This window comes from Equus przewalskii, chromosome 11, assembly GCF_037783145.1.
Source record: "Equus przewalskii isolate Varuska chromosome 11, EquPr2, whole genome shotgun sequence".
Classification (NCBI taxonomy): Eukaryota; Metazoa; Chordata; class Mammalia; order Perissodactyla; family Equidae; genus Equus; species Equus przewalskii.
The window spans coordinates 24766691-24831417 of record NC_091841.1 but is presented as its reverse complement, the minus strand read 5'-3'; the positions used below and the strand labels follow the sequence as shown (position 1 = coordinate 24831417).

The 64727-nt window shown below is 37.8% G+C and overlaps 1 protein-coding gene across 3 annotated transcripts; it reads right to left on the bottom strand.

Moving 5' to 3' along the window:
* Window positions 1-10060: 10060 nt before the first annotated feature.
* On the bottom strand, window positions 10061-51466 carry LOC139074497 (organic anion transporter 7-like). 3 transcript variants are annotated; one of them, XM_070565360.1, is made up of 10 exons: window positions 50750-51449; window positions 49965-50068; window positions 28896-29050; window positions 28625-28793; window positions 27225-27348; window positions 14755-14870; window positions 13294-13508; window positions 12400-12508; window positions 11554-11757; window positions 10061-10238 (listed from the first exon to the last, which is right to left on the bottom strand). In XM_070565360.1, the coding sequence occupies exons 1-10, from the start codon at window positions 51149-51151 to the stop codon at window positions 10178-10180; spliced, it is 1659 nt and encodes a 552-aa protein (XP_070421461.1). In that variant the 5' UTR covers window positions 51152-51449; the 3' UTR covers window positions 10061-10177. The 3 variants fall into 3 exon arrangements, with proteins under 3 accessions (XP_070421461.1, XP_070421462.1, XP_070421463.1); XM_070565361.1 differs by having other exon boundaries at window positions 28625-28787; window positions 50750-51412; XM_070565362.1 differs by lacking the exons at window positions 28625-28793; window positions 28896-29050 and having other exon boundaries at window positions 50750-51466.
* Between the last annotated feature and the right edge of the window lie 13261 nt (window positions 51467-64727).

The following is a 64727-nucleotide window of genomic DNA, read 5'->3' as shown; positions in this document are numbered from 1 at the left end:
CAAAACCTCAGAGAAAATTAACAGGCCTAGAATCTAATATCTTCAAAGTTGCAAACATAATTTTTCTCTCTGCAATTACTTCCATCCTTTACAAAAGATAAGCACGGTAAAATTTTTTTTATCTTAACACTTGGCCTGATTATTTATATAATTGAAACAATACTGACTGTCTCTGAATTCTGAGAGATCAGATAGACAGAAAAGGTAAATGTTTTATGTGTTTTCACAAGCGTGTATCTTACCAAATTGCTAATATGTTAAATAAAAAGATTTGTTTGAATGTGGAAAAACATTAAAGCCATTAGTTCTCTTGACCTTGCCTGATAATTGAAAGGGACAACAGTGATAATTCTAAAAGTTTGCAAGGTTTTCATTAAGGCTTGTATGATTTTCCCAGCGATGTGGGTGCCTCGATCACTGGAGATTGTCAAAGGTATACCCTAAGTGGAATAGATACTTTCTAACAGTTTCTTTGCCACTGTGAAGGCATCAGCCTTGTGGCATGAGAAGGCTTCAAACCATACAGTAAACATTATATGACAACAAAAACATATTGGTAACCCATGCTAAGTGGCACTTGAATGAAGTCCAGATGCAGGTATTCAAAGAGTACAGAAAGAGGAGGTCTGAAGCCTCCGGGGACAAAAGTAATTTTTCTTAAATCCAGTATGGGGGGTGAAAGAATGTAAAAGCTGAAAAATGAGGTTGCCAGGGAGCTGGGAAGAATGGAGGGGTCATCTTGTGTTTCCCACAGCCCTGACTGTTTAATTTACAGCCATTGTTTACCCATCTTAATTTCTCTGATTCAGACGCAGACTGCTGCCGTGTTAGAAGGACATCAGGCTGGCAAAAGCCTGGCAATGAGGGTTCATTTTTTGCAGAAGCAGAATGGACTTCATCCACATGTGCCACTATTTTTTTAGATTTTGTTGCTGCTGCCTTTGTCTGAAAGTCAGCTAGGGTGTTTTCCTGATACTCAGATTCAGTCCTTTTAGTGTGGACCTCGATTTTGATGACAGTAATTTCAGAAGGTAAGAGAATGGCACTAAGAAGATCATTTACTTGTCGCCCCTTTTTGATTGAGCTCCCAGAGGATGCCCTACAACATTTAAGATAATGGCTAGAATTACAAGTAATAACATCACACCAGGGCATATCAGATTTCCAGAAATTTCACACAATTTCTGGAACCCTTATATACCTATGCAAATACAACAGAAAAAAGGCAGAGTACGACTTCTTATTTGACAGTGCTTCCTATGCAATTTAACAAATCAAATAAGCATAATTGGTTTAATAGATCTTTAAAAATGTTCCAAGTGTTCTCTGGAAAAGTCTCGGTTTCTTCCAGGTCAAAAAGATTTCAGTTTTAGATTTTGATTTTGGAAGTTTGTCAGGGTATAAAAAGGTCTGGCCGCTTGACTAAATAGGATCAGAAATCAACATGAAACAATATTTAATTACCTAGTAGCAAAACAATTCTTTTAATATTAAGAAGACTGTTTTACCTATGTAATTAAAGACCTGATAAAGCACATAAAATTATTTTGATAAAACACTAAATCTTTGCTTTTCTTTTATAATCTCTTATCAGGAGAGGACATAACAGTCCAAGAAAACTGTGTCCTTTAGCAGGTAAAAGAAAATTAAGGTCTAGTTTTACACAAGTATGCTATTGGTATTAAAGGTTAATTTTTAAACCGTTGTAAGTTTCTAATTTTTGTCAGTCTGATCACACAATAAAAAATCCTCTTTCTCTCTTTCTTGCTATGTACATTTAGTTTGTCCTTCATTTTTCTCCTTCTCATTCTGAAATAAAATTATTCTCATTTCCCTTAACAAATGCATCTTCATATTAGAAATTTTAACCTTTAGAAACCTTAATTTCTCAGAGAAAAACGAGACAATAAACAATTATGAGCTGTCTCTTATTTTTCGCATTCTGAGGATTGGCAGATTTATAAATATTTTTATAATTTTCAGAAACACATGCTTTTTCATAGAAAATTTCTCAGTGTGACATAAAACATGTTTACTAATATACTCAAATTTATCTTTTGTTTCTGCATAATAGGAAGCCAACAGTTGATAAACCTATTTTCAATAATTAATGTTTCATTATTTTCATCTTATTTGAAAATGATCTATATATTTAATAAATTTCTCATCACTTAATTTAACTTAGCAAACTCTAAAGTTTCAAGTTTCCAGAAAAATGTTGGATGGTATTTTTAAGTACATATGCTGTAAAATGTGATTGTTGCTAAAAAGCTTATCTATAAACTTTTATCCTAATTACATCTATCTAAATTATTTATCCCCATCAATTACATTTAGATTACTCACAAAAACTTTAGGAGACATTGGACAAAATCAGCCATTATTTTATGTTATTTTTTGCTGATAAGTTTTGCAATAGAGATATAAATTTCACTAGGAAACATGCGTGGGATAAAAGTTGTTTATGTGCGTTGTTTTCAACGTTGGTAACTTTAAAGTATTTTTTTAATCAAACCACCCAACTTAAGCTAGTTTTTATACCTAACATTTCCCCAGACCACTTGAAGTTGAAAAGAATTTGGGTTAGCTTGAATTATATTTCTGAAAACTTTAAAATGCCCAATCCTTACAAGTGCGTGGCCTTTAACCCAATTAAATAGAGCTCTTTTGCTAATTTATTTTAGCAATGCCATCCGGAGGTAGAAAATATCACAAATCTACAATATACACATATATAGATGTACAGACAGACATACAGAGAGACTCAAAGAGACCTTATAGTTACTCATTTTTGTGGAGAAGATTTGTAAGATTGCTCATTAGTCCAATTTCAAAATACTTTCTCTTTCCTTTTATTTTGTTCTGATGAGAGACATTGCATCTTAAGAAATGACTCTCAGGTCATAGTGAAGTTAGGGGTAGAAAATCTACATCACAAAGGCAGAGAGAATATATCCAAGTGTTATTCATGAAGTTTTTGAAGCATATTTAGAGGACAAATCTATTTCTAATATCCCAATATCTATAAGTATTTTTTCTTTGGTGGAGAAGATTAACCCTGAGCTAACATCTGTTGTCAATCTTCCTCATTTTGCTTGAGGAAGGTTGTCACTGAACTAACATCTGTGCTAATCTTCCTCTATTTTGTATGAAGGGCACTGCCACAGCACGGTTTAATGAGTGGTGTGTAGGTTCATGCCCAGGATCCAAACCTGTGAACTCTGGGTTGCCAAAGCAGAGCATGTGAACTTAACCACTGTGCAACAGGGCTGGTCCCTACAAGTATTTTGAGATGAATAGGGAAAGTGTTGGGATTGGCAAAATGGACTGACACATCCATCCACCTATTGTTGGAATGTTTCTTTCCCTCTGGGTACATAGTTTCATTTTTACTTAGGGGAAGAGGCCTACAAAAAATTCCTATCAGGCTCTAAATATCTGTTTTCAATTTGGCAAATTTCTGGTCATAAATTTATTAAATCCTTGTAAATATCTTGTCAGGTTTCAGCTAAACAGTAAATATAACTGGCAATATTGGACAACTATACTAATTATAATTTTAGTTTCTGCTTGGCTGTTTCTGGGAACAAGATAGCAGTTTACCAGGAATCTCTCAGAGTACTGCCAACATTGGTAGGAGCCTATATGGGGGTTCTTTTTCAAAGGTAGATATAGGGTGTCTGTAAGGTCATTAACTTAGCCAGCTTTTTTTTATGGTCATATTGTCTTTTCAGAGCAAGGCAGACAGAAGATTACTAATATACGTATTCAAGTAGAGGAGGCAGTAAGTGATATGTCAGTGTTACATCCGTCTTAAAGTCTTTTGTTTTAGGTACCTCTTACCTCTTTAATTTTTTATGAGTTTTTTGCAGTGAATCTTTCAATGCTTAATTTTGATACTTTTATAAGATTCTGCATTGATTTTATCTAATTGGACTATTCCCTAGAATGACTATTATAATTCTCAGTTGTTTCTAGTCAAATTGTGCCATTTTTTTGCAGATATCTACCACTCCGGGACCACAGGTCTTAGGTATAAAATAAACAGATGTGCTAGAAGGTGGTGCACTCAATTCTTTGAAACTTGAGGATCTCATTTTTTTCACCATGTCTTCGGATTTCTCTGAACCAAACTAATACCTATGAGGGACTTGCCATAGGGTTGGGAGGTGGCAAGTGGTTTAACAGCATTTAAATGTTTGACCCAGGCACACCAATTATGCGGCATTTTTTCCTTCATAGATTCCCATTACCAATTAGCCCTTATTTAATATTCACCTGAAGCCTCCAAGTGGACTCAGTCCAGCTTAAATTGGACCCAGTCCAAACCCAGGCTCCACGTGGTTCCTAAATCAGACCCAGCCCAACTCTGGCTGGTAACCACCAACAATTCCCAGTGAACTTTGTGCTGGGAAAAAGTATTGAGCAGCAAACCAGAAACAATGGACACTGTGGACTGATTACAAACAAAATGGACAACTGTGACTGTCACCAACAGTTCCCAGTATGGGATCTGGAGACTGATTGGAAACAAATGGGGAATTGCAGACTAAACCATCAGTCATTCCCAACATGGGAATCTGGAGTTGGTGTATTTGCCTCCCCCAGGTCAGATAAGGCTTTGGTTATGTAGTTTGTCTTGAGATCTGGCTTTGCTTACAGAGAATAGAGCCAAGAGCAGATGCTCTTGCTCTGGGATTGTTTCTAAATAGTTACATTGCCCCTCTTCCTAATGGAATAAAGAGAGGATTTTCCTCAGATCTTCACAGCAAGAACCTACCGAGGCTCCAAAAAAGCATGCTGTCCCCCTAAGACTGCCTCCTCATTGAGTTTTTAACTCTCAAGTTAGTCCACCCTGAGTCTCCAGTAATTTTTCAATTACATTCTAAGTGGACCCTCCTTAGTTCCACGGTCTCCTGGAAGAGCAGTCCACCCATCTTCAGTAGTATAGATGTATGGATCTCTCAGCCATTCTGACGTGCTGTGCAGGAAGTCTTCGGTTGGTCAATGGATGTCATACTGGTTGTAACTTAGAGAGGAGAGACAAAGGTAAGAACTCACTCCACCATGTTGCTGGCAACACCCTCATGAACTTATTTTTAAAACAAATGTGTAGCTGGGTCCACAGATGCCTGGGACCAACTGTATAACTAGAGTTCTCCAAATCAATGTCCATGTAGAATTTATATTCAATAAATAAGTAACCAAAATGTGTTAATTTGAAGCCTACAGATATATTATTAAAACTTAACAGTAACCACATCAATTGTTTAGAACTTAGACCAACAAAATATTTTTATGAGTTGGCAGGAAGATTTTATCACTTACATTATTTAATATCACTGAGGCCTGGTGATAACAAAACAGAGACTGTTAGTAAGTTTTATTATTCTTTTCATATTTTCTACATAAATGCACCTCATTATACCCTCGGTTTTCTACTGAGTGAGAGAGTCCGTTCTCTCCATTTTGAATAGTGGGGCACATATCCTTATCAGATTTCTTCACCAGTTTCTACCCTCTTTTTATTTTCTCTCAGATACTCCTTCCCCAGCTCAGAAGATCTTTAGCTAGTGTTGGGGTTGATAGAATGGCATGGAGGACAGGACTAGGGAAATAAGCTGTCTTCCTAAATCATTTTTACACTTGGACAAAGATTTTTTAACTCAAAGTAAAGATTTGCTTGCTTCATTTGACAATTTCCCTCCTATGACATGATGACTTGACTTGTGATTAGGTTTAGTGATTCATTTCTGCTATTTGCCATGAAAAGAAAAGCCTTAGGTAGGATCATAAAAATGAAACAGAAGCACTTTTGGTAATGAAAGTGGACACTCAATAATTCTGCCAACATAAAAAGTGTAAACTGAGGCCGTCCTTGGAAACCAGGATGTATGATCACACTAGTGCATAAGTGAAGAAATTAAATAAAAGGTCCTATGTGTGTGTTTGGGGGTGGAGAAAACATAAATCACATTTGGTATTACTGAAAAATATTGTCTTGTTCTGCATACAAAAATATGATATAACACTGCTAAATACCCCTGGCCTTTTGGATACATTTTGATGATATAATTCTAGCATTTCACATATCATTTTAAGTTGTGTTCTTTCTCTTTGCATTAAATATAGACTCTTCTGGCTTAAGCCAAAGTATCACCTAACCTAAACAAAAAAGACTTCTAGTTTTTGAGAATTCCAGATGATTTTCTTCTTTTCTTCAGCAATAACTTTCTGAGACTCTATGTTTCTTTTTTACTACATACCAGCATTTTATTGTTATGTTTTCCACTCACTCAAGAAAATCGTTTGCTGGCTTTCCCAGCATTGCTCAAGAAAGTCATTAACCATTTTTAGTAAATAAGTCCCTGATTTTACTTAAGCTGAAGCTCCCAACCAGGATTTGCCCTGTGAAAAGCAGCCGGATTTCAAATTCCAACACTTGTCATTCAGAGCATTTGTTTTCCTGCCTTTCAAACTGAGATTACAGTCATGCATTGAATAATGATGTTTTGGTCAAAAATGGACAACATATACAATGGTGGTCCCTTAGATTAGTACTACATAGACTCAGTGTGTAGTAGGCTCTGCCGTCTTGGTTTGTGTAAGTACACTCTGTGATGTTTGCATAATCATTAAATAGCCTAACATTTCTCAGAATGTATCCCCATCATTCAGCAATTGTATTCATGACTGTATACTTTCAGTTATACTTGAAATCACATTGTTTTCTCTGTCTTTGGGTTCCTTTGGGCTTCAGATCCTACTGCTTTAGAGAGTGAGACGGCCCGTGGCTTTGAGATGCTTCAAAGGTCTACCAAAGAAAATTTTGGACCTCTAAATTGTCTATATTTTAAGTCAGACCATTCCCCAAATAAATTCCAAATTTAATAGAATCAATCCATCAGTTTTGTGTGATGTTTTTATACACAGACAGAAGGTAGCTTTTATTTATATAGATAAAAGTATTTCAAAAATGTCAAATATGGGCTGGCCCCGTGGCCGAGTGGTTAAGTTCGCGCGCTCCGCTGCAGGTGGCCCAGTGTTTCGTTAGTTCGAATCCTGGGCGCGGACATGGCACTGCTCATCAGACCACGCTGAGGCAGCGTCCCACATGCCACAACTAGAAGAACCCACAACGAAGAATACACAACTATGTACCGGGGGGGCTTTGGGGAGAAAAAGGAAAAAATAAAATCTTTAAAAAAAAAAAAAAAAAAATGTCAAATATAAGTGCAGAAGCTGCCTATATAGATAAAGATGATGATGCTGTCAAAATGGAACTGTTAGTCTGGTGGGCAATATAACAATTGTTAGACATCTCAGAATGTTCATCCATTGGTATTTGAACTGCAGCATGTAAAAGTGACTTGGGTCATTAAAGTAATAATACATAAGATGCAGATTGTATAAAACTCAAGTATATGAAAGACGAAGCTGTTCCCTTCATCATAATAGCTACCTAGAAATACGTTATTCTTCTTATAGACAGGAGTGACAGAATGGCATTTATGCAGAGAAGGGTCAGTTCCATTTATCCTTGGCCATCTATGAGTAAACTTGAGTGAAATGGACATATCTCTGCCCTTGGATGAATCATTCATGGCTGGGGAGGCAGGGATGGGACACACACAAGGTTGCTGGAGAATCATTCTGAGTGAACAACTCTCTCCTGAGAATTTGAAACTTGCCTGAAAAGATGCAGAGAAAGGAAATTGTTGTGGCTGAGTCATTTTAACATCTTCAGACAGAAGGTTCCAGGTTCCTGCTGCCCAGGCTCCAGCAATTCCCCTGTCACTGTTTTCCTGAGACCTCCAGGTCTTCTTTTGATTTTCTAAGCTGCCCCAATATCCTTTCACAATACTCTCCTTTTTTGTATAAGCTAGCTGGCTCTGTTGCTTGCAGTTTAAAGAACCCAAACAAGCATAACCACATTTGATTTTCAGAAATTCTTTTTCAGGCCAAGATGAATCAAAAGTCAGTGAGACTCAAATTCCTTACTTCTGGTCAGAAAAATTGTAGCCTGTGACACACGGTGATGAATCAGTTTGCGGTTGTCTGTTCTATGTTTTCTTTGAGAAGGAAGGAGTTGTGTAGACCCACTGTAAAGAGGATGAAGGAGATCCTCTGGGTTGGAGTAGTGGATTCTAGCTTCTTTGCATACCTAATAATGAGAGATTAAGAGAGTCAAGCCTTGATGTGATAAGTCCATGGAACAACATGAAACTCAGGGCCATTATGCAATCCCATTGAAGTGTCTCTTAATTACCATCAGATAATTGAAAAGAGGAGAACTTCGTGTTGTGTATCAGGATTCTCCTCTCACTTATTAAGAGCCAGAATTTTAATTACCACAAGCTCCCTCACTAAACTTCAAGGTCTCCAAAAATACCCAGGGCTCAGGGAGATGGGGCAGGATCAATGATACTGTTGCCCACCACAGAGAGGCAACCCTTTCTTTGTCCATTGCTGGCCCTCCAATTGGTTGTCCCTTCTGGTCTAACAGCACTTAATATGTGGAAGAGACATTGGAAAAGTGTGCAAACAACTCATCTTCATTTGGTCATCTCTATTGTGTTATAATTTACATAAATACAAGTTACCAATTTTAAGTCTATCATTTGATGAGTTTTGACAAATGTATTCTGTCATGTAACCATAATCACAATCAAGATAGATCACATTTCCAGCACCCAAAAAAATTCCCTGTTTTTTCAGTTCGTATTAATGTGCAGAGTACTTACCACACTCCTTGGTAGTTACTACCTGCTCAATAAATGGCTGCTGAATTCATGAGTGTTTATTTCATAGCTCTCGGTAAGATGCCAAACTGTGTTTTCAGCAGCTCTCTAACATGAATTATTTTATAATTCCGTCATCAATCAATGAGTTTCTATTTAAAGTGAACTCTCACCAACCTTGATTTGAGCACACTTTAATTAAGTTGGTCTTTCATTTGAGTTTCTGTGTCTTTAATTTCTAGTGGATGTGTACAGTTTTTCATAAATTTATGGCCTATGTGACTTTTTCTCTTGAAAATGATATGTTCTGCTTTTTACTCTTTTTCTACTGATTTATTATCTTTTGGGTAGATATGATGAGAATTCTACATATTAAAAGTATATTTTTAAAACTTTATTTTGTCATTTGTTCTTTCATTTTTGACATCTTATAATATTTGGAAATTTGACATATTCTTTGTTTAAGCTTTGAATACAGAAACTTACAAGGAAGAAAGTAACAATCACTTAAAAGTCCACCAGCAAAGGTTAAGTGCTTTTATCATTTTGGTAAATATTTTTCTAGTTTTCTTTGACAAGTTATTAGGATTTAGCCCAACAGAGACTTTAGATGGGTATTATTCAAATCCACCTGCCTTTAAATTTCTGACATTTGCTTTACTATTCAAACCATTTTTATCCCAATATTTTGTATCCAAATTTTATAAAGAAAAGTTTAGTTTTTTTATTCCATTTAACATTTATTAAAGCAGAATATTTTTCGATGTAGAGTATGAAGTCACATCATTAGTCATTTGTTTTTAAATAGTTATTTACGCTATTTGTTGCATAATCCTGTCTTTTGCCCTGTGACTTCTGATGTCAAAATTATATATTCAGTGTTACATTTACTATAGTCTGTTTCTGGATTTCCTTTTATATGTAAATGGATCTGCTACTACTATTTTGACTATTGCATCTATAATAAAGTCCAGCATATGCTACCCTATATGATAGCCAGCCTCCTCTCATTCCATAGTCCTCTTTTTAGGAATCACTTTATTGTAATTTCTAGATAAACTTATAACTATTTTTTAAATTCTTCTGAAAGTATGTAGTTTTCCATTATAATTACATCAATTATTATACCAATTAATTAGGGGAAAAATTGTTACTTTTAGTACTAATCAATCTTCCTATCCAGAAATATGCTGGTTATCCACAATTATACAAACGTTCTCAGTTTTTTGAAAATGTTATGATTTTCTTCACATTTCTTATTATGATTAATTATAGGTATTTTATCCTTAGTAATTGAATATTGCAATTAGAAAAAAACATTTTTCCATTAAATATTTTTATTTATTTATTTTACAAATTTTCCCTTATGATAAATTATTTCATTTTTCCCATTTATTTTGCACTTCAATCAGCAGTTAGTTAGCTCCGGGAATTCCTTAAAATGGTGTCACTTTCATGGAAATTTCTTCCTGTTTTGCTTTCCTCCAGTCTTTTCTCCTGGTAAAAATACAAGGAAACAAACATAAAAAATGAAAAGATGTGGAATAAACACAGATGCCCTGCATTCTTTAGAGCAAGCTTATCCTTCACCAGCTAGCGTTACTATAAACCATGAACCCTGCCCCAGGGGTTTGAGTAAATCTTGTAAAGAAAAAGACCCAGGTCCCAAGCAGGATCTGGGAAAGCAGCTTTCATAGTTTCTACTGTCACCCTTGGACACCATGGCATTGGAAAGAAGGGTTTTAGAAGAGGAAAGGGAAGCACAGAAAAGTTTTAGAATCCTTTCCCAATCTCTATCACTTTAAAATCTCTATTCTCAACACTTTCATTCCCAGTGAAAACCAGTTGATCTGAATCTCACAGGCAGCACAACAGGACACTTTTCCCTGAGAAATGTTGTCAGCTGAGGGAGGGGCTCTTGTCCTCTCCCTGACCTCCCTCAGATTCGTCAGTGACCAGGGCAGGACTCAGGTCTTGTGATGGTGAATCTTGTATGTCAACTTGGCTAGGCAATAGTGCCAAGATATTGAGTCAAACACCAGTCTAGATGTTTCCGTGAAGGTATTTTTTAGATGTTGTTAGTATTTAAACCAGTAGACTGTCAGCAAAGCACATCACTCTCCATAATGTGAGAGGGGCCTCAGCCAATCATTTCAAGGCCTTAAGGGAAAAAGACAGGTCCCGCAGAGGAAGAATGAATTCTGCCTCGAGATTGCCTTTAGAATGGAGAACACTTTTCTTCCTTCAGCTCTTCCCTAGGTCTCCAGGCTCCTCCCTGATTACAGATTTCAGACTTGCCAGCTCCCACAATACTGTGAGCCAATTCCTTAAAATAAATCTGTCTCACTGTATATATATGCATCGTATTGGTTCTGTTTCTCCGGAGAATAAGAATCAAATTATACAGGCCTACAGGAACCAGCAGTCTCAGAGAGCTTACCTGCACTCCCTGGGCTGAGGGCTGCCAGGGACAGGGGGATGAGAACCTGGTGTTTGAATCTGTGCATGTTTGTGAAATAACTTCAAGGCTGTATGTGTCACACTAGGGCACCTAATTTTGGCCTCTTCGCCACTAAACCTACTGGTTCAGCCTGGGTAGAGCAGATCTGTGTGATCTGGGGAGGCTTTGGGGAGTCTGAGATCACTGTGGGGGAGGGATGAGGTTGGAGCTGAACCAAAGCACTGACCACATGGCAATAGTCTGGGTCTCAACATTCCCCTGGAGATAATGACCCTGAATGGTGTTCTGCCCTCCTCATCACAGACCTATAGTGCACAGCAACCCTAAGGGACAGCTAAGAGGTCTACTCACTCATTCTCCACATCCTGGATGGAGTCAGGCAGGGGCTGATTCCTGGTTTCAGGAAGGAGTCGGACAGCAAGGGCACTGAGGATGGGGGAGACTCCATAGATGATCCAGGGCAGGTGGGGGGAATACACCGTTAGGATCATCAAGAGGGGGGCCACAGCTGCCCCAATATTAGCAGCAATTCCAATGACTCCTACAGCTACTGCTCTTCGGGTGCAAACAATAATACAAAAAAATCTGGTGAAAATCCACACATATAATTTGCGATTTATTAGTTTGTTTTGGTTATGGGAGACAGCACATCAGTGTGTTTAGACATGGAAATTGATGCCATAGTCTTGTTTTGGACATTTTCTCTCTTATTTGCTAGGAATTTTTTTCAAGTTCACATATGCATTAAAACACAATTTGATCATTGAAAAAATATTGTTACTCATAACATTTACCCTTCATGTAGTTCAGAAGATTACATGAGAAGAAACATAAAAGGATCTATCTCCGTTCAGGGCAAAAAGTCAGCTTTTGATGATATTTTGCTGTAATTTTTATTATTATTATTACTATTTTCATTTACTTTTTTTCCCAAGTAATTTTATTGGGATTACGATTGTTTATAACATTGTGTAATTTCGGGTGTACATTATTGTTTACCAATTCCTCAATACACTTCATCCTGCTCACCCCCGGTAGTCCAATTTTTATCTATCACCATACATATGTGCCCCCTTGTCCCTTTTGCCCATCCCTCCTTTTGATAACTAGCCAGTCTTAGTTTTCCTCCACCAATAAGTGTCAGTTATCTAGGAAAGGCGTATTTTGATCCTGACAGATCATCCATGAGCTCTGTACCTGACTACAGTGGGGATCAGTTCATTTCCATGGGTAGCAGAACTGGTGCTGGCAGCAGAAGAAACTCCTACTCCGAAAGTTGCCAAAGCCACACGCAAGCTCTGCATTTCTGGAAAGAAGAAGACCAGTGAGATTCAGGAAATCAGAGCTGAAGGAATCAGCATCCCTCAAACTACAACTGAAGAAGACTCTATTGGAGGTGTTTGCAAGGATAACATATATGGTAGAGAAACTGCACAGAGGCAGAAAATGTGCTATGTCTAATCAGGTAATAAATGTGACTTATCTGCATATTATGACTTACAAGAATAAAAGAATTGAGTTATTTCATCAACTCTCCATTCATAGCTGAGATTTGCCAGAAACAGAGAGACAGAGTTAAGTCCAACAGGTGCTGTCTTCCATTAATTCTGTGCTGTATCCCCTTCGTCCTTAACACAGAACTTAAGACTGTCATGTGGGCAATTACTGAGGGTGTAAGATCCATCCATGTCTTTGAGAGTTTAAAACCTAGGAGTTACACAATATTGACAAGGGGCTAGTCAAGCAGAAGAGACGAACAAAATAACAGAACTCCTATGTTAATAGATAAGCTGGAGATCATTATTCTTGGTCAATCAATCTGGTGGAGCTGGTGGAAATGGCACCAGTTTCCAGATACTTCTTGGATATAATGAATACATCATATATCAGAGCCAACCTTAATTGAACTTGAGCTCCTTTCCCAAAAACTTGATGGCAAAATATATGCTGAACTTTCAGGTTGGTTTCAGAGAATTTTTAGAACCTAATCTGCATTTCCTTAGGGCTTTGAATAGGTGTGACCAGTACAATTCATGAGTAATGCAAGGAACACATCTTCTCTGGGTGCTTCAACGTGTGCTCTTTTCTCACCTTCAGGCACAAATGTGGTGATCAGAATGGAGATTCCCAGCAGGAACAGGAAAAGCATCTGGCTGACTCGACGGCCCAGGTGATTCAGTGCCAAAAGTGCAACATAATTGCTTGGAAGTGTGACTACACCAAAAAGAACCTGGGACAGGAAAACATTTTTCCCCAAGTGCTGGACATGGAGATTCAGGCCAAAATAGGGAAGGAAGGTTGTAAATCTGTGGGGAACAGGAGGAAAGAAAGATACCATGGGGTTTAGATTCTCTGTCCTACAAGTGATAATATTGAGCCAGGAAACTAGGGGTAGGTGTAAAGAATAAATGCATAGTCTGATTTGTAGAATATTTCTGTGTTGATTGTATTCTCTTATTTTATGTATTTTTGATACTCTGGTATTTAGGGCCTTGATACTCGAGAGTCTGCTTTTTCTGGGGCTAGATAATTCCTAGAGATAGCAAATGACCCCCCTGTGAAAGTACCTTTCATATGCAAGCCAACAATCCATAGCTCACACCCCCAACCATCTCTTTTATCAAACTCACACACCAAGCCAATATCCCCCCTCCCCTAAATCACCCCAGGGTGAGGTACTGGACAACTACAGATCACCACTACAGCTCAGAGTCCCCTAAAATTATTCAAACTATCGAATCCTAATCTAATTCAGGTTACCTACTCTCTTCTCACATTCCTTCCAACAAAAAAAGCCAATAAAGTCTCTTATCCATGCTCTTTCTTTCCTTCTCTCTTTGGCCTTCTAACTGACCCTGCTACCTCCCTGAATGGCCCTGTGTGCTGTTTCATGCCTCCTCTTTCTAGGGATCTGTGGTATAAAGTTCCTTCATGACAATCATTCCTGAGTCTGTGTGTCTTACCATACATGATTAAAATAAACATTGGGTATATTTTATATGCAAGTTCCTTGCAAGTTAATGATTTAATAATTATCATAAAATAATGATATGATAATGGAGCTTATAATTTTTGCTTAGTTTTTTTAGGAGGTAGAGAGTGTTTTTGTGAAGGATACTTGAGGGAGGCCTCCTAGGGTTTTAGAGTTTTTCTGTATCCTGATCTGAGTGATGGTTATATACTCACATATGGAAACATTCATTGAGCTTCATATATTTCAGCACTTTACTGTTTGTAATTTTCTCTCAATTAAAATGAAAACAAACAAGTGAAGAAACTTAAAGTCAAACTCTGTGCCATGACTGAAGTTCTCAACCTCATCTCCAATGATAAGCCTGGTAGAGTGATGTGATAACAAAACTCCTAACTGTACAGTTAGTTCTATGTTGGTCTTTTCACAACAATTTGTCTACCTCCAGACATAGCAATTATCTTTATTGCTTTCTCTTGTTTTATCTCAAGTCTGTCCCTACAGCATGTTATATTTTTGAAATAAGAAGTAGAATCATGTATCCACTATTTAAAGTTCCTCACACACTGTGTGAAGCCTACCTCATAAAGGACAGTACACAGATCCTTTTACGCAGGTTGCGTGTGCGGAACAAGTCATACACAGGAGGTTTGTTCTGTGCTGCCTCCAGCTCCTCCTGCGTGGTGGATCTCAAAACCTTCAACAACAACAGCAAACTGTTTAGTTGTCACAAAATGGTAGATATTGTGAACCCCCAACAGAAGACGAGATAGATGATTTCTCTTTTTGTCCTTTGGAAACTACAGCCATGGAAGATGCAATGACAGGTGTAAAAGTGGTATGAAAGGTTAATTAGGGATTTAGAGGGGCCTGAGGGAAATTATGCAGCAACAAGGACATTTTAACATGAGACTCAATTTGGCTGAAGGACATCAAAACATGTATGTAGGTTAGGGATTTAGATCAGGACGGGGACTAAATGAAGAGTGGCTTGGATAACGGTCCACAGCTTCATTTATACCAGAAGGGCATGAAAGGTGTTCTCAGCTGGCTGCTCTCAGTAGAAAAATTTTTTTCAGAAAGGAGAATAATTTTCTGAGAGCCTTTATTCTGGTTCTTGGGTCAGTGTCGTTCAGAGAAATCTTGGCATATGTTGTGCCTCTATGCATGAGATGGCTAGAATTACATCTGAAGATGAATTCAGGGGAGATCTTGATGTTGTATGATTTATACCCAGACTTTATAATCTGACATTATACAATGGCTCTGCCACATGCTAGGCATATACCTTGAGGAAGGAAACAGGACATCTCTTAGCCTCAATTTCCTTGTCATTAAAAAGATGAATAAGAATAAGAAGATGTGGCAAGCTGCCAAATGGGAGAAAATATTTGCAAATCATATGTCTGATAAGAGGTTAATCTGCAAAATATATACAGAGCTCATACAACTCAAGAGCAAAAAACCAAACAGGTTAAAAATGAGCACAGGATCTGAATAGGCATTTTTCCAAAAAAAACATACAGAGGAACAACAGGTATATGCAAAGGTGCTCAAAATTACTAATCATTAGGGAAATGCAGATCAAAGCCACAATGAGATGTTACCTCACATGTGTTACAATGGCTACCCTCAAAAAGACAAGAAATAATGAGTGTTGATGAAGACGTATAGAAAAGGGAACCCTGTGCACTGTTGGGGGGAATGTAAATTAGTGCAGCCACTATGGAAAACAGTATGGAAGTTCCCCAAAAAATTAAAAATAAAACTAATATGTGGTCCAGCAATTCCACTTTGGGGTATTTATCTGAAGAAAAGGTAAACACGAACTTCAAAAGATATATGCACCCCCATGTTCATCACAGCATTATTTACAACAGCCAAGATATGGAAACAACCTGTGTTCATCTATGGATGAGTGGATAACGTTATATATATATTATTCAGCCCTAAAAGAGAAATCTTGCTATTTGAGATAAAATGGATGGACCTTGAGGACATTATACTGAGCAAAATAAGTCAGACAGAGAAAGACAAATGCTGTATGATCTCAATTATATTTGGAATCTAAAAAAACAAGCTCAGAGATAGAGAGAACAGATTGGTGGTTGCCAGATGTGGAGGATGAGGGGATAGGCAAAATGGGTGAAGGGGATCAAAGGTATAAACTTTCAGTTATAAAATATATAAGTCATGGGGATGCAGTGTACAGCATGGTGACTATAGTTCATAATACTGAATTGTATATTTGAAAGTTCTAAGACAGTAGATATTGAGTTCTCATAATAAGAAAAACACATTTTATAACTATTTATGTTGATGGGTCATAACTAAACTTATTGTGGTCACCATTTTACAATATATACAAATATTGAATTGTTATGTTGTACACCTGAAACTAATATAATGTTGAATGTCTATTATACCTCAAACAAAAAGGAAGAAGGAAATATAAAAAAATCAAGATCAGGAGAAGAAATAGTAGAAAAAATAATACCTCTCTCACAAGGATTTCCAAGGCATACACGAGGTCACAAATGTGTGTATGGAATTACATCCAGCACAGCTCAGTCAGTTATTGATTTTTTAATTATTCTAATAATTTTAGCTCCAGTCTCATCCCGTCTTTATAAATGAAACAATACCATGTAGCTCATTAGAGAAAATGTCGTGATGAAGGGAATTTAGAGAAATGAAAGGCCACCCTTCCCAGAGATCTGGAGTAATCAACAGATTTGTATTGATATAAAGTGGAGCAGCTTTACATTAGAAGAATTGTCTGAAGCAGGTGTGTTTGGCAATCCATCAGATGGAGGTTAAAACAAAACTAAGACCACAAATTTCTGCATTATCTTTACAGAACAAAAAAAATCAAATGAAGGCGTATTAGCTACCCATTCATGAAGAGAATCCTTTGTGTAAACCACACTTTTTTTTATTGAGTTATTGATAGGTTACAATCTTGTGAAATTTCAATTGTACATTAATGTTTGTCAGTCATATTGTAGGTGCACCACTTCACCCTTTGTGCCCACCCCCCACCCCACCTTTCCCCTGGTATCCACTAAACTGTTCTTAGTCCATAATTTTAAATTCCTCATTTGAGTGGAGTCATACACAGATTATCTTTCTCTCGCTGGCTTATTTCACTTAACATAATTCTCTCAAGGTCCATCCATGTTATTGCAAATGGAATGATTTTGTTCTGTTTTGCAGCTGAGTAGTATTCCATTGTATATATGTACCACATCTTCTTTATCCATTCGTCTGTTGATGGGCACTTAGGTTGCTTCCACGTCTTGGCTATTGTAAACAGTGCTGCAATAAACATTGGGGTGCACAGGACTTTTGGGATTGCTGACTTCAGGCTCTTTGGATAAATACCCAGTAGTGGGATGGCTGGATCGTATGGTAGTTCTATTTTTAATTTTTTGAGGAATCTCCATACTGTTTTCCATAGTGGCTGCACCAGCTTGCATTCCCACCAGCAGTGTATGAGTGTTCCTTTTTCTCTGCAACCTCTCCAACATTTGCTGCTATTAGTTTTAGATATTTTTGTCATTCTAGCGGGTGTAAGGTGATATCTTAGTGTAGTTTTGGTTTGCATTTCCCTGATGATCAGCGATGATGAGCATCTTTTCATGTGCCTATTGGCCATCAGTATATCTTCTTTGGAGAAATGTCTGTTCATGTCTCCAGCCCATTTTTGATTGGGTTGTTTGATGTTTTGTTGTTGAGTTGCGAGAGTTCTTTATATATTGTGGATATTAAGCCTTTGTCAGATATATGACTTGCAAATATTTTTTCCCAGTTAGTGGGTTGTTTTTTTGTTTCAATCCTGTTTTCATTTGCCTTGAAGAAGCTCTTTAGTCTGATGAAGTCCCATTTGTTTATTCTTTCTATTGTTTCCCTTCTCTGAGAAGGCATGGTGTCCGAAAAGATCCTTTTAATACTGATGTCAAAGAGTGTACTGCCTACGTTTTCTTCCAGAAGCCTTATGGTTTCAGGTCTCACCTTTAGGTCTTTGATCCATTTTGAGTTTATTTTGGTGAATGGTGAAAAAGAATGGTCAATTTTCATTCTTTTACATGTGGCTTTCCAGTTTTCCCAGCACCATTTGTTGAAAAGACTTTCTTTTCTCCATTGTATGCCCTCAGCTCCTTTGTCAAAGATAAGCTGTCCATAGATGCGTGGTTTTATTTCTGGGCTTTCAATTCTGTTCCATTGATCTGTGCACCTGTTTTTGTACCAGTACCATGCTGTTTTGATTACTGTAGCTTTGTAGTATGTTTTGAAGTCAGGGATTGTGATGCCTCCCGTTTTGTTCTTTTTTCTCAGGATTGCTTTAGAAATTCGGGGTCTTTTGTTGCCCCATATGAATTTTAGGATTCTTTGTTCTAATTCTGTAAAGAATGTCACTGGGATTCTGATTGGGATGGCGTTGAATCTGTAGATTGCTTTAGGTAGAACGGACATTTTAACTATGTTTATTCTTCCAATCCATGTACATGGAATGTCTTTCCATCTCCTTATGTCGTCATCCAGTTCTCTCAGAAAGGCCTTGTAATTTTCATTAGATAGGTCCTTCACTTCCTTAGTTAAATTTACCCCAAGGTATTTTATTCTTTTTGTTGCGATTGTGAATGGTATTGTATTCTTGAGTTCTTTTTCTGTTGGTTCATTACGGGAGTATAGAAATGCTACTGATTTATGCAAATTGATTTTATACCCTGCAACTTTGCTGTAGTTGTTGATTACCTCTAACAGTTTTCCAATGGATTCTTTGGGGTTTTCTATATATAAGATCATGTCGTCTGCAAACAGCGAGAGTTTCACTTCTTCCCTCCCTATTTGGATTCCTTTTATTCCTTTTTCTTGCCTGATTGCTCTGGCCAGGACCTCCACTACTATGTGAAATAAGAGTGGTGATAGAAGGCATCCTTGTCTCATTCCTGTTTTCAGGGGGATGGGGTTCAGTTTTTGCCCATTGAGTATGATGTTGGCTGTGGGTTTGTTGTATATGGCCTTTATTATGTTGAGGTAGTTTCCTTCTATGCCCATTTTGTTCAGTGTTTTTATCATAAATGGCTGTTGGATTTTGTCAAATGCCTTCTCTGCATCTATTGAGATGATCATGTGGTTTTTATTCCTCAGTTTGTTGATGTGGTGTATCACGTTGATTGATTTGCGGATGTTGAACCATCCCTGTGTCCCTGGTATGAATCCCACCTGATCCTGATGTATGATTCTTTTGATGAATTGCTGAATTCTGGTGGCCAAAATTTTGTTTAGAATTTTTGCATCTATGTTCATCAGTGATATTGGCCTGTAGTTCTCTTTTTTCGTGGTGTCCTTGTCAGGCTTTGGTATCAGTGTGATGTTGGCCTCATAGAATGTGTTAGGAAGTGTTCCATCCTCCTTAATTTTTTGGAATAGCTTGAAAAGGATAGGTATTAATTCTCTCTGAAAGTTTGGTAGAATTCCCCAGGAAAGCCATCTGGTCCTGGGGTTTTATTCTTTGGGATGTTTTTGATTGCTGTTTCAATCTCTTTCCTTGTGATTGGTCTGTTCAAATTGTCTGCCTCTTCTTGAGTGAGCTTTGGGAGATTGTAGGACTCCAAGAATTTATCCATTTCCTCTAGGTTATCCATTCTGTTGGCATATAGTTTTTTGTAGTATTCTCTTATAATCTGTTGTATTTCTGCAGAGTCTGTTGTTATTTCTCCTCCTTCATTTCTGATTTTGTTTATTTGAGCTTTCTCCCTTTTTTTATTTGTAAGTCTGGCTAGTGGTTTGTCAATTTTATTTATCTTCTCAAAGAACCAGCTCTTTGTCTCATTGATCCTTTCTACTGCCTTTTTCGTTTCAATAGTATTTATTTCTGCTCTGATTTTTATTATTTCTCTCCTTCTGCTGACTTTGGGCTTCATTTGTTCTTTTTTCTCTAGTTCAGTTAGGTGTGCTTTAAGGTTGCTTATTTGGGATTTTTCTTGTTTGTTAAGATGTGCCTGTATTGTGATGAATTTTCCTCTTAATACAGCTGTTGCTGTATCCCATATGAGTTGGTATGGCATGCTATCATTTTCATTTGTTTCCAGGTATTTTTTTATTTCTTCTTTAATTTCTTCAATGATCCATTGCTTATTCAGTAGTGTGTTGTTTAGTCTCCACATCTTTGTGCCTTTCTCAGCTTTTTTCTTGTAATTAATTTCTAGCCTTATAGCACTATGATCTGAGAAGATGCTTGTTGTTATTTCAATTTTTTTGAATTTGTAGAGTCTTGCCTTGTTTCCCAACATATGGTCTATCCTAGAGAATGTTCCACGTGCACTTGAGAAGAATGTGTATTCAGCTCTTTCAGGGAGGAGTGATCTATATATGTCTATTAAGTCCAATTGTTTTAGTTTTTCATTTAGCTCCACTATTTCCTTGTTGATTTTCTGTCTGGATGATCTGTCCATTGATGTGAGTGGGGTGTTGAGGTCCCCTACTATTATTGTGTTGTTTTTAACATCTTCCTTTAGTTCTGTTAATAGTTGCTTTGTGAATCTTGGTGCTCCTGTGTTGGGTGCATAGATATTTATAAGCGTTATTTCTTCTTGATGAAGTGTCCCTTTGATCATTATATATTGTCCCTCTGTGTCTCTCTTTACCTGTCTTATTTTGAAATCCACTTGGTCTGATATGAGAATTGCAACACCTGCCTTTTTTTCCTTGCTATTTGCTTGAAGTATTGTCCTCCACCCCTTCACCCTGAGTCTGTGTTTGTCCTTGGGGCTGAGGTGTGTTTCCTGGAGGCAACAAACTGTTGGATCGTGTTCTTTAATCCATTTTGCCACTCTGTGTCTTTTTATTGGAGAGTTCAATCCGTTCACATTGAGAGTGATTATTGATGCATGTGGACTTAATGCTGTTAATCTGTCGCTCATTATCTTGTTTTCCTGTGTTTTTTTTTTCCTGTGTGCTTTAGACTACCCATTTAATACTGCAATTTCTTATGCTGGGTTTCTTAGATTTTTCCTTATTTATGATTTGTGACTCTGTTCTGTACTTTATTTTAGTGTCTACCTTGAAGTTTGTATTTAGAATCTCGTGTATAATATAGTCTATTCTCTCGTGGTCTCTTACCTACTTGACCAATACTGATTTAGACCCTTTGCTCTTCCCCTCCTAAATAATTATTTTCATTTTTTATTCCAACTCGTCTTATTAATTTGTAGTTAGAGTGCTAAGATCGTCCTTGTTTTGGTAGTTTCCTTACCTTTACCCTAATGCTATAATTGAATATTTGCTATCCTGTTCTGGTTCTATCCATCGGTCTCCCTAGTCTGTGGATTGTGTCCCCTTTCTCCCTTTCTTCTTTTTTCAGGTATGAGAGCCTACTTGAGGATTTCTTGTAGTGGAGGGCTTTTAGTTACAAATTCCCTTAACTTTTGTTTGTCTGGAAAAGATTTAATTTCTCCCTCATATCTGAAGGAAATTCTTGCTGGATAGAGTATTCTTGGCTGAAGGTTTTTATCCTTTAAAGCTTTGAATATATCACTCCATTCTCTCCTAGCTTGTAGAGTTTCTGTAGAGAAATCCGCTGACAGTCTGATAGGGGCTCCTTTATAGGTTATTCTCTTTTTTTTCCTTACTTCCCTGAGTATTCTCTCCTTATCATTCCTATTTGCCAACTTTACTACTATGTGCCTTGCAGTAGGTCTTTTTACATTGACAAATCTAGGAGATCTAAAACCCTCCTCTACACACATTTCTCCGTTGATCCCTAGATTTGGGAAGTTCTCTTCAATAATTTCATTAAGCACACTTTCTGCTCCATTTTCCTTTTCCATATTCTCGGGAATTCCTATGATCCTTATGTTCTTACTCCTCATTGAATCCATTATCTCTCAGAGATTTTCCTCATTTTTTAAAATTCTTAGTTCTCTTTCTTCCTCTGTCTGGTGCCATTCAGCCTGTCTGTCCTCGATTATGCTAATTTTCTCCTCTATGTTGTCTACATGGGCATTCAGGGAATCCGTATTCTCTTTTATCTGGTCCATTGTGTTTTTCATCTCAAGTAATTCTGTTTGATTCTTCTTTATGATTTCAATCTCTTTTGTGAGGTAACTCCAGAACTCGGCTTGTTTCTCTGTCTTTCTCTCTACCTCATTGAGTTTTTTTATTATAGCTGCTCTGAATTCATTATCACTTAGTTTACCTAATTCCAAGTCCTCAGGACTTAATTCTGTGTTTTTACTGTTTTCCTTCTGGTCTGGGGCATTTATAAATTGCTGGATGGTAGAGGAGCGGTTTTTTCTCATGGTGGTAGAATTCATTTGCAGTTACAGCCTGTCGCCACTAGAAGGGGGTCGAGAGCGGCGTGTTATGAGCACTCCGCCTTGGGGGCAAGATGGCTGCGCCCACTGGCTTTGCTGGGGGGGAGGGGCTGTTACTCACACGCGCCAGTCTGGGTTCAGATCAGTTCTGTTCTCTGGTCTCCCAAGGCCCTTGCTTTTTGGGGTCCCTGTGGATGGAAGCTTTCCCCCCGTCAGCGGGTCTCCACTGAATCAGCGGCAGGAGTCCTGGATGATCCCCTGGTCACGCAGCCCCTCCCCGGCTCCTTCCTGACCCGCGCCACAGCAATCGCAGACTCTAGGGGAGGGAGCGATGTTCTTTCCTACCGTTCCAGCGCCTCCGAAGGTGTAAGCAAGGTTTATGATCTCCGCCTTCTTGGTATTGTAGGTCTCTAATGAGCTGGCATTATGTTTATTCTCTGAAATTCAGTTCTTCCAATCTTTTGTTGTATTTTGGAGGGGAGAGAATCCCGGGTCAGCTCACTCCACCATTTTGCTCTGCCCCCTTCTGTGTAAACCACAATTTAACTGCTGCTCTTGCCATGCTCTTTTTCTTCCACCTGGCAGTAAGGTGATTGTCAGTTGCCATTCACCTTGATTATGCATAGTTTTTTTCCTGATTTCAGTATCACTCACTTTTTCCTGCTTTCAGTATCACTTACTTTTGTATCTGCCTGACCCTTGTAAATATTTAAGGTTTCCTTCTCTGGATTGGGCCAATCTGGTAGGCAAAATACTAGGTAAGGGTGTGGAAGCAAAGATAATTCCTGAGATGTTAGTTGGTCCAAAAGTATTTTGTATAATTTAGGTGTATATTGGCACAGTATTGAACTGCCATAGAGCTCCACCTAAATTTCAATGTCCACCTTCATCCTTTTTTTTTTTTTTTTTTTAAGGCACAAGCCAATGTTCTCCCCATCATATCAGGAATGCTCAGTGCTATTGTCTGTGTAATGCTTCACCTCTGGGGAAACCTGATTCCTTCCAGCCATCTTCAGTGGGATCTGAATTCTCAGGAGCATTATCTGAAATCTTCTAAAGGACCTCTGATTTTTCCGGGACTATAATATCTTCCATCAGTTGTGCCATTGTACGTGTTTCCAGAAGTGTTTTATTCCTTCTTTTTGAGTGGCAAGCTTCTAATCCTCTCCTTTATTAATAAAAGAAGGATGGATTTTTTTTCCTTATCTCCATTAGAATTCTTTACATTCTGTTATCACTGTAAACCTTTGAACTTAATTTCACATTAATGTGAAAGCTCTTTGGAGGCTGGGATTGATTCCGATATTCACGAACCGGAGTCATGCCTGGCACTACATAATTTTTCAATAAATAGTTTATATATGTGCATGACATGAAGAATGATTTAACTAATCATGCACAGCAATATTTGCCTTCCATACCTGGGATGGAAAAGAAGAAAAGGAAAGACTTCTCTGAAGCATTCCCACTCAGTCATGTTCTTGGAACATGTAATAAGGAGAATGCAAATTCCACACAACGTGGATTTGGACTTTTGTGGTCAATGCCATATTTCCAGGGATGGAACAAAACTGGCCACAGGTAGGCACTTACTAACTATACCATGAAAGAAAGTGAATGGGTGGATGAACAAATAGGAGAACCTCCTTATCCTCTATTCCGCGTGGTCACTAATCCTTCTACTGGTGTTACTGTCCTGAAAAATGGCCATCAGAACATTAACTGGAAGGGAATGGATTAGTTTTTATTACTTTCTCTTACATAGGGTGAGACCAATATACAAGCTTCTTTTAAATAATTATTTTCATTAACTTAATTTTTGAGGTAACTTTGGTGTATAACATTATGTAAGTTTCAGGTGTATATCACTATATTTTGACTTCTATGTAGACTACACCACATTCACTACCCAAGTCTAATTGCCATCCATCACCGTACCCTTGTGCCCTTTTACACTTTTTGCCCTCCTCCCTTCCCCCTTTCCCTCTGGTAACCACCAATCTGTCCTCTGTGTCTATGTGTTTGTTGTTGTTGTTGTTTTATCTTCCAGTGAAATCATATGGTATTTGGCTTTCTCTGTCTGACTTATTTTGCTAAGCACAATGCCCTCAAAGTCCATCCATGTGGTTGTAAATGGCAAGATTTCATTTTTTTGTGGATGAGTAGTCCTCCATAATATTCATATATGCAACATCTTTATCCATTCTTCCCTTGATGGGCACTTAGATTGTTTCCAAGTCTCGGCCATTATGAACAATGCTGCAACGAACATGGGGATGCATATATCTTTTCAAATTAGTGTTTTCATGTTTTTTGGATAAATAGCCAGAAGTGGAATAACTGGATCATACTGTAGTTCTATTCTTTATTTTTTGAAAAATCTCCATACTGTTTTCCATAGTGGCTGCACCAGTTTGCATTCCTACCAGCAGTATATGAGAGTTCCCTTTTCTCCACATCTTGACCAATACTAGTTCTTTTCATTTTTTTAATAATAGCCATTCTGACAGGTGTGAGGTGATATCTCAATATGGTTTTGATTTGCATTTCCCTAATAACTAGTGGTATTGTACATCTTTTCCTGTGCCTCAAGGCCATCTGTATATCTTATTTGGGAAAATGTTCAGATCCTCTGCCTATTTTTTAACTAGGCTGTTTGTTTTTCTGTTGTCAAGTTGTACGAGTCTTTATATATTTTGGATATTAATCCATTATCAGATATATGATTTGCGAATATCCTCTCTCAACTGTTGGGTTTTCTTTTCTTTTTGTTGATGATTTTCTTTGCTGCGAAGAAGCTTTTTAGATGGATGTAGTCGCACTTGTTCATTTTTTCATTTGTTTCCCTTGCCTGAGGAGACATAATATTCAAAGAGACAGTGCTAAAACTCATGTCAAAGAGTGTACTAGCTATATTTTCTTTTATGAGTTTTATGGTTTCAGGCCTTACATTCAAGTCTTTAATCCATTTTGAGTTAATTTTTATGTATTGTCTAAGATAATGGTCTGCTTTCATTCTTTTGCATGTGGCTTTCCAGTTTTCCAAACACCTTTTATTCAATAGAATTTTTTTCTCCATTGTAAGTTCTTGGCTCCTTTGTCAAAAATTAGCTAACCATAGATGTGTACATTTATTTCTGGCCTCTCAATTCTGTTCCATTCATCTGTGCATGTGTGTTTTTCTGCCGATACCAGAGTCTTTTGATTACTATAGCTTTGTAGTATATTTTTAAATCAGGGATTGTGATACCTCCCTCTTTGTTCTTTCTTCTCAGGGTTGCCTTGGCTATTTATTTGGGATATCTTGTTCCATGTAAATTTTAGGATCTTTGTTCCATTTCCATGAAAAATGCTTTTGGGACTTTGATAGGAATTGCATTGAATGTGTTGATTGATTTAGGAAGAATGGATGTTTTCAGTGTGTTAATTCTTCCAATACATGAGCATGGAATATCTTTCCACTTCTTCACATGTTCCTCGATTTCTTTCAACAAGGTTTTATAGGTTTCAGGGTACCAGTCTTTCACCTCCTTGGTTGAATTTATTCCTAGGTATACTATTCTTTTTGTGGTGATTGTAAATGGAATTGTATTTTTGATTTCCCTTTCTGCTACTTCATTGTTAGTGTATAGAAATGCAACTGATTTTTGAAGATTGATTTTGTACCCTGCAATGTTATTGTTTTTGTCAATAATTTCTAATAGTTTTTTGTGGATTTCTCTAGGGTTTTCTATGATAGTTGAGACACTGTCTTTTTATACTCATCTATCTAGAATTTTTTATCATAAATAGATGCTGTATCTTGTTGAATACTTTCTCTGCATCTATTGAGATGATCATGTGTTTTTCATTCTTCTTTTTGTTAATGTTCATCGAATGTAGATGTTGCACTATCCTTGTGTCTCTGGAATAAATCCCACTTGATCATGGCGTATGATCCTTTTAATGTATTTTTGGTATTCGATTCACTAATATTTTGTTGATGATTTTCACATCTATGTTCATCAGTGATATTGGCCTGTAATTTTCTTTTTTGGTTTTGTTCTTGTCTGGTTTTGGTGCCAGGGTAATTTTTTCCTCATACACTAAGTTAGGAAGCCTCCCCTCCTCTTCAATTTTTTGGAAGAGTGAGAGGGATAGGTATTAAATCTTCTTTGAATATTTGGTATAATTTGCCAAGGAAGCCACCTGGTCCTGGACTTTTGTTTTTTGGGAGGTTTTTAATTACTGTTTTGATCTCCTTACTGGTGATCCGTCTGTTTAGATCCTCTATTCTTTTTGATTCAATTTTGGAAGGTTGTATAAGTCTAAGAATTTATCCATTTCTTCTAGATTATCCAATATTTTTTGCATAAAGTTTTTCATAGTTTTCTCTTACAGTTCTTTTTATTTCCTTGTATCTGTTGTAATTTCTCCTTTCTCTTTTCTGATTTCATTTACTTAAGCCTTCTTTCTTTTTTCTTGGTGAGTCTACAATCTTTATAATTGTTAATATTCAGTGCTCTCTGCCCCCATTGAGTAAAATATGTATCCAGTACCTTCATCAAAGCATGTCTTACCCTTAGGTTAACCTAAACGATGTTGAGACTCATTGGGAACCAGGACAGTGAGGTTAGAAGACCCATAACCACTCCTGAGATCTTACCTTCAATCCCTCTCATGGGTATTGACTAATCTAGATGTAGGTCACATCTTCCCTACATCCCATATCCAGCTCCCATCCTCCTCACCTCCAGAGTTAGGGTGTCTGCAACATTCTTCCTTCCATTTCTGTGTGCTGCTTTTCTAAGTTTATTTAAGGCCTCCTCAGGTTTGTTGGTGATAATAAGCCACCGAGCAGACTCTGCCAGCCACCTGAGGAAAGAAGAGAACAGAAGTGCAGTTAACTCTCACTTGCCCGTTTTTCACGTAACCTTTGTCCAGAGATGTGCAGGAGTTTGGAATATGCCACTCAAAATTTGCTGCTTTAACATATTGATAATTTTGAGCTGAAGGCACTTGAGAAACTGCAGATGCAGGAAGATCTCTCTGAAGTCTCCCTTTCTAGCTACAAGTAGGTCCTAAAATTTCCCTTGTTAAAGATGCCCATCCAGTGCCAGGAAGAGAAGAACATTCTTATCACCAGAGACTAGGGGTTGACACTGAAATGGACTTGTATAAACAAACTTAGTAAAATAACTCTTATTTTCTCTTAGTTGCCCCACATATTTCCTAGTAATTGTCCCACAAAATAATGCCCCATGCCCAAGCTACTTTGTCTTGTCACGTCTCCAAGGTTTTTTTGTATGTGTAAAAATGTATATAAGTCTTTGGACCCAATGGCTTTTTGAATCTTTGTTTTCCCTCTGAAGACTCATGTGTACATGTAAAAACAGTAAATAAATTTGTGTGTGTTTCTCCTGTTGATGTCTTATGTCAGTTTAGTTCTTAAGCCATCCAGAGAATCTAAGAGGCTTAGAAGGAAGTTTTTCCTTTCCTGCAGGTGCCTTTCCATCCTATCTAATAAGTACCACAGTTCGTTTAGACCAGAAAATAAATTTACCTTCTCCTGTACCATAAGTACGAAAACACTTCGTCTGCTGGGAACACAGGCCTGGAGTCATGTTGACTCCCCTCTTATTCAGGAGAAGTGCCAATTTTGTAAACTAAAAATTCCCTGTGCCTAGTTAAATTTGTATTCAAATAAACAGCAAATCACTTTTTAGTATAACTATGTTTTATGCAGTATTTATGCAATATTTGGGAGATACTTATGCTAAAATATTATTTGCTATTTATCCAAAATTTGAATTCAATGAGGCACTCTGTATTTTATCCTCCTAGCACATAAAAATACAGAACTCTCAGATAAATAGAAATTTCACACAAACCATGAATAATTTTCAGTGTAACTATATGCCATATAACATTTGCTATGTTATTATACAAAAATATGTGTTGTTTATCTGAAATTCAAATTTAATTTAATGTCCACGATGTTATCTGGCAACCCTGATTGCTCAGCTTCTGGAATTACACAGATTAGTAGAGCACAAGCTCAAATATTGACCAAGGACCAAAAAGATCCATGTGTCCTGGTTGCATGCATCTTTCATTCCAGGATCCTCTAAAACCGAGAGAGAGCTTATACCTTGAAGACAGAAGGATGGCAAATACAGGCACAGAAAACACCAGCTGGAGGGTGCGCCAGTCTCTAATGGCATAAGCCAGTCCTCCTAATATTATCTGTCCAACACTATAGGAACAACCTGTCAGTGTCATTCCCAATGCTTGGAATCGGGCCAATGTCCATTCTACAACTGAAAGAAAACACAAACGAGATATTGACTTTACACAAAAGTGGAATGTCAAAATCAAAGTCAAGGCTTGGAAAATGTACACGATCAAAAGTGTTGACTTACTGAGCATATTACTATTTACCAGGATGCTTATGAGAGAAAGGCCAGCCAAGAAGCGTAGTGCGCAGTAAATGAGGAAGGTGGGAGCAAAGGCTGCACAGGTGTCAGCAATGGCTAACTGGAGCAAACACCAGCTGAGTATTAACCTCCTGCCAAACCTGAGAAACAGGTAGGTGTTAGATTAGAGAACAAAAACAACCTACTGTAAAAGTAAATGTGAAATAGGAGGCACATTTTGAAATTTAGGGAACGTTTTCACAGGTGAAACTTTGCACTTAATGCCTTAAAGAATCAACAGATAATCAACAGTAGATCTCAGAAGCAGCTCTCCCTGTTTGTAAACAGATACTAAGTACAAAAAAGCTTCTTCTCTAATCTTTTACCAGTAGGTCTTTGACACCAATTGGAACAAAATAAGACAGGCTGCAATACTGGAAATATTAATAGATCATAAATATTCCTTGTACTACGACATTCATTTAGCATGGTAGAAAGTCTGTGTAGTGTCTAGAATGCAATGGATCTTAATCTCTACTTGGGACTCTAGGGTCTTGCAGGCTAAGGCTAAAGTTATGTGAAAAGTCTCCTTCTGTTATTGATTTCCAGTTTCATACCATTTTGGTCAGAACAGATACTTGATATGATTTCAATCTTCTTAAATTTTCTAAGAGTTTTTTTGTGACCTAACCTATGATCTATGCCAGAGAATATTCCATGTGCACCCAAGAAAAATGTGTATTCTTATTATTCCTATCTTGCCTTTCCAGTTGATTTGGATACTTCTCATAGAATTTCTTCACTTTTAAAAAATCTTATTTCTCGACTCTCCGACCCCGACCGAGCAGCCTAGTACCCGCAAGCGGCTTTCTTCCAACGGACGCCCCCAGAGGATCTACACACATCTAGGGCAGGAGCAAGCACACAACAGAGGAGTGACGGTGGAAACAGGTGACCAGAACCCTACCTAAACCCCCCGCAATTACTCCTAAACACAGAGGGAAACTTTGGAGTTGCACACCTGAGCCCGCGGGGAGAGTCTCTCCCCGCCATTGGCAGGGAGACCCCGCCTGGTGTTCGCGGCACCCGGAGGGTCCCAGAGAGAGTCGCTGAGGGTACGGAGGTCTCCCAGCTGCTGTTGCCCGCCCCGTGGGAGTAGGGATTGCCGGAGATCTCGGAGAGGACTGGGGCTGGGGGGAGTTTCAAAGGCCGGCTCTGCGACCCGGAGGGGAAGCTCCGGAGTTCCGCCCGGGCAGCAGACAAAACTCTCTGTCTGCCATTAGCAGAGGGGCTACGCCCAGCATTCACGGCTCCAGGAGAGTCCCGGAGAGAATCCCAGAGGGCGGGGCAACCCCCAGCTGCCATTGCCCGCCCCGTGGGACTAGGGATAGCCAGAGATCTCGGAGAGGACTGGGGCTGGGGGGAGTTCCAGAGACCCAGCTCCATAGCCTAGGGGGAAACCCTACAGGCTCACAGCAGCCTTAGGGAAAGCCTCTGCACAGCACCAGTAGAAGGCACCCAGCCGGCAGCCACAAGGCTGGAAGACCCCAGGGCAAAAGCAGCATAGCTAGGTGAACTAACCACAGACTGTAGAAGATGCCAATAGCTCTCCTGCGACCCATAGAGGACAAGTGAGATTTTGTGGGTGCTGACAGCAACGGAGCGACAAATATAAGTGATCCCACCCCTGGCCGCTGGAAAAGCCCATAACACCGTTGCAGACCCCAAGGAGGGAGCACATCTAGGTGGGCTGCAACAGTAGGCACCTGCAGCCTGAAGCCCCCCTGTGACGGCCCCCATGGCAGAGGAGGGAATCCAAAGGGCCACTGTGGCTACGAGGAGGGGCCCAGGCCCAGTTAGCAACTGCGGACAGGGTTCCTGGTTGGTGCAGTATAAACAGCTGCTCCCCCACCGCAGCAGCTGAAACAAGTGAAAGGAGCAACTAAACTCTATCTCCATGCGGAGGCACAAATCAACAACATCAAGCAATATGAAAAAATACATTAAATCTCCAGAACAGAAAGAAAGTAACAAATACACAGAAAACAATCCCAAAGAAAATGAGATATATAACCTAAATGATGATGACTTCAAAACAGCCATCATTAAAATTCTCAATGAGTTAAGAGAGAATTCTGACCGACAACTCAACGAGTTCAGGAGCTATGTCACAAAAGAGTTTGATACGATAAAGAAGAACCAAACAGAAATACTGGAAATGAAGAACACAATAGAGGAGATTAAGAAAAATCTAGATGCTCTGAACAGTAGGGCCGATAATATGGAGGAAAGAATTAGCAATTTGGAAGATGGCAATATAGAATTGCTGCAGGCAGAGGAGGAGAGAGAAGCAAGACTAAAAAGAAATGAAGAAACTCTCCGAGAATTATCAGACACAATTAGGAGATGCAACGTAAGGATTATAGTTATACCAGAGGGAGAAGAGAAGGAGAAAGGGGCAGAAAGCCTATTCAAAGAAATAATGGCTGAGAACTTCCCAAATCTGGTGAGAGAGATGGATCTTCAGGTGACAGAAGCCAATAGATCTCCAAACTTTATCAATGCAAGAAGACCAACTCCACGGCATATAGTAGTGAAGCTAGCAAAAGTCAACGACAAGGAGAAAATACTAAGGACAGCCAGGCAAAAGAAACTAACCTACAAATGAACCCCCATCAGGCTATCAGCAGATTTCTCAGCAGAAACTTTACAGGCTAGAAGAGACTGGAATGATATATTCAAAAATCTGAAGGACAAAAATCTACAGCCGAGAATTCTCTACCCAGCGAAAATATCCTTCAAATACGATGGAGAAATAAAAACTTTCCCAGATAAACAAAAATTAAGGGAGTTCATTGCCACAAAACCTCCTCTTCAGGAAATCCTCAGGAAAACCCTCATTCCTGAAAAATCCAAAAAAGGAAAGGGGCTACAAAACCAAGAGCAGAGGAGATAAGTAGAAGGACAACAACAGAGAGTAGCAGCTCTACATCAGAACAGATTAAACCATGGGACGAGAAACAAAGGAAACTGAAGAAAACCGGAAAACAAGACACAAAATGGTAGTGGTAGGCCCCCACGTCTCAATAATCACTCTAAATGTAAATGGATTGAACTCCCCAATCAAAAGACACAGAGTGGCAGGATGGATCAAAGAACAAGATCCAACAATATGCTGCCTCCAGGAAACACACCTCAGCCCCAAAGACAAACACAGACTCAGAGTGAAGGGATGGAGAACAATACTCCAAGTTAATAATGAACAAAAGAAAGCAGGTGTCGCTATACTAATATCAGACAAGGTAGATTTCAAAGCAAAACAGATAAAGAAAGATAAAGAGGGACAGTATATAATGATAAAAGGGACTCTCCACCAAGAAGACATAACACTTATAAATATATACGCACCCAACACAGGAGCACCAAAATTTGTAAAGCAACTCTTAATAGAACTAAAAGAAGACATCAACAACAATACAATAATAGTAGGGGACCTCAACACACCATTAACACCAATGGACAGAACATCCAGACAGAAAATCAACAAGGAAATAATAGAATTAAATGAAAAATTAGACCAGATGGACTTATTAGATATATATAGAACACTTCATCCAAAAACAGCAGATTACACTTTCTTCTCAAGTGCACATGGAACATTCTCAAGGATTGCCCATATTTTGGGAACCAAAGCAAACGTCAATAAATACAAGAGAGTTGAAATAATATCAAGCATCTTTTCTGATCATAATGCTATTAAACTAGAAATCAACTACAAGAAAAAAGCAGAGAAAGGTGCAAAAATGTGGAGACTAAACAACACGCTTCTCAACAAACAATGGATCATTGAAGAAATTAAAGAAGAAATCAAATTTTATCTGGAGACTAATGAAAATGAGAACACGACATACCAAATCATTTGGGATGCAGCAAAAGCAGTCCTAAGAGGGAAATTCATCGCAATACAGGCTCACCTCACTAAACAAGAAAAAGCTCACATAAGCAACCTCAAACGACACCTAACAGAACTAGAAAAAGAAGAACAAACAAAGCCCAGAGTCAGTAGAAGGAGGGAAATAATAAAAATAAGAGCAGAAATAAATGATATTGAAACAAAAAAGACAATAGAAAGGATCAATGAAACAAAGAGTTGGTTCTTCGAAAGAATTAACAAAATTGACAAACCCCTAGCCAGACTCACCAAGAAAAGAAGAGAGAAATCGCAAATTAATAAAATTAGGAATGACAGAGGAGAAATCACAACAGATACCAGTGAAATACAAGAGATCATAAGAGAATACTATGAAAAACTATATGCCAACAAATTGAACAACGTGGAAGAAATGGACAAATTCCTAGACTCCTACAATCTCCCCAAACTGAATCAGGAAGAAATGGAGAATCTGAATAGGCCAATCACAAGTAAGGAAATAGAAACGGTAATCAAAATCCTCCCCAAAAATAAGAGTCCAGGACCAGACGGCTTCTCTGGAGAATTCTACCAAACATTCAAAGAAGACTTAATACCTATTCTCCTCAAACTGTTCCAGAAAATTGAGAAAGATGGAGAACTCCCTAACACATTCTATGAAGCCAACATCACTCTGATCCCCAAACCTGACAAGGACAACACAAAGAAGGAGAACTACTGGCCGATATCACTGATGAACATAGATGCAAAAATCCTCAACAAAATTTTGGCAAACTGAATACAGCAATACATCAAAAAGATTATACACCATGATCAAGTGGGATTTATACCAGGGACACAGGGATGGTTCAACATCCGCAAGTCAATCAACGTGATACACTACATCAACAAAATGAAAAGCAAAAACCACATGATCATCTCAATAGATGCAGAGAAAGCATTTGACAAGATCCAACACCCATTTATGATAAAAACCCTCAGTAAAATGGGTATAGAAGGAAAGTACCTCAACATAATAAAGGCCATATATGATAGACCCACAGCCAACATCATACTCAATGGACAAAAACTGAAAGCCATCCCTCTGAGGACAGGAACAAGACAAGGGTGCCCACTTTCACCACTCCTATTCAACATAGTACTGGAGGTGCTGGCCAGAGCAATTCGGCAGGAAAAAGAAATAAAAGGAATCCAAATAGGTAACAAAGAAGTAAAACTCTCGCTGTTTGCAGACGACATGATCTTATATATAGAAAACCCCAAAGAATCCATAGAAAAACTATTAGAAATAATCAACAACTACAGCAAAGTAGCAGGGCATAAAATTAACGTGCATAAATCAGTAGCATTTCTATACACTAACAATGAACTGACAGAAAAAGAACTCAAGAACTCAATCCCATTCACAATCGCAATGAAAAGAATAAAATACCTTGGGATAAACTTAACCAAGGAAGTGAAGGATCTATACAATGATAACTACAAGACTTTCTTGAAAGAAATTGACGATGACATAAAGAGATGGAAAGACATTCCTTGCACATGGATTGGAAGAATAAACATAGTTAAAATGTCCATACTACCTAAAGCAATATACAGATTCAATGCTATCCCAATCAGAATCCCAAGAACATTCTTCACAGAAATTGAACAAACAATCCTAAAATTCATATGGGGCAACAAAAGACCGCGAATTGCTAAAGCAATCCTGAGCAAAAACAAAGCCGGCGGAATCACAACCCCCGATTTCAAAACATACTACAAAGCTACAGTGATCAAAACAGCATGGTACTGGTACAAAAACAGGTCCACAGATCAATGGAACAGAATTGAAAGCCCAGAGATAAAACCACACATCTATGGACAGCTAATCTTCGACAAAGGAGCAGAGGGCCTGCAATGGAGAAAAGAAAGTCTCTTCAACAAATGGTGCTGGGAAAACTGGACAGCCACATGCAAAAGATTGAAAATTGACCATTCTTTTTCACCACACACCAAAATAAACTCAAAATGGATCAAAGACCTAAAGATTAGGCCTGAGACAATAAGTCTTTTGGAAGAGAATATAGGCAGTACACTCTTTGACATCAGTTTCAAAAGAATCTTTTCGGACACTGTAACTCCTCAGTTGAGGGAAACAATAGAAAGAATAAACAAATGGGACTTCATCAGACTAAAGAGCTTCTTCAAGGCAAGGGAAAACAGAATTGAAACAAAAAAACAGCTCACTAATTGGGAAAAAATATTTACAAGCCACTTATCTGACAAAGGGTTAATCTCCATAATATACAAAGAACTCACACTGATTAGCAACAACAACAGCAAAAAAACCCGATCAAAAAATGGGCAGAGGACATGAACAGACATTTCTCAAAAGAAGATATGAATATGGCCAATAGACACATGAAAAGATGTTCATCATTGCTAATCATCAGGGAAATGCAAATCAAAACTACACTAAGATATCACCTTACACCTGTTAGATTGGCAAAAACATCCAAAACCAAGAGTGACAAATGTTGGAGAGGATGTGGAGATAAAGGAACCCTCATACACTGTTGGTGGGAATGCAAACTGGTACAGCCACTATGGAAAACAGTATGGAGATTTCTCAAAAAGTTAAAAATAGAAATACCCTATGACCCAGCCATCCCATTACTGGGTATCTATCCTAAGAACCTGATATCAGAAATCTCAAGAGTCCGTTGCACCCCATGTTCATCGCAGCATTATTTACAATAGCCAAGACGTGGAACCAGCCTACATGCCCAGAAACTGATGATTGGATAAAGAAGATGTGGTACATATACACAATGGAATACTACTCAGCCATAAAAAAAGACAAAATTGGCCCATTCACAACAACGTGGATGGACCTCGAGGGTATTATGTTAAGCGAAATAAGCCAGTCAGAGAAAGACGAACTCTATATGACTCCACTCATAGGTGGAAGTTAGTATATTGATAAGGAGATCTGATCGGTGGTTACCAGGGAAAAGGGGGGGTGGGGGGAGGGCACAGAGGGGGAAGTGGTGTACCCACAACATGACTAACAAAAATGTACAACTGAAATCTCACAAGGTTGTAATCTATCATAACATTAATAAAAAAAAAAAATCTTATTTCTCTCTCCTCTTCCACCTGAATCATTTCTAGATTTCTATCTTTGAGCTCACTAATTCTCTTTTCCACATCGTCTGCTCTATTTCCAATGCCTTTTAGTTTGTTTTTCAATTCATTAATTGTGTTCTTCATCTCCAGATTTTTTTTTTTCTTAGAACTTCAATCTCTTTGGTGAAGTACTCCATTTTCAATAGTTTTACTCCTGAGCTCTTTGAACTTTTTGAGTTTTCTTGTACTCGTTGAGCTTCTTCATGACAGCTGTTTGGAATTCTCCATCAGTTAGATTGCAATCTTCTGTGACTCCAAGTTGGGTTTCTGGAGAGTTGTCATTTTCTTTCTGTTCTACCATGTTGCTGCTGCAATTATTCATGGTGCTTGATGAGTTGATCCTCTGCCAGTGCATGTGTGGTAGTACACACCTTTCTTACTTGGGTAAGGCTTTGGTTACTTTTATTCTGATATGCTTCTGGTTGTATCTGAGATTCTGCACTTCCCACCCATCACTGCTTGTGCCCCAGGCCATCAGTACCCTCCTTGTTCTGCATATGCCTTGCTGCTTATGATGTGGCTTCAGTCTCGGGTGTTGCCACCTGAGTCACCAGGCTGTGAGCACCTCACTGCTTCTGGGATCTCTTGGGCCTTATGTTCCCCTACTGGCTTTCTTTGGGTTCTCCCTGGGTTCAGGTGCTGCTTTCCCATGCACCACCTGGGTTACTGCTTCTCCTGGGTTATCTGGTTGTGCTGACAGCACCACTGCTGGGGGGCTGTGTTAACGGGTGTTGCAACCACTGCCGGGGACCCAGGGTCTTGTATACATCACCTGCTGCTGGTAGGGCTGCTGTCACTGATGCCAAAGCTGGGGGCTGAGTCATAGATTCTGCTGTGGTTTGTGAAGCCTCATGTCTCAAGTGTTACCTGCCTCTGCTGGGAGAGTGGGAGGGGCTCAGCCATGAGTGCTGCTACTGCTCCTACAGACTCTACCTCCAGTGCTGGTCTGCTTTCTGAAACCTCAGATCAGCAGACCATTGCCTCTGCTAAGGGTTTCCACATTTTGGTTTGCTACCTCTGGGGAAGAGGGAGGGAGCTGGGCCATCAGCACTGCTGTGCTTCCTGAAGCCTCAGATGGTGAGCTCCCCCTGCGACTACAAAGGGAGGGCAAAGGGTAAGCCATGTGTGTTCTTGCTGCTCCTGCAGCCTCTGGTCTCTGATGTCATTGCAATTTTTGAACCTCAGGTCAGAGCACTACTGCCACTGCCAGGGTGCTCTGCATTTTGGATCACCATCACCACTGGAGAAGGAGGGGCTGCTCCTCTGGTTCCCCTGCCTCCTGGAGGTCCAGACCACCCACCTTCAGACATACAGATGCATGGATCTCTCAGACATTCTGATGTGCTCTGTGGGGAGTCCTTTGTTGGCCAGTGGATGTCCTACTGCTTACAGCTTAGAGGGGAGAGACAAAGGGAAGAACTCACACTGCCATGAGGCTGATGTCACTCCTCTAGTTTTCTTTTCTTGTATTGTTCTTTTCTAGTTTTGGTATCAGGGTAATGCTGGCCTCATAAAATGACTTTAGAAATTTTCCCTCCTCTTTGGTTCTCTGGAAGAGTGTGAAAAGCATTGGTGTTAATTTTTCTTTAAATGTTTCATAAAATCAGCAAAGAAGCCACCTGGTTCTGGGGTTTTCTTTGTTCAGAGAGTATTGATTTCTGATTCAATCTCGTTACTAATAATTGATCTGTTCAGATTTTCTATTTCTTCCTGATTCAGTCTGGGTAGGTTGTTTTGTTCTAGGAATTTTTCCATTTCATCTTTTTTGTCCAAATCTCTTATAATATATATAAAATAAAATTATAATAAATTTCTTATAATAAAATCTCTTATAATATAGTTTTTGGCATATGGCTGTTTATAGTGCGCTCATGTATTTCTGTGGTATCAGTTGTAATCTTTCCTCTTTCATTTAAAATTTTGTTGATTTTGGCCCTCTCGTTTTTCCCTTGGTTACTGTAGCTAAAGGTATGTCAATTTTGTTTATCTTTTCAAAGAACCAATGCTTAATTTTGTTAATTTTTGTATTGCTTTCCTGTTCTCTATTTCATTTATTATTTCCTTCCTTCTGCTAAGTTTGTGCTTAATTTTTTTCTTTTTCTAGTCCCTTGAGGCATTGACTTAGGTTTTTTATTTGAAATCTTTCTTGTTTCTTAATGTAGGCATTTATCACTATGAACTTGTCTCTTAGAACTGCTTTTGTTGCATCCCATAAATTTTACTATGTTGTGTTTCCATTTTCATTTCTCTCAAGAAACTTTTTATTTCTCCTTTAATTTCTTCTTTGACCCATTGGTTGTTTGGGAGAGTATTGCTTATTTTCCGTGTATTTGTGAGTTTTTCAGTTTTTCTCCTGTTTTGATTTCTAGTTTCATACCATTGTGGTCAGAGAAGATGCTTTCAATCTTCTTGAATTTTCTAAGACCTGTTTTGTGGCCTAACATATAGTCTATCCTAGAAAATGTTCCATGTGCACTTGAGAAGAATGTGTGTTTTCCTGCTGTTGGATCAATGTTCTGCACATGTCTGTTAGGTCCATTTGGTCCTTAGTGTTGTTCAAATTCTCTATTTTCTTATTGATTGTCTATTTGTTTCATTATTAATTTTTGCTGGCTAGATTGTCACCATTACTTCTCTTTTTTTCTGGACACAGAGGAAGACTGTCCTTCCCAGTCTTATAATTAAGTAGGGTCTATATATCTTTGAGTTGACCGTGGACTGTGGACAGAAGTGACATAGGCCACTTTCAGGCCAGTCCATATAAGATTTATTTTGATTCTACACATTCCATTTGACAACATGGCTGGAAACAAAGAACTCGTTGATGAAAAAGTCACCTAATGGAAGGAGTTGTTTCCTGATTCATTGCCTAGAGGATGGGAGCCTGGATGGCTCCTTGATTGACACCAAGTTATGACATCAGTGAGAATCATTCTTTTATTCAGGTAACCAATTATGATTCTGGATTTTTTTTTACTGCAACCAATTACCTTGATTAATACAATAATGCTGTGATTATAATGATGTTTAAAAAAGATAACTAGAGAAGGTTTGTATTTATTTCTTTTTATATATGTTACCAAATTTATTTGAAAAAATATTTTACTTGAAAAGAAAATGTAATATATATCTGTAAACGAATGTGTCAAAAGAGGTTATACAATTATACACATATCACACATATCCAAATTTTACTTAAAACGTGTATTTGCGATGTATCTAGATATATAAAAATGATGTTAATGTTGGCTCCCAGTGGGTGGATTTATTCCCAACCACTCTTATCTTGTTTTTAATTTTAATTAATTAATTTATCTATTTTTGGATGTACATCATATTTCGAATTCTGTGTAGATTACATCATGCTCACCACCCGAAAACTAATTATAGTCCATCCGCTCACGTGTGAGCCTAATCACCCCTTTTGCCCTCCCCTCTCCCCCCTTCCCCTATGGTAACCACCAATCCAATCTCCAATGCTATGTGTTTTTTTGTCGTTTTTATCTTCTATTTATGATTGAGATCATATGGTATTTGACTTTCTCCCTCTGACTTATTTCACTCAGCATAATACCCTCAAGGTCTATCCATGTTGTCACAAATGGCCGGATTTCATCATTTCTTATGGCTGAGTGGTAGTTCATCGTGTATAAATACCACATCTTCTTTATCCATTCGTCCCTTGGTGGGCGCCTAGGTTGCTTCCAAGTCTTGGCTATTGTGTATAATGCTGCAATGAACATAGGGTGCAAGTATCTTTATGCCTTTATTTTGAAAATTTTCAAATACGAAAGGCAATTCAAATGAATACTGTAGTGAATCCTGGTAAAAGCCTCAGTTAGATTCACCACTAGATATCATTTTGCTGCATTGTAGGTATTTCTTCGTATAGACAAAAATACACACACTCTTTTTGTGTTTTGCTGTTGTTGTTGAATCATTTGAAAGGCATTTAGAAGTCATATGATATGTCACTCCTAAAGTTTTAAACGTGATGTATTAAGAATAAGGATAGTTTCCAATATTATTACAATTCCATTATCACACCTAAGAATGCTAACAATAATTCCTTCATATCAGCTATTAGACCATATTCAAATTACCACAAAGGTCCAAAACATCTCTTTCTAGTTGTTATTTTTCTTTATTCCATTCATGATATAGTTGGGCTTTACACATTGCATTTTTCTGTTATGTTTTATTAGTCTTTTTAAATCTAGAATGATCACTTCACTTATTTTTTTCATGATATTATCTTTTCGAAATAGCCAGGTTGGTTGTCTTATAGAGTATGAACTAAGGACAATTTAAAATGTATTTTAAATTTTTATCTATATTCTAATTTTTACATGGCACATTTTTGGTCAGAAAAATAACAAAAGGTTAAAAATGTAAAAAATATATTTGCATTTTCTTTGCTGATGTCTTTGAGAATCCTTTTTTAAATAGGCTATTTTTTAGAGCAGTTTTAGGTTCACAGCAAAACTGAGCAGAAGACACAGAGGTTTCCCATACACCTCCTTCCCATCCACCCCCACATGCATAACCTCCCCCATTACCATATCCCCCACCAGATTGGTCCATTTGTTGAACTGACAAACCTATGCCGATATGTCATAATAATCCAGAGCCCATAGTTTACATTAGGGTTAACTCTTGGTGTTGTACATTCTATGGGTTTGGACAAATGTATAACGTATAATGTATCCACCAATATAGTATAATACAGAGTATTTTCCCTGCCATAAAAATCTCCCATGTGTGCCTATTCATTCTTCCCACCCTCCACCCAAACCCCCGGCATCCACTGATCTTTTCACTGACTCCTTAGTTTTGCCTTTTCTAAAATGTCATACAGTTGGAAGTGTACAGTATGTAGCCTTTTCTGATTGGCTTATTTCACTTTGTAACACGAATTTAAATTTCCTCCATGTCTTTTCATGGCTTGATAGCTCATTTCTTTTTAGCGCTGAATAACATTCCATTGTCTGAAGAACCACAGTTTATGTATCCATTCACCTACTGAAGGACATCTCGGTTGCTTCCAAGCTTTGTCAATTATAAATAAAGCTGCTATAAACATCCATGTGCAGGTTTTTGTGCGCACATCACTGTTCAACTCTTTTACTTTGGGTAAATACCAAGAAGCATAACAGCTAGATCATTTCATAAGAGTAGGTTTAGTATTGTAAGAAACCACTAAACTGTCTTCTAAAGTAGCTGCACCATTTTGCATTCCCTACAGCAATGAATTAGAGTTCTTGTTGCTCCACACTCTCAACATTTGGTGCTTTCAGTGTTCTGGATTTTGACCTTTCTAATAGGTATGTGGCAGTATCTCATAGCTCTTTTAATTTGCATTTCTGTGATGACATATGAGATGGAGGATCTTTTTGTATGTTTCATCGCCATCCATATATCTTCTTTGATGAGGTCTCTATTAAGGTCTTTGGCCTCTTTTTTAATCGGGCTATTTGTTTTGGGTTTTTTTATTGTTGAGTTTGTATTTTTTACCTAAAAATTCTTTATCAGATATATTTTTTGGAAATATTTTTTCCCAGTCTGTGGTTTGTCTCTTCATTCTCTTGACAGTGTCTTTTATAGAGCAGAAAATTTGATTTTAATGAAGTCCAGCTTATAATTTTCTTCTTTCATGGACTATACCTTTGGTGTTGTATCTAAGAAGTCATCATCAAACTCAAGGTTACCTAGATTGTCTCTTATGCTATCTTCCTGCAGTTTTATAGTGTTATGCTTTACATTTAGTTTCGTGATCCATTTTGAATTCATTTGGTGTAGGGTGTAAGGTCTCTGTCTAAATGCACTTTTTTGCACATTTATGTCTAATTGTTATACTACCATTTGTCAATAAGACTATCTTTGCTCCATTGTATTCCTCTGCTCCTTTGTCAAACATCAATTGATTCTATTTATGTGGGTCTATTTCAGAGCACTCTATACTCTTCCATTCTTTCACCAATACCACACTGTCTTGATCACTGTAGCTTTATAGTAAGTCTTGAAGTCAGGTAATGTCAGTCCTCCAACTTTGTTCTTCATCTTCAATATTCTGTTGGCAATTCTGGGTCTTCTGCCTCTCCATATTAACTTTAGAATTAGTCGTTGATATGCACATAATAATTTTCTGGGATTTTGGTTTTGATTGCATTGAATCTATAGATCAAGCTGGGAAGAAGTGACATCTCGAGAGTCCTTTTAATATGCAGTAGGAATAGGGAAGGCTTTTTGTTACTGACATTACGCAAAGAGCCAGCAATAAACAGTTTCTACTCTAAGACAGTGAGTATGACTTATCACTTCCTCCTCTTTGCCCCAATTATTTAATACTTCTATGATCCTGAAAGAGGCTAAGCAGAAAAGAATGTGATGAAATTCTATATATTCTCAAAGTCAGTGGCCTAGATAAGGGTTCATAATAACTTCATTATCAAAAGGCTTGAGTGCTGTAGCAATGATTGCCTTTCTCCAACTTCTGAAATATAGGAGTCCTCTTTTCTTTCCATCATGAATAAGTAGAGTTACCATAGAATTTTCATCCTCAATGGGGTACTTTGAGACCAAAAAGGGAAGTTATTCACAATTAAGTGTATTGTGCCCAGGCACATGAGATGACTGGTCACTCAAGACTTAAGGAAAGTTGGGCTATAGCATTGGGTGTGCAAAGGGAAGGGATTCTAGGAACTGATGCTGAGCAGCTTTGTCTAAGCTCAGATTCGTGTTCAATTGGCACAAGACTGTGATTACTAAAGTAGCTGTCTGAGTACCAGAAGTCCATGCCTGTACCCTGTGTCACCCTCGCCAAGAGTTTTTATAACTTGTTTCTACAAAGGCACCAGCATGACTCTTGCCCCTCAAATGGAGCAAAGGTTAGGTCTGGTTTGTTTGAGAAATTCAAACCATGAAGATTTTAGTTGTTCTATTTACAACTGGAAATTAAGATATTCAGCTTTTTTAAGGAAGGAGTCCTCCCGAGAAAAGTATGAGACTGCAAATTTTTTAATTTTGGTGGAGAAGGATGTTCTAATGGGAAGAAGGGATATTCCAAATTTTTAATAATCAATATATGAGGGTCACTTATCATTAATAATGGACATTGGCCTTAACACTTGAAGTGTTTACATAAAGTTGCCTGCTGGACCACATATCTCCCCTTTAGTGGATGGGTCATGGGGAGATGGTGAATATTTAGGATGCTTGGTATTTATGAGCTGAATATCAGCCTGGTAGACGTTATATTTGGGGTAAGTTGTTTTCAAGCAGGTAAATATTCTTAGTACTGCTTTCCCCAACTTGACATCTCCTGCTGCATGACCAACAGGCACTTCCAATTTATTATGTCCAAAACAGAAGTCTGGACTTTCTCCTCCAGATAGTTTCCTTTTCCTGTCTTCCCTCATCTTATTTAGTGGTATCAACATTCATCCATTTTCTTGGGCTGAAGATATAGATAAGATCCTTGATCTTTTATTTGCCGTATCAAAGGCTTCTTCTGAAAAATTTGAAACCATTAGGAAAATTTATTGCATTCTACAGATAGCTTCCTAATGCAGCTCCTTGTTAACATTTCCATGGTCCACTTTCTAATTAAAATTCCCACCATTTTTCCTTAGAAATATTTGATAGTCTCTTAAATGATATCCCCACACCAGTTTTGCTCCCTCAGTTAGTTATCAACGAAATACTAATAATATAGATTAAAATTCCATCATAATACTTCTCCTGAAATCCTTTGGTGGGTGCATTTCAGGTTCCAGAAATAAAGGAATTTAACTCTATAACCTTCCCTCCACTCCCTCAGAAAAAAGTATAAAACCGTGCATAACACAAAAAAGCAACTACTCAAAGAAAGTGTATTGGAGAATGAAGAGAAGCAAGTACTCTGTGGTGGAGAGTGTATGGGCCCTCAGAGGAGAGCAGATAGGGAACAATATAAGGAAGATCCTGTTTCCATGGCTATACCCTGGAGTAGGGTACATTCCACACAGCAAGTACAGATTGCAGTGCGTGTGCAAAACCTGTGCTCTTGTAGCCTGGAGAACCAGATGATAGACTGTGGGAGACTGGGTACACTGAAGAGAGTGAGATTTCCAGCCATGGAAAGTGGCAAAGGGAGGATCTTTGTGTGTGCTACACATCCCTGACTGGCCCCTGAAACATACACTTGCAGGATAAGCTCAAAGCTGGTCAGCTAAAGACAAAGATCTGAACTGAGGGCAGTTGCATAAGAAACAAGTTTTTAGTTCAACCCCAGGCATGAGTATTATTCACTAAAATGAAAGAATTGGTATTACTGATGAATAATACTGGAATCCAGAGTCTCCACAACTTAATATTTATAATACTAAAGGTATAATTCAATATTTTCTGATCTGTGAAGAACCAAAGAAATGAAATCCATTCTCAAGAGAATGGAAATAATTCAAATCTTCTCCTGAGTGAGACAAATTTTGAATTAACTAACAAGTATTTTAAGGAAGTAATATAAGTATCCTCAAAGATGTAAATAAAATATGATTTAATAATGTATGAAAATCACAGCTGAGAAGTAGGAAATCCCAGCAGAGAAATTGACAAAACAAACCATAATAATAGAAATTCTAGAACTCAGAAAGTATGGTTTCTGGTATAAATATTCACTGTATAGATTTAGTAGTCATGTGGACACAAGAAAAAGACTATGCGAACTTGAAGATAGAGCAACAGAAGTTATAGAAGGTGAAGAACAGAGAGAAACAATGCTTTAAATAAATCAACGCAGAGCCTCAGAGTGCTGTTAAACCAGAGTAAGCAAATATTTACAGTAAAGACAGATAATTATTGTTTTATGCTTTCTGAGCCACATACAGTGTTTATCAATGTTCATATTTGTTTTTCCTTTGATATTAATATTTGTGGTTCTTTATTGCAATTTAATATATATAAAAGAAAATTTGCCATTTTTATCATGTCTAAGTGTATACACCCGTGACATTAATTAGATTCACAAACATCATTACTAGCAACATTATATAGCAAACATCATTAATATCTATTGCCAAAACTTTTTCATCATTCCCAACAGAAATTCTGTGTTCAATAAAGCAGTAACTCCCTTTCCTCCCTTCCCCCTCATCTCCAGTCGCCTCTGCTCTACTTTTCTCCTCTGTGAATTTGTGAAATCATGTGAGTGGAATCATACAATATTTGTCCTTTTGTGTCTGTCTTACTTTACTTGAGACTTGTTTGTGTCCTAAATGTGGTTTACCCCAGAGAGTATTCCACCTGCACATCAGAATTTTGTGTATTCTGCTATTGTTGGGTTCCACATAAGTTTGTAAGTTCTCGTTGTTTTAATAGTGTTAAAGTTTTCTGTTTCTCATTGTTCTTTGGTCTAGTGGTTCTGTGCATTATTGAAAGAGGTTTATTGAATCAGGTGACTGTTATTACGGAACTGGCAATTTTACTCATCAGCTCTGTCAGTGCTTACCTCGTAAGTTTTGTGCTCTGTTGTTTTGTGCACCTATGTTTATCATTGTTATATATTCTTGTTGAATTGAGTTTCTTAAAATAACTATATGAATTCCTTCTTTGTCCCTTATAACAGTTTTTGAGTTAAAATCTATCTTATCTGATATTAGGAATAGTCAACCAAGTGTTCTTTTGGTGACTGTTTACATAAAATATCTTTTTCCATCCTTTTTTTTTCAACTTATTTGTGTCTTTAGATCCAAAATGAATCTGTCGTAGACTGCATATAGTTGGATCCTATTTTTTTAACCCACTCTGCCAATCTTTGCCTTTTGACAGGAGAGTGCTTTCCATTTACATATAAGGTAATTAATGATAAAAATAAACTTACCTCTGCCATTTTGCTATTTATCTTCAGTGTGTCTTATAGCATTTTTGTTTTTCATTCCCTATATTGCTGACTTCTTATTTGCTTAGTTGCTTTTTTTGTAGTGACATGCTTTGTTTTTCCTTTTGTGTATATTCTATACATATTTCCTCTGTGGTTACCATATAGCATCTTAAAGTTATGGCAATCTAGTTTGAATTGATAACTTCAATTGCATAAACGTCTCTACATCTATACAACTATATGCTCTCCCTGTTTATAATATTGATATCAGAAATTACATCTTTATACATAAACATAGATTTAAAATTATTTTAATGCATTTGTGTTTTAAATCCTTTGGAAAATAAAAAGTAAACTTACACACCAAAATTGCAATAATACTTGTTTTCATATTTGCCTATATATTTATCTTTATCAGAAAATTTTTTTCCTCATATCTATTTCTTCTTTGAGTTACTGTCTAAATCCCTTTAATCGCAAACTGAATTTCTCCTTTGAGCATTTCTTGTAGGGTAAGTCTAGTGATGTTGAACTCCATCAGCTTTTGTTTGTCTGTAAGTATCTTAATTTGTAACTCATTTTTAAATGATCTTTTGCCAGATATAGAACTAACTCTTGTTTGATGGTTTTTTTTCTTTCAGCAATTTCAATATATCATCCCACTGCCGTATGGCCTCCAAAGTTTCTAATGAGAAATTTAGAAATGATCTCAATGAGGATGACTTGTATGTGATGAGTTTCTTCTCTCTTGCTGCTTTCAACCTTCTCTCTTTGAGCCAGCCCTGTTGGCTTAGTGGTTAAGTTTGGAGCACTGTGCTTTGGTGACCTTGGTTTGGGTCCCAGGCATGTACCTACACTACTCATCAGTGTCCATGCTGTGCTGGCAGCCCACATACAAAATAGAGGAAGATTGTTCCTCAGCACAAAAACTAAAAAAAGATTTTGGTTTTTGACATTTTTATTATAATAAGTCTCAGTGTGGGTCTCTTTGAGTTATTCCTACTTGGATTTCCTTGAGGCTCTTGGATTTTCAGATTGATAGCTTTCATCAAATTTAGGCAGTCTCCTGCATCATTTCTCACATAATGTCTCTGCCCCTTTTTTCATCTCTTCTTTTTCTGAGACTCTCATAATTAGTATGTTGGTTGCTTGCTGATGTTCCCTGACTCCCTTAGGCTCTGTTCACTTTCCCTCATTCTTTTTTCTGTCTGTTCATCAGACTCAATAATTTCAACTGCACTATCTTCATGTTCACTGTTTCTTCTACCTGCTCAAAACTGCTGAAGAATCCCTCTAGAGAAAAATGTCAATTTGTTATACTCTTCACCTCCAAAAATTCTAGTTGGTTCCATTTTTGTAATTTCTATCACTTTGTTGATATTCTCTTTTTGTTCATGCAGTATTTTCTTGAGTTGTTTTAGTTCTTTTTCCATGTTCAATTTCAGCTTTATGGACATATTTAGGACAGTTGTTTTAAAGCCATTGTCTGAAAGTCTGAATTCTGGGATTACTAATAAACAGTCTCTGTCAGGTTTTTTGTTTTTTGTTTTTTTTTCCTTTTTAAGGGCCATGTTTCCATTTCTTTACATGACTTCTGGTTCTTTTGTTGTTATTGAAAATTGAGCATTTGACTATCATAATGACCTAACTCTGGAAATCAGATATCCTGTCTTCCTCAGGGTTTGCTCATTCTTTTATTAATTGTTGAAGGGTTTAGTAGCCTATTTTTTTTCAGTCCTTTCCAAACTGCTTTGCAAAACTATTAGCTCATGTTCAGCTAAGTTTTGACTGAAATTTGCTTGATTGCCCAAGGGTCTCCCACTGTTTGTAGATTTGATCTGTTTGTGGGCAATCCTTAAAGACTTATCTAGGCTTGCACTGTCGGTAGGTATCAACATAAGGTAAAAGCTTTAGATGTTCTTCTGTCTCTCCTGAGCATGTGTTTTGCCTGGCCTTACACGTGACTTTCTAAATTCCCCCTTATATATGGCTGTTTTTGAAAGTCTTAATTTCCAAAAGGGTTTCAGCCAAGCCTCTCTTTCAGGTCTTAGATGATCTATAATATGTGTTCAGCAGTGTTTGTTGTATGTCAAAATCTTTTCAAATAAAACTCTCAGAAAGCCAGAAATAGAAGAAAATTCCTTAAACAACTTTAAGGGTATCTACTATAATCCTATAGCTCACATTATAATCAAGTTGGAAAAGTACGACGTGTTCTACCTAAAGTCAGAATAGGGTAAGGTTTTATCATCTCTCACCACTTTCATTAGCATGATACTGAATGTTCTAGCTATTAACAGAAAAAGAGTAAAAGGAAAAAGATAGGAAAATAATAAGTAAAACTATCCTTACTGGCAGATGAAAACATAATGCTGTAGAAAACTTTAAAGAATTCACAATAAAGCTACAAGAACTAAAAAATAAATTTATCAAGATGGCAGTTGGTAAGATCAGTATATAAAAGTCAATTTCATTTTTAAATAACAGCAATGAATAATTAGAAATTAAAGTTACAAAAACAACTTCATAGCCTCAAAAACTAAGTTAATTAGAAATAGATTTAATGGAAAAATGACATGCTTTCCACAAACTATAAATGTTGAAAAAGGAAATTAAAGAAAATCTAAATTAATAGAGAGCTCCATAATGTTCACCGATCAGAAAATTCAATATGTTAAAAATGATAATCTAACCCAAACTATTCTGTAGGTTCAAGACAAACTCAATACAATTCTAAAAAGAACCAATTTTCTGACTTCCAACAACATAGTATAGCGTGCCTCTTTTGGACTTTGCCTAAGTGTAATTATCTAGTCTGTTAATCACTTATATTTTGCTTCTTCTGCTCAACTATATGGTTTTGATATTCATTTATCTTACTGCACAGAGTAGCTTGTTCATTCCCTTTACTGTATATGAATTAATTATGTGAAGTTCCTGCATCTTACTCTATTATTGATAGACTCTAGATTGTTTCCAGCATTTGGATATTATGAATAGCTGACAGTGTTATTTTAAAAGTATCAATTTGTTCATGCCTCTCTCCTACACATAATCCTTTAGTTCTTCCTCTCAGCTTTCTGATGAAATTCAAAATCCTTGGATTATCTTTCCCCCCATTTCAGCTAGTTCTCCACTGTACTCTGTGACTAGACCCTTTCCATCCCCTGATTGAACTACATTGTGACACATAAAAATTGATTTATCTATAATTTCTCATGATACCATCACAGAAAGCCATGTTACTGGACTGCTGAAAATGAACACTCTGACTCTAAACTCATTTCTATGTTACGCTTCCATGATATATTTGGTGTTCACATTTCTCTGTTGAGACAACTGTAAATATTATGCTGGTGAATGATAAGGGGAACCTCCCTCAGGAGAGACACGGTTGGCTGTTGGCAATGATTTGAGAAGAGATCTGTTTCAGAAGAGGTACTATCAGCCATAGCATACCCCAAACTTCTTGCATGACAGACTGTGACAGCAGTTGTTATTAGATTAATTACTTTACATGATTGCAAAACTTACCTTTAAAAACCTGTTTTTGCAAATGCAAGAATTAAGATGCCTGGCATAATTTTTCAACACACCACCAAAGACACATTGCTCCCACAGGTTTTATAGAAAAATCTACTCATTATGTAAGGGCAACCAAGCCATAATGACCACTCCCTCAGAAGCCACAAGCATTCAGCTCACAGGGTCCAGGAAAGTGGCACCCCTGGCCAAGGGAACACACAGTTTTCCATATCTGTGTCTTCAAACGGGCTGAATCTCATGCAATGAAACATTTTCCTCTTCATTCCCATAGCTAACACTTTCTCATGTTTCCAAACCAGATGTTATAACACCTCCTCTGTACCTGCTCTTATGACGTGCTTCCAAATTTGATGGAAGTGTCATTACTGTGTCCTGTACACCAAGCTCAATGTTGAAAACGTAGCACTGACCATACTGATTAATTCTCCACTTGAAATTCTAGAACACTGGAGGCAAATGCAGCTCTAGGACAGTGTAATTTGCAATATGTATTTCTGGAGGAAAGAATGATTCATGAAATGATGAAAATACCCAGGGGTAAAGGCAGCTTTGATCCAGAGACACTCACCTGTCTGATAAATGGCCATATATGATGCCTCCCACCAGCATTCCAGCCATGACTAAGAATTTAGACACTGAGATCAGTGACTGAAATTCACATACCAGGTCCCACTGCAAGAGAAGGAAACTTGCAAAGGAGAGCTCCACAGCAGCCTATAACCCCTCCATGGAAACACCTTCAGATTACTTGCAAATTTTAGTATATCAGACCCCTATCTTCTTTTCCAGCTTCCCTTTCTACGTTACCTGACATTCTAATTAAGACCTCAGGTTAAACATAGCTTTTTTCTGGAAGGCTGCTGTAAAATTGTGGGGTTTATTAATGCTCTGTTTTACTCTATGCTAACTGGTTCTTAAACCTGGCATAGAGTGCAATTATTTGAGTTTTCAAATTTTTTTCATGCCTGAATTCATCACAGACCACTTATACGACTGCTCTGGGGTACAGTTTGAGCATGGATGTTTTCATTAACCTCCCAAATATTTCTAATTTTCAACCAAATGGTAAGCATTACTGACCTAGAATAACATTTTTAACATATTACATAAATTACTTGCTTACATTTGGTCTTTTCAAGAGTAAAATCACTACAATAGTAGTCTATTTTTTAATTCATTATTATTATTATTTATTTAAATGTAAAGCATTTAATAAAGAAGCAATTAATATTTGCTGAAAGATTTAAGAATGAGCACCTATGTAGTGACTGAAGGCTTGAAGCATCTTTATTATTTTTTCTACCTCTAAACACCCACAGTATGAACTCAGAGCACATCTACAGGGCTTCTTACCTCAGTCACAGTGGTGGAGGAGAAGGAGCTTTGGTCATACACCCAGCCATTCACACATGGCTCCGTGTCCAGCTCACTCATATTAGGGAAGGTCCCATTCAGGTGAAGGAGCTGCCACTGGGGATGAAGGAAGCGACGACAATTTTCTGGCCTCAGGTTTGAATCCAGTGGGATGGAGATTCTCAGGAGGGTGTCCTGACTGAGGATCCCAGTGCCATTAGCAGAGACAGTGTCATTGTCGAGGATGTGGACCCAGCAGCGGTGACCAGGGATGGCTGCAGTGAAGTTCTCCAATAGCATATGAGGGAACACTATAATGCTGGAAATACAAAGGCAAACAATCTGAAGGATCTGGAACCTCCCCAGACCTCCAACCAGATCCAGGAGGTCCTGAAAGGCCATGAAGGCTCAAGAAGTGATCCCCAAGATGAGACAAAATGACTGTATCTAGAAAAGTTAGAGAGAAAATATTTCCTTCCACAAGTCACACTAAATGTGTGATGACCACACTTTCTACTCAATTGATCCTGTCTCTCTTCCAAAGCAGGGCCATGGAAGCTGTTTCTCAAAATTGTGTTAGGGTCGGGTAGGTAGCCGTTTTCCTTAGTTACAGCGAGAAATATTTTGCTAATGTACTTCCAGTAGTTGACAATTAAATCTGTTAAAGGAGTACTTTGCAAAATTTCTTGTCTTCAGCAATTCTTCGAAGTCAGCACTGGACTTTGACCTACAGAATCTTAGTAAACAATCTAAAATAAACCTGTTACATAGTATGCACTTCTTGCCAGAAAATCTAACCGGTAAGACTCAAAAGTGAAATGCTTTTTAATTTTCCTTTGAAAAGAAGAGGAAGCATTTTGCTTGTTTAATGCTGGATTTTGATGAAAGGTGTTAATGAAAATAGTCCTGAGTTAAATTAAGGCAAGTGAAACATGGTGCAATCCTTTCCTTTTCATAACCAACATTCTGCTTCAGTTAAAATCATATAGAAATTCACACTGACAGTAATTTACTAGAAATAGAGGCAGAGTGGGCAATGATGGAGACCAGAAGGGTAAACTAGTGGTAAGAGCATACTGAGGCTTATTTGTATTGGTTTGTTGATTCATCCAGATAACACATGTGAGGACCTTTTCTGTGCTAGTTTGAGGAATAAAGCAATGTTTCAGACAAGGTCTTCATGACTCAAAGTCCAGCGAGTAAGAGAAAAAGCAAATAAATAATTACACTGTGATGTCATAAAATACCTATCTGGTACATGCACAGTATGCTACAGAAGAATTGACGATAAAATATAGGATAAAATGTCATAGCACTATAGATTAGCCCTAAATCATCTATTAAAAATTTCTTTTTTTACAGCTTTATTGAGATATAATTCATATGCCATCTGTTAAAAAGCAAAATTCAACTGAATAAACATGAAGATGTTTATTGGCTTTCTTAAGCAAGTCACAAATCAAGCAGGATCCCATCCAGCTACTAGAAGGGCACTATGAGGAGTTGTACAAAATGGAAGGTTTTTATAGGATAAGGAAATCGCTAGCAAATGAAAGGGTTATTTTGGGCTAGAACTTCTTTATTTGGGGAACAGAACTGTTACGGGTTTTATCACACAGATTACCTTGTTTGTGCACCCCCAGAAATTTCAGATTGACTGCCTGAAGGTCACATTCCTTGGAGGTCTGAAACTGTAATTAAGTCTTGATGTTAGGTGTGCCATTTTGCGTTTGATATTTTTTGTTTTATCAATTATCCCCCATTTGATTAAACTCTCGGCCTCAGAGATGTGATAAAAAATTAAGGCACTATTGCCACTCTCAGCCACTGCTCCATAATTCCCATTATTTTTTTCTCATCTTCTGTATGATATTCACAAGTCATGATGTTTTTGCTTGATCCCTGTGATACCTATAGGTCGCATCTTCAGGTTTAGAGTCTTTAAGTTGGTTATTCTTTGTTCTGTCTCTGACATTCCAGTCCTAGGGAGATCATTTGCTTGTTGCTCAGCAGCTGGAAATATGCACTTAAAACCTTCAAGAGAACATTACATGCCAGAGAGATTATTATAATTACAAAAGACAGAATAATTCACAATGTTTAGAGTACAGTTTGGAGCCATGGTCCCTAAGATCCAAACCCATCTAAGAAAGACCTCATTGAAGGAGTCACCAGCTAAAGGCAAGTGACTTCTTCAGTGATCTCATGTAACTGAGTTTCAACTTCCCCAGGAGTGTTGATCCAGGTCCAGCAGGGGGTGTCAGCCACAGCAAAGACACCTTGCTCAGATAAAAGAGAATCGAGGGCTAATCTATTACCAAGAACAACCAGAGAAGCTAAGGATTTTTGTTGAGCAGTTATTGCTTTAACAGTGGATTCTGTAATATTTTCAAGAGCTCAGGAGAGGTTTCTGATCACAGCCTCATTTATGTTTACTCCTAACCAGGGAACTAGGGATCTGGGAAAGGGAGCTAATTTTGAATTAATGAATGCCTCCTGGTAGGTCCTATCTAGAATAGTTATGGGTACAGTTAGATAACTTAAGAGGCTTTGCCCAGCTGTGTACCAGCCATCTAGGCATTCATAAATTCGAGGAGAATAGTAAACACTGTTAATGGATTCATTCACAAGAACTGTTGCATTTGTCTGATCAAGCTGGGGGTCAGTTAGAATTTTCTCCTAGCCTGAAATAAAAAGTTCTTCTAAACTCCAGAGGTTACTCCCCTTAGCAGTGGCCTGGACACTACAGCTGAAGGCATTATCTTTTCAGGTCAATACCAGAGTAAAGGAAAGAAAGAAAATAGAAAAGGGTTTCATGTTTAGCTAAAGTAGGAAGTTTTCACTGGTGTCTTGGGTAGCAGCAGTCTGCATCAGTGTCAGCTACTTCTCTTCATAGTCAATTTGATTTAGAGGCTTCAGTATTTGTACAGGATTGAATGTCAGACCTACAGAATGCCTTCTAGTTTTGCGGCATTGTCAGTGGTCAGGAGCACTTGGTAAGGTCCCTTCCAATGGGGCATGAGGGCTGTCTTCCTCTGATGAAGCTTCCAGAATATCAGTCACTAGGCTGTAGAGGGTGACTAATGGAATCATTTAAGTGGGGATCTGGGAAAGCTCCTTTAACCTTGTTGATGAAAGGCTTGAGCATAAGATGTTAGAGACTTACAGTAGCTGGTCATAGTAGCATAAGACAACAAGGGATCAGCAGAAAGTTCTATACCAATAGACATTGGTTTGTCAGTGACTATCTAGAGTGAGTTTATGTTTTCCAAAGAGAGTCCTGCAAACAGTCAGCATGACCAAAAGAAATACCTTAGGCTGGAGGAGTCCAGGCTACAGGTATATAACAAAACCTCAAAGACAATTAACAGGACTAGATTTTAATATCTACAGAAGTGCAAACATAATTTTTCTCTCCACAATTACCTCTATCTTTTACTAAAGATAGTCACAGTAAAACTAATTTTTCATAATAAAACTTGGCCTTATTATTTATATAAGTGAAATTCTGATGGATCAAGTAGCAGAAAGAAGTAATGCTTTATCTCTTTTCGCAAAGGCACATCTTACCAAACTATTGATAGCTTAAGTGAAAAGATTTCTTTAAACCTGGAAAAACCTTAAACCATTAGTTCTCTTGACCTTGCCTGATAATTAAGGGTTACAGGACAGTGATAAATCCAAAAAGTTTGCAAGGTTATAATTGAGACTTGTATGTTTTGCCCAGTGAATTGGGTGCCTTGATCACTAGAGATTGTGGAAGGTATACCCCAAGTGGAAAAGACACTTTCTGACAGTTTCTTTGCCACTGTGAAGTTATCAGCCTTGTTTTATGGGGAGACTTCAACCCATCCAGAAAACATACATACGTTAACAAGAACATATTGATAACCCATACTAAGTGGCACTTGAATGAAGTCCAGCTGCATGTGTTCAAAGGGACTGGACAGAGGAGGTCTGAAGCCTCTGGGGACAAAAATAATTTTCCTTAAATGCAGTATAGTGGGTAAAGGAACGTAAAAACAAAAAAATGGGGTTTGCCAGAGAGCTGGGAAGAACCAAGAGGCCATCTTGAGTTTCCTTTAATCCTGACTGTTTGTTTAATTTACCACCATTGTTTACCCATCTTAATTTCTCTGATTCAGGAGCAAACTGTTGCCATGTGACAAGGACATCAGGATGGCAAAAGACGCAATGAGGGGTCATTTTTTGCAGAAGCAGAATGGACTTCCTCCACATGTGCCACTCTCTTTACAGATTCTGTTGCTGCTGCCTTTGTCTGAAAGTTAGCTAGGGCGTTTTCCTGATACTCAGGTTCACTCCTTTAGTGTGGGCCTTAATTTTGATGATAGCAATTTCAGAAGGTAAGAGAATAGCACTAAGAAGATCATTTACTTGTTGCCCGTTTTTGATTGAGGTCCCAGAAGATGTTATACAAAATTTAAGATAATGGCTAGAATTACAAGTGATAACATTATGGTAGGACATATCAGATTTCCAGGAATTTCACACAATTTCTCGGACACTAAATAGACCTATGCAAATGCAACATAAAGAAGGCACAATATTACTTCTTATTTGGCAATGTTTCCTATGTAATTTAACAGAAAAAATAAGCCTGACTAGTTTAACAAACCTTTTGAAATGTTTCAGAGATTCTCTGGAAAAATTCCAGTTTATCAAAAAGGCTTCCTTTTGAGAATTTGATTTTGGGAAGTTTGTCAAAGTTTTGCAATTAGATAGAGCTCTTTTACAAACTAACAATACTACCAAGAGATAGAAATTGCCGCACATCTACAATCCATATATAGAGATGTACAGAGAGATACCTAGACACACACAGAGAACTTATAGTTACTAATATTCGTGGAGAAGATTTGTAAGATTTCTCATTAGCCCATTTCCAGATACTTTCTCTCTCCTTTTTTTTTTTTTTAAGAAAATCTACATCACAAAGGTACAAAAAAAGTATTCAAGTTTTTTCAAGGTGGGGATTTTGAGGCACATTTGCAGGACAATTCTGCTTCTAACATCTCAATATGTACAATTATTTTGACATGAGTAGGGAAAGTTTCGGGATTGAAAGAAGGACTGGCACACCCACCCCCTTGCTGCTGGGATGTTTCTTTCCCTCTGGGTTATAGTTTCATTGTAACTTAGAGGAGGAGAGCTACAGAAAAATTCCTATCAGGCTCTAAATATAAGTTTTCAATTTGGCCAAATTTCTGATCATAAAGTTATTAAATCCTTATAAATATCTTGTCAGGTTTCAGCCAGAACAAACAGTAAATATATCTAGCAGTATTGGGTAACTTCATTAATTGTACTTTTAGTTTCCCCTTGGGTGTTTAAGGGAATAACAAAGCAGTTTACCAGGAAATCTCTCAGAGTCCTGTCAACATTTATAGGAGCCCATATGAGGGTCCATTTTCAAAGGTAGATATTGGGGTATCTGTAAGGCCATCAACATGGGCAGCTTTTGTTTATGGTCATGTAGTCTTTTCAGAGTGGAAAAAAAAATTCACCCAGAAGATTACTAGAATAAGTACTTAAATAGAACCAGATAGAGGAGGCAGTAGGCGTTAAATCAGTGTTACATCAGTCTTATAGTCTTCTGTTTTAGGTACCTCTTACCTCTTTAATTTTTTATTACTCTTTTGCAGTGAATGTTTAAATGCTGAACCTTGAGGTCTTTTCTAAGATTTTGCATTGATTTTATCTAATTGGAATGTTTCCCAGAGTGACCATTATACTTCTAGGTAAGTTTTTCTCTAGATAATTTTTACAGATATCTACAACTCATGAGACCACAGTTCTAAGGTATAAAGAGTTGTGCAAGAAGGTGGTACACTCATTTCCTTGAAACTTGAGGATCCAATTTCTTTTAGCTAAGTCCTTTGGGTTCCTCTGAGCCAAACTAATACCTAAGAGAGACTTGCTGTAGGGTTGGGAAGTGGCAAGTGCTTTCACAGCCTTTACATGTTCAACCCATGCACGCCAATTTTGCAGCTTTTCTTCAGAGATCCCCAATACAAATTGGCTCTTATATAATATTCACATGAGGCCTCTCACTTGGCTCATTCCAGCTTAAAATGTACCCAGTCTGATCTCAGTCCCAGTGTGGCTCTTAAATCAGACCCAATTCAGCTTGAGTGGTAACCACCACCAATTTCCATGGAACATTGAACTGAGAAAAAGGATGAACCAGCAAACCCCAAAGAATGGAGACTCCAGACTGGTTCCAAACAAAATGTAAAACTACAGCTGCCACCAACAATTGCCAGCATGGAATCTGGGGGCTGAATCCAAACAAATGGGGAATTGAGGACTAAACTTTTAGCAGTTCCCAATGTGGAACCCAGGGACATAGCTAAGAACTGGGATTATCCAATCAAAGAATTGTGATGTGAAAGAGTAGGAGTTTGGCTCTTGGTGGAGCTCTGTGCCAGTTCAATTGGCTCTGAGCAGAATCCTCTGCCAGCTCAATTGACTCCTGGCAGAATTCTCTACTGGCTCAGTGGGCTCCAGGCAGAATCATCCACCAGCTACAAGTCACCTGCCCTGTAAAGCAAAGTCAATTAGTCTGTGAGTTTGAATGTAAAAATAAAGAGGGGCTCAGACTGAGAGGAACTGACCAGTGGCCTTCAGAAATGGTGAGAAAAACAGTGAACTCAAAATGGGGTTCACGGGTCACCATGCCTGTGTTTCTTGTCCTCAAACGTCATCCAGAAGTTCACTTCATTCCTGCCACGGTCACCAAGTCTATTAAAAAACAAGATTTAAATGAGTATATTTGAGGATACAATGGACTTTACTAAGTGATTCATGAACTGAGCAGCATCCCACCTAACAACTAGTTATTTGGCAAAAAGACTTCAGCTGTTAACAACTAAACCTGTTTAAAAGACTGTTCAGTCTTAGTGGCTCCTGAGAAGTCAATAGTACGTTAGGTGGAAATATACCTATTCTCCACACAACCTAAAGTAAACCTGTTCAATGATCTGCTCATATTTTCAGAAAAGAGATGTTTGGAGACTCAAAAGTAAGCTCTTTGTTATATCCTTGTACAAAGCACAGACACCAGGGCTTCTTGTTGGTGAGGTTTTCATTTTTTTATTAAAAGTTAGAGAGAAATATGTGTAGTTAAATTAAAGGCATAAAGATACTTGCACCCATATGTTCATTGCAGCTATGTGCTGGCCTCTGACTCTGACTCCAGGGAGCTACAACCTAATAAGAGTGCTTGATACATGAAATGGAAATTATAGTCTGGTGTGTTAAATCTGCTTTTTGCGTTGCATGAAGGAGGGCAGAGGAGGACATCTAAATATGACTCAAAGAAATTTCAGGAAGAGATTTTAGAGTAGATGCCAGGATTTGAGGTTTATGACTAGGAGTTAGTTCAGTGCAGGGATAGGAATGGATTTTGAAGCAGAAAGTACCTACATGTTTGAAAGTACAAATTTGTAAAGCAGTATCATTGGCCTTGGCATGGTTCTGAGTAAGTTAGTGCCTGAAAGTTAAACGATAAAAGACACTTTCAGACTGGTCATCATTGCATAACTGCAATGCAGGCACACATGTGCAATGGGTAATCGTTGTCCAATCTGCAGCTTGCATAGCAATGTGGCACTGATGGTATGGTAGAACATTGCGTCTGTAACCTGGATGCTGATCCTTGATAAATAGCTTTAACAGGTAACATTTCTAACCATATAAAGTAAATCATATTAAGAACCTAGGATGACGTGACTTGGGGGATGAGAAGTTTGAGAATTCCTGTGTCCTGGCAGAGCTCCTTCTGAAGGAGGCAGTCAACCATTGTTGTCACCCAAGCATGTCTCCCATGATGGTACTGAGGGGACTCTTTATGTCACCAGAACATTCCTAGTCCAACTAAAAATTATGACCTTTGAGTTTTTCACAAATATTACCTGTATAGGTCTTTGGATCAGAGAGTTCATTTTGCCAGTGTTCAGACACAGGCCTGTATACCATTATTTCAAATATCATAATGAGTGAATGAATGAATGTGTAATGAATTAATTAATGAAGCAATCTAATGAAGAAATCTAGATAAATAATTTTTCTTGGAGCATACATACAGGTTAATATCTACCAACAGTAAAATGAAAAAGTAAATTGTGGTAGATGCATGTAAATTGATATTCGGTGATGAGAAGAACAAACACTAGCTACAGGCAATAGCATGGAAAAACCATCATGTGACTCAGGATTTCATACTGTATGGTTCCAATTTTTATGAAGGTCAAAAGCAAGCAAACTAATCTATGGTATTAAAAACCATGATATTGGATATCTTTGGTGGGAGAAGTGATTAGAAGGAGGAACAAGATGGGTTTCTTGTATGATAGCAATGTTCTATTTTGACCGCCGACTACTTAAATGGGTACATTTATTTTGTGAGAATTAACAAACTGATATTTTAGAATATATTAAAGGAGCCTTAGAAGTATCAAGTTTAACTCTGTATGAAATGAAGACAGCTCTGCATTTCTGACTAATAACCACCTAGCTTCTGTTGGAAAACTTTTGAGTCTGTGTAGCCCACTCCTTTAAACGGCACCAAATTTCTTTTATGTGACTCTTGTTAATGTGACACATTTCATCCACATACTGAGCTTATCTGTGCATTCTCAGGCTTGGACTTTTTTCTGTCTTTCTTACCCCAGGACACAAGTGACCCTCCAATGGTATTACGATGCACTTAGAATAAACTCCAAGTCCTACCAGGACAAAATCTGGCCCCTGCATCTCCCTGATAGTTAATGATGTTCAACATCTTTTCATGTGCCTATTGGCCATCTGCATATCTTCCTTGGTGAAATGTCTGTTCAGATCTTTTGACCATTTTTTAATTGGGTTGTTAGTTTTATTGTTGTTGAGATATATGAGTTCTTTGTATATTTTGGATATTAACCCCTTATCAGATATATGGTTTGTGAATAGCTTCTCCCAATTGTTACATTGTCTTTTCACTTTGTTAATGGTTTCCTTTGCTGTGCAGAAGCTTTTTAGTTTGATGTAGTCCCATTTTTTTTATTGTTTCCCTTGCCCAGTCAGACATGGCACTTGAAAATAGGCTGCTAAGGGGCCGGCCCGGTGGCGCAGCGGTTAAGTTCGCACGTTCCGCTTCTCGGCGGCCCGGGGTTCGCTGGTTCGGATCCCGGGTGCGGACATGGCACTGATTGGCAGCCATGCTGTGGTAGGCGTCCCACGTATAAACTAGAGGAAGATGGGCACGGATGTTAGCTCAGAGCCAGGCTTCCTCAGCAAAAAGAGGAGGACTGGCAGTAGTTAGCTGAGGGCTAATCTTCCTCCAAAAAAACAACAACAACAACAACAAAAGAAAATAGGCTGCTAAGACTGATGTTGAAGAACGTACTGCCTATATTTTCTTGTAGTTTAATGGTTTCGGGTCTTACATTCAGGTCTTTAATTCATTTTGAGTTAATTTTTGTGTATGGTGTAAGACAATGGTCTACTTTCATTCTTTTGCATGTGGCTGTCCAGTTTTCAGAACATTATTTATTGAAGAGACTTTCCTTTCTCCATTGTATGCTCTTGGCTCCCTTGTCAAAAATTAGCTGTCCATAGATGTGTGGGTTTATTTCTGGGCTCTCTATTCTGTTCCATTGATATGTGTGTCTGTTTTTGCACCAGTACCATGCTGTTTTGGTTACAAAAGCTTTGTAGTATATTTTGAAATCAGGGAGTGTGATGCTTCTAGCTTTGTTCTTTTTTCTCAGATTCCTTTGGCTATTCGGACACTTTTGTTGTTCCATTATAAATTTTAGAATTCTTTGTTCTATTTCTGTGAAAAATGTTGTTGTAACTTTGATAGGGATTGCATTGAATCTATAGATTGCTTTAGGAAGTGTGGACATTTTAACTATATTAATTCTTCCAATCCAAGTGCATGGAATATCTTTCCACTTCTTGGTGTCTTCTTCAATTTCTTTCAACAATGTTTTATAGTTTTCAGTGTACAGATCTTCCACCTCTCTGGTTAAATTTCTTCTTAGGTATTTTATTTTTTATTTTTTATTTTTTTGCAACTTTAAATAGGATTGCATTCTTAATTTCTCTTTCTGCTACTTCATTGTTAGTGATTAGAAACACAATTGATTTTTTAAGTTTATTTTGTATGCTGAAACTTTGCCATGCTCATTTATTATTTCTAAAAGGTTTTTAGTGGATTCTTAAGGGGTTTCTATGTGTAAAACCATGTCATCTGCAAATAGTGACAGTTTGTCTTCTTCCATTCCAATTTGGATCTCTTTTATTTCTTTTTCTTGCCTGATTGTTCCAGCTAAGACTTCCAATACTGTGTTAAATTAGAGTGGTGAAAGTGGGCATCCTTGTCTGATTCCTGTTCCTAGAGGGATCGGTTTCAGTTTTTCTCCATTGAGAATGATATTAGCTGTGGGTTTGTCATATATGGGCTTTATTATGTTCATGTACTTTCCTTCTATGCCAATTTTATTCACAGTTTTTATCATAAGTGGATATTGTATCTTGTCAAATGCTTTTTCTGTGTCCATTGAGATGATCATGTGATTTTTATTCATTTTGTTAATGTGGTCTATCACGTTGGTTTGTGGATGTTGAACCATCCTCACATTCCTGGAATAAATCCCACTTGATCTGGTGTATGACCTTTATAATATATTGTTGTATTTGATTTGCTAGTATTTTGTTGAGGATATTTTTATCAATGTTCAGCAGTGATATTGTCCTGTAATTTTCTTTTTTATGTTGTCCTTGTCTGGTTTTGTTATTAGAGTAATTTGGCTTTGTAGAATGAGTTAGGAAGCTTCCCCTCCTCTTCAGTTTTTTTGGAAGAGTTTGAAATGGATAGCTATTAAGTATTCTTTGAATGTTTGGTGAATTCACCAGGGAAGACATCTGGTTCAGGACTCTTTTTTTATTTTGGAGGTTTGAATTACTCTTTCAATCTCCTTACTGGTGATTGGCCTATCTAAATTTTCTATTTCTTCTTGATTCAGTTTTGGAAGGTTGTATGACTCTAAGAATTTATTCATTTCTTCCAATATTCTTGACTGTCATAATATAGACAACCGATTACTATCTGCTGAAGAAATGAAAAAGGACTGATTATAGTACCCACCTGGGGACTAAATGTATAAAGCAAGTCTGTTTTTGTGTTAGTCCTAAACACTTTGATCATAAAAGCAGAAGATTTATATGGGCCCTCTTACCTCAGTAACAATGATAGAGGAGAAGGAGCTTTGGTCATAAAACCAGCCATCTACCCAGGGGTCTGTGTCCAGCTCACTTGTTTCAGAGAAGGTCCCCTTTAGGTGCAGTAACTGTCAATGGATGAAGTGACTGAAATTCTCTGGCTTCATGTTTGAGCCCAGTGCGATGGAGATTCTCAGGAGAGTGTCTTGGCTGAGGATTTCAGTGCCATTAACAGAGACAGTATCATTGTCAAGGATGTGGACCCAGCAGCCATGACCAGGGATGACTGCAGTGAAGTTCTCCAATAGAATATGAGGGTATGCTATGAGGGTGCAGATACAAAAGAAAGCTTTCTGAAGGGTCTGGCATCTCCCCAGGCTTCCACCTTGACCCAGGAGGTCCTCAAAGGCCATTGAGGCTGAACAGGTGATCCTCAAGACGAGGCACAATGACTCCACAGGGATAAGTTCAAAGAGAGAAAATATTTCTTCTCACTGTGTCACACTAAGTGCCTGTTGATTGTGACGTCACTTTCTCCTCAGTGGACACTGCCTCACCATACAGAAGGGCAGTGGGATGAGATGCCCCATCTTTTGAGGTTAGACACCTAGGTAATTTCAATAAAGTCACAGATATGATTATTTGAGAAAGAGACTTTCAGCTAGTGACAAGTAAAGCTGATTAAAAGACTACGCAGTCTTAGAGGCTCCTGAGAACTCAATAGAAAGTTAGGTGGAAATACACCTGTTCTGCACACAACCTGAAATACACCTGTTCAAAGATCTGCTACTATTTTCAGAAAAGGGATGTTTGGAGACTCAAAAGTAAACTGCTTTGGGATGTTCCTGAGCAAAGAGCAGAGATCAGGGCTTTTTCTTGGTTAGGTTCTTCACTTTTCATTAAAAATTAAACAAAAATATCCTTGGTTAAATTAAAGCAAAGTAGAATGTTGTGCATAAACAATAACTTTTGGTAACTGAAGTTCTGCTTTGACTCAAATCCTATCAGTGACAGTGACTTTAAGACTTTTGGAATAAGGAAATTTCAAAAAGGAAGAAAGAAGTAGCATTTTTCTGTAGCAGTTTATTTTACCAGATATATTGTGTTATTCAAATAGTATTTTGGACTAACCTTCTCCACTATTGCTATAAATAAAACAATGTTTTATATTTCCATATATTAATACATTGTATATTTATTTATAAATTATAAATAAAATGTGAGGCCAGTGTTTCAAGGTCTCATAATGCTGTTAATGAGAGACAGTTACATAAATAATTACACTGCAGGGGCCAGCCCAGTGGTGCAGCAGTTAAGTTTGCACCTTCTGTTTCCGTGGCCCAGGGTTCACTGGTTCAAATCCCGGGTGCGGACATGGCACTGCTTAGCAAGCCATGCTGTGGTAGGTGTCCTACATATAAAGTAGAGGAGGATGGGCACGGATGTTAGCTCAGAGCCAGTCTTCCTCAGCAAAAAGAGGAGGATTGGCGGCAGATGTTAGCTCAGGGCTAGTCTTCCTCAAAAAGATATAATAAAAAAAATAATTACACTGCAAGGTCATAAGATAACCCTAAGGAAGATACACAATGTGCTATGGGATAATTAAAGAGAAAATGTTTAATGAATCCTAGGGAGATTCCACGGGGTTGGGAAGCGATCCTTGTAGAAATGGACTTTTATCTGCTCTTGAAGGAAGGATCTTGAGACAATGAAGCAGTACTGGAAGAATTGGAAAAAAGCCAATGTCTGACCAAGAGAATAATAAGTACACAATTATAGTAAAAGGGAAAATAACATTTGTGGCCCTACAGGATATTCAAAAGCTAGATGCTAAAGAATACATAGGGCAATAATAGGAGAAGGTAGGTTGATAAAAAGAATCTTCAGAATTCATTCTGCAGACTAGAGTTTCTTATTCTTGAATTTGAAATTCACCACCTGTGGAACATCTTACATTCCAGAGTCCTGTTCAGCCCACAGAGATTCCCTTTCAGGAAATGATTTTGATGACTCTACTTTTATTACAGTATAAAAGTTACCTGTGAGTGATGTTTCACCTTGTAATTTCAGGTTGAACTAAGAAACATTAATTAAGAAACATTATCAAGTCTGCAGCACAAGCAATTTCCTAAGCAATACGATATTAGATAATAGAGGATGTTTTTGTCTACATTTAGAAAAATTTCAATCTTGACCCTGAGCTCAAAAAATTGTAATAAAAGTGTACCATGGTAATCCACAGATCAGCCACAGTAAAATTAGCATGTGGTAGAGAAAGTCTAATTCAATAACACACAATAGATTCAAATATTTACTGCAAAGTTCCTGCTGAAGAGCAATAAAATTACCAATCATACCGTTTTACCAGCTTTGTAAATTTATCCAATTAATCCTTTTTGTGTTCCACACATACTTTTACCAGCATCAGTGTAAGATGTCTTAGCATATTGCACTTCATATTGAATTAGTGTCTTATCAATTTTTTTAAAAATACTCTTGCCTTTAGTTGTGCAGTAGGCAGAGGTTGGAAGAATCTTGAGGAGTACCATAGAAAAAGCCTAGATTGCCTTGAAGAGTGTTAGTTGAAATATGGATGTTAATGATACATATGGTAGGATTTATAATGAAGTGAAGAACATGGTAGGAAAAATCTATATAATTCTGGAGAACTCCTAAATTGTCATAAACAGACTGTTGTTAGAAATATAGATATTAAAGTTGCTGCTGATGAGGACAGAAGGAAATGAAGAAC

Bases quoted from the DNA above. Each gene is read 5' to 3' on its own strand.
- LOC139074497 (XM_070565360.1), bottom strand. From the start codon at position 51,151: ATGGCCTTTCAGGACCTCCTGGATCTGGTTGGAGGTCTGGGGAGGTTC. The intron at 14,871-27,224 runs GTGAGGAGGATG...TTGTTGTTGAAG, and splicing joins CAGACACCCTAACTCTGGAG to GTTTTGAGATCCACCACGCA. The intron at 12,509-13,293 runs GTGAGAAAAGAG...TCTTCTTTCCAG, and splicing joins CACCACATTTGTGCCTGAAG to AAATGCAGAGCTTGCGTGTG.